This window comes from Polypterus senegalus, chromosome 3, assembly GCF_016835505.1.
Source record: "Polypterus senegalus isolate Bchr_013 chromosome 3, ASM1683550v1, whole genome shotgun sequence".
NCBI lineage: Eukaryota > Metazoa > Chordata > Cladistia > Polypteriformes > Polypteridae > Polypterus > Polypterus senegalus.
The window spans coordinates 272909141-272981229 of NC_053156.1; the positions used below are offsets into that span (position 1 = coordinate 272909141).

At 40.7% G+C, this 72089-nt stretch overlaps 2 protein-coding genes across 2 annotated transcripts; both read right to left on the bottom strand.

The window, feature by feature from the left end:
* Positions 1-24781: 24781 nt before the first annotated feature.
* LOC120526672 (olfactory receptor class A-like protein 1) lies at positions 24782-25738 on the bottom strand. The gene has a single exon (XM_039749827.1). The coding sequence runs from the start codon at positions 25736-25738 to the stop codon at positions 24782-24784; it is 957 nt and encodes a 318-aa protein (XP_039605761.1).
* A 29080-nt stretch (positions 25739-54818) lies between these two features.
* Positions 54819-55757, bottom strand: LOC120526673 (olfactory receptor class A-like protein 1). The gene has a single exon (XM_039749828.1). The coding sequence runs from the start codon at positions 55755-55757 to the stop codon at positions 54819-54821; it is 939 nt and encodes a 312-aa protein (XP_039605762.1).
* Between the last annotated feature and the right edge of the window lie 16332 nt (positions 55758-72089).

Sequence of the window (72089 nt, forward strand, 5' to 3'; positions counted from 1 at the left end):
AACCGTTCACCTTTCAGCACGACAAAGACTTGAAGTATAGAAACAAGGCAATGGCTTCAGTACAAGTCTGTGACTGTCCTTTAGTAACTCAGCTAAATCCCAGACCTAAACCCCATTGAGCATCTGTGGACAGACCTGTTTACAGACACTTCCCATCCAATCTAATGGAGCTTGAGAGGATCTGTCAGGAAAAATGGGATAAACTGTCCAAATCCGGGTGTGCCAAACGGACTTCTACAAAGTACCGAATTAAGGGTATGAAAACTTCTGTGAATTAGACATTTCAGTTTTTGATTAATACATTTGCAAACCTCTCTGAAAATATGTTTTCACTTTTTGTCACCGTGGATTATTGAATGTTGATTGATGGGTAACGATGTAAAATTTATCAATTTAAAATTAAATCTCTGCGGTGGGTTGGCACCCTGCCCGGGGTTTGTTTCCTGCCTTGTGCCCTGTGTTGGCTGGGATTATCTCCAGCAGACCCCCGTGACCTTGTAGTTAGGATATAGCGGGTTGGATAATGGATGGATAGATGGAAATTAAATTTACAACTGAATAAAGTGTCCAGCAAATGAAGGAGTCTGAATACTTTTTGAATCCACTGTAGCTTCCTGGTCAAAATGCATACACAGTAAGTCAAAATTGCTCAAGTAAATCAAGTATTGCAATTAGCAAAGTGGCCTCTGACAGATCAGGTAGAGTTGGTTGCCGAACACTTCCATGTCGGTCCTCCTCATTTCATATGCATGATGAGAACTTCTAAAGAGAGTAAGCGTTTGTGCAATGGTACCTTTAATAACTCAAGCACAGAAACAATGGTGAGGTTTATAGTCAGGCAGTCAGCAAACACAGTAGAGAGAAAGCATGAGCCTGAGATCCTATAATGTGTAGTGTGGACACACTAAGAAAATAAGTGTCAGACCTTTCTTTGGTTCAGGATTTGATATTGTGAGCACAATTAGATATGTTTATCGTCACATATAGCAGTTGTCCAGGTCCGTAAGTTCCTGCTGCTTTAACAGTTATAGCCATTGATGACTTGCCTTGTAGCTGAGCTGTTTTATCTGCATACAGGTAGGTTGGTGGTGCACAGAGCAGTATGTTGTTCTCCCTTTTAGTCATTTTAAAATGTTTTATTTTTAAATATTACATCTAAAGCTGAGCATTTGTGCTCTTAAGAGTTCCATTTGCTCTCTCTGTCACTGGCTGGGTTGCTACAGATTTTCACTTCTCTGACTGTAAAGGTCAATAGGCCCCTGAGTGCTTTTCGTGCTATTTAAGTACTTCTGCATTCTACTTACTTTAAAAGGCAGTGGTGTCATTTTTAAGGTAATGATTTAAGAAAGTATATTAAGCAAGTCATTTTGTTTCACACGTTTGGTTTAACGTCTTGTGTTTTTGTATACTGCTCTCCAATTCTCTGTACAGGATTTGTTGTTTATGCAAACTTGTCTTTTCATTCTCACATTATATAACCAAATCTCACATTGTTTGTCCCGGTGGATTAGCCTCAGAGTGATAAATATTTATTAATTACTGTTTACTCAAATGGGAAATGAGTTCATGTGTGTTCAAACTAAAAACTGGTGCATTCTATGTTGTGTAATTAGGTTTTATCTAGTAAATAAAGTTTATCCCAAACCACCATTTAAAGTTTAGTTTATGTTGTTCACTTTTAAGAAGTAGAAGCCAGTAGTATCAGCTAACAGCTGGCAAGCAGATTACAAGTCGAGAAAGAATGAGAAAAAAAGAAAGGAGTGTGTATGCTGCACATTTGAAACACCACCTCACAATTTTTAAGCATCCACATATCTACGTAAGCATGAAACATACAATAATTAGCTGAACCTTCCCATTTTCAAGCATAATTTTGAGAAACACACTGAAAATTAAAAATGCAGATTTTGAGCTGCTGTAATTTGACATTAAATTCAGAATTCAATGGAAAAACGTACATGTTTCTGATTCCTTATACTAAAGTTTTTCCGCATTACTTGGATTCTAATATCCCTAGCACATGTTCACTATGTCTGTAGAGTTTTCTCCAGCTATCCCATACTTCTTCTTACATCTCATGTTAGCTTATTTCATAGTTGGAAATGGATTCTGTGTATTGGTGGGCTCCATGTTTCACAACTGGTTCCAGCTTTGCACCGGATAATGTCAGTATTGTCAGTTTGGGAATGTTATGTTTTGCATATTTAAAAGGAAGTTAAGTAGCCTTCCATTTACAGCCATCCAGTAATATCTTTTTTTTAGTTATTTTAATTAGAACATGAGAGCTAAAAAGCCCAGGGATATTTTGTTAAGTTTCATTTAAGTAGGAAACAGTGCCACTGCAGAACATAGAAGTAGTTAACACCAACACCCAGACTATGTAACTGGAGCCCTCCTGAATTCTTTAACACTAGAATTACCAGAGCCTACAAGAATAATCATAAATCTGGCCCACCTTAAATCTGTTCGCACCTCTCCGTCAGCGTCTTTTGTCCTGTAAATGTGGAAATAATAGATCTTTATTTGGAACACATGCATTTCATGTGTGTTCAGTTTCTACAGTAATCCGTGTAAACACATTGTTAAAACAGAAACTTTTTTCATATTTTAGTAATAAATGTTATAAATTGTAGGCATAAACTATAGAATGTGTGAAGCCTGAAGTCTAAAGATCATATAAACACTTTCACAAAAGGCTCAAGGAGGATACAACAGCTTCAGTGGCGTAGCGGTAAGATTTGCCGACTTATAATCAAGAGTCTCCGGTTCAATCCTGACTATCTCCTGTATTTGCTGTTTTTAGTAGTGAGCTGCTCTTATTGTTACTATTACACAGTACACACATACATTTGGTTTGCGTCTGTAACAGACCGTGTACATTTATAGTACTGTACTTGTAAAAGTTACCTTTTTATTTCACTTTTATTCTCTCAGTCACGATCACCATACATACTACTGCCCCAGGGATCTGACACTGTTAGTTTTTATTTGAAACTGGGAATAATTTTAGATGTGAGTAGTGTTTTGAGGCAATAAAACTGGACATTCTCTGATCTAGAGGGATAAAAGCTGACACACAAACGCTGGTGAATCTGCCTTCTTCGTATCTCACCGTCACTTTATTTTTTTTTTTTATTCAGTTTTATTGAGTGTTGCTGCTGCACTGAATAAGCTCACGCCTTCTGGTGCACGATGTCGACTCAGCACAGAGAAAAAAAAGAAAGAGACCAATATAAGGGACATTGGGTATAAATTTATGGTATTTGTAAAAGTTAGCTTTTTTCAGTTTTACACAGATTACTGTAGAAACAGAACACACATGAAATGCATGTGTTCCAAATAACGATCTATTATTTCCAATCTAAAACTCCAGCAGGTTACTCCTAGATAATCAAACAAAGCATGAGCTGGGAGAACTTTGTGCACGTTCTGCAGCTGTGGGGGGATGGAATAGCTGGCTGCTTGTCTTAATCGGCACATTTACAGGACAAAAGACGCTGACGGAGAGGTGTGAATGGATTTAAGGTGGGCTGGATTTACAAGTTTTCTCGTAAGCTCTGGTAATTCTAGTGTTAATGGCTGCTGCAATAATAATAATTATTTTGTACATCTATATAGCTAAGGTGATGAGACACTGTACATATTTTGCATTGCAATGAAATAAACTGTTACAAACATATTAGACAAAACCTTTTGTGTCCTCTGTCCTCAGGCTTAAATTACAAGACAGTTGGCTACCAGAGACGGAGGTGACACTTGCAATGATTTCTTTTTTTAAAATACAGTATATTATAGTTCAGTGTATTTGATTCAGTCGATACTTATTCAGCTTCAGTAAGTTTCAAGATTCATTAAATTTAACATAAATTAGATTAGATAAACTTAATTAATCCCATGAGGAAATTCAGACATATACAGCAGCAGAAACATAAAAAACAAAGATATGAACTCACAGGGCAAAAAATATGGCCAATTAATCAATCAAGAAATAAATAAATACACAGATAAATGTATATTGTGCAGATAATTCACAATAATTTTAACGTGTACATCAGGAGGAAACTTGAATTGCCTGATAGTAGTTTTGCCACTCAGAGTATCACAATCAATAGTATAATAAGAATGAAAATAAAGCACAATATGCAACTGTTTTTTAAATAACATCTGCTGTGACACCCATTGCAGTTTTTGTTACTTTTCTCCTTGCATGTCATCATATTTTCTGGCTTTCTGATGTCATTTTACTTTGTGGTTAAAGAATGAAATGAGCAGAGTGATGAAGACAGCCCTCACCAGGCAGTGTGCAGATACTGAATGGAGTGCACTGCACAAATATCTACAGTGAGCTGCTCTTTAAAGTCACAGACTCAAGTGGTGGTTTAACGTTAATTCAATCCCAACACCTTTGGCTTCAAGGAAAGAGCCAACCCTTGATAACTACCAGTCCACCACTGAAGTCCATTACACACACACCCACACCACTCATATTGAACAAAGTTAGAGTCGCCAATTAGCACAGGCTTGTATTTTCATGTGGAAGGACAGTTTGTAGCAACAATTTAAACGTTAGAACTTTCACCCCCAGAATGGTGGATCCACCAATTACAAACAGCCCAGTATGGTAGTGGATGAATTGTTGAATCAGTGTCTACTTCTACTGCAGAATAATCTTGGTTTGCACCAAAGAGCACATGCTAGTAAGAATTTCACTGTACTCTATACATGTGACAGCGCTGACCTTGTGAACTTGTATTAAATATGGTTATCCAAAACAAATTCTTAGGGTTATAGCCCAGCATAGTCTGTCACTGTTTGCTCTCTGCCTGTTTTCCCCATTTTACCGTTTGTATTCGATTATGGAGAATCTAAATAAATCTATATGAAGTGAGCCTGAGTGTGGTGGGCTGATGCCTGATCTAAAGTTGTTTTTTGGCTGTTGTCAGTAAGTGCGGGGACAGACTTCAGCACCTTACACTGAACTGTTTGGAATTGGATGCATAGATGGAGCCCCCACAACAGATATTCCTTCTTACAATGACTTCCACTTTTAAATGATTCAGGGATGTCATCCATTCTTCTCTGAGGCAGTGCCACTCTACTAATGGTCTCTGGTTATGCCAATGTTAATCTGAAGTGTGGTAGAGAGGATTGTTTCCTGTCTATGCATTGTCCACTTCGTGCACACCCACATTCACTTCTATCAGGATATCCTAAACAGATTTGGAATTGAATGAATACATGGATGAATAACAGACAAGTCATCATAACAGATATTTCCTCTAACAACGACTTGTAAGTTTTTGAGTTTTAGGGATGTCATTCATTCTCCTCTGAGTAAGTGCCACTCTCTTGTTCACCTCTGGTTGAGCCAATCTGATGAACAGTAGAGACGATTGTCTCCTACCCATGAATTCTCCCCCTCACCCACACCCACGCTCATACTTGGCAAATTTAGAATCACCAAATAACCTAGCATGCTTAAACTTAATAACTTGTCTTTTAGGACATTTTAATTGTATCTTTGTAAACATTTGATTATCCTCAGTCTGTTGAATGTAACAGAATTGAGTATTACACCAGTATAGAGAGTAGCTTAGCTGACAGTATTGTTTTAGTCCCTTTAAGAACACATATATTGTCTTTATCATTAACTTTTGATTCTAAGTGATCTTCTAATGTTGAGCTTGAATCATCTGCATTTGTTTGTTTTTCTGTAACTTGTATAGTTCTCTGTTTTCACTTTCTGTGATCAGTGAAGTGGGTCCAGGCCTCTAACATACTGGCCATTTGATCTGTTCTTTATGTTCTGAACAATTGAAACAATAGGCTTTGCTCGGTACTCCCTGCAACTGCAGAACCACTCTTATTATGCATGGATAGAAATATTGAATGTAAACTCATGTCCTACCTTTGTTAGCTGCGACTCTTCTAAGTGCCAGTGTGTAAAACCTGCTGGCAGACTGTGCTGTAGCGGGTCCTCCTTTATGCAGTGAGCCGCAAACAAACAGGTCTCTCCTGAGGAAAGCGATGGCAGAAAGCTAGCAAAACACCCCTGAGTAACAGGGCATCACACACAGCAGAGATGGATAAGCACATCAATAGAATGCTCCACCAAGTTGATAATTAACAAAGAGATGGTCAGCCAGTGCAAACCCTGAACAGCTCTACAAAATTTTTTCTTAACCTGTTTAAAATAAAAATAACACCATATAATAATTAAACCAGCTTAATCATAATTAGGGTTCCTAGAATCTAAAGCTACCCTAGAAGCAATGGCAGCAAGGCAGGAATCATCGCAGGGCCAACACCCACATGGGGCTTATTTAGAGTAAGAAATCTACTTTACTAACATTTATTGAGAAGAGGGCAAACCAGTTACAATGAAAGAGACCATAACTGAGCTTTAAAGGAGGCATTTATTTAAAACACCTTAAGGCTGAACAAGCAAAATCGAAAAATTTTAAACTATTATTGAGCACACAATCAATAAAAGAACAATAAAACAAGAAATACCTGCTCTCACGTCAGATGATTGATTTTTAAAAAATGTTAGGTGTCCAGATATTTATTTCTTTTTTTCTATACAATCATTATATAAAAACAAAAACACACACACACAAATAAATATGCCTTAGCCAAAAAAATCAGTCTATTACAAATTAGTCCACAACTTTGATACAACATACTGTACTTTCATCATATGTACTGTCTGCTAGGCACTCTGCTGAGGTGGAAGATTTTAAGTGGATTCAGAAAGTATTCACACGCTTTTACTTTCTCCACACTTTATTGTGTTGTAGATCTTATTTTAAATGGATACATTTGACATTGTTACCCATCATGCTACACTCAATAAACCCCTAATGACAAAGTTAAAACATGTTTTTAGAAAGGTTTACTGATTTATTAAAAATCAAAGACTGAAATCTCCCATCCATAGAAGTATTCCTGTCTTTAATTCAGTCCTTTGTAGAAGCCCCTTTGGTAGCAATTACAGCTTTGAATCTTCTTCAGGCTTTGCACACCTGAATCTGGACACTTTATCTCATTCTTTCTGGCAGATTCACTCAAGCTTTATTAGATTGGATGAGAAGCATCTCTAAATTGCCATCTTCTGTTTCCCCCAGCTCTAGGCTTACTGGTCTGGTGCCTACAAGTGGGCTTTAACCTCCAGCCAAGAAACATTTCCAGGACTGACCTGTAGATTAGATTTGGAGACCGGAATAGCCTTGGGAAGGAACTCTTAGTGCTGACTTCTCATGACACTCCCTGAAATCCTGGAACCCAATAGCTTCATTAAAGGGCCAGGCCATCCTAAGGACACCTTTCCACTATTGGAATAAAGTAGATACCTATTTAAAACTCCTGACCTACTCTTCTACATTCTCACTCTTACATCCGATTTTTTTTTGCCAGGAGTGATTAAAGACTGGGTTCCATCCATTACCTTGAGGCACAGTGACAAAGTTTAATACTTTGAGAACATTCACCACCAGAGCTTCTTGGCACCACCTTCTGTCCTGCACTTTGGAATGCTCCTTTCAGTTCTGGTGTCTGCTGGACTTCCCATCCACAGGTATGAAATTAAGAATCTGTAACGGTATAAAATGAAAATCATTACTCATATTTGGCAAGTCCACTATGACTGTTAGATCCTCTGCACTCTATTTATTAAGAATTTCAAAAACAAATTATATCACTTTTCTGCACAGTCACCTTTGTTTGCAATTAAATTTTCCCAGCATCGTACTAACTTGTTAATGCCAATTACTACTCCTTCCGCCTTCACCGTTTCCAACGAAAATATAAAAGTGTGGAAACTTTTTGAACGTACCTTGTATATATTGTACAAAAAAAGAAAACGAAAATTTACAATTACAATTTAATTACAATTGCAATTTAATTGCAAGCTAAAATCTACAAACTACCACCATTCAAACAATAAATGTACAATACTACTTTATTTGATTTTATGTTTGTAAAATCATCGATGACGTTATCGAAGTTGATTTCGTTTGTCAGTTGCTGTTCTATGGAAGGCATGGCAAGGTTTCTTAAATGCAAAAGTACTCATTCAACACCTTAAATAATATTTTATAAGTTTCACCTTTAGAGAAACTTCTCTCACATCTAGCAAAATGAATATTAATTATGAGGAAAATTTGCACAATTATTACGATATGTGGAACTGAATATTGGACCAAAGATGCACCTTGTAAGATCTGTGTGTCCTTGTGAATTTTTCTTGGTCAAAGACTGACATCTTTTAAGTTAACAGCCGAATTTTTTTGTTCTTCATACATTTCATCGCTTGAAGATAAAGAACCACCTGAGCTTGAAGATGGCTTTAATATAGAAACTTCTTCACGTGCAGTAACAGTAGTTTCTTCACGATTGTGATATTTTAATAATGCCCCTTCATTCTTTTTCTTTTGTCTAAAAGCAGCATCACTCTCTTTTGTTTATCTTGAAATTGAGAGGATAAGTAAAATATTAATAATGAGATTGAAGGGTTCATCCCTTTTGGTCACAGTCTGCAAACTGGTCAAGAATCGCATTTGCAAAATATAATTTGCAACGTAAATATGTGAAACAGTTTTTAAACACACATTAGCTTGCCAAAGCCCTATCAAACAAAACTGTCAAATAAGTCTAAAAAAGTTCAGTACTAAACTTTATTTAAAAAATTGCACCCCTAAAAAAGTGCCACCCAGGGTGTACCACCCGCTCAACCACAACCCAGCTATGCCAGTGCATCGAGCTGTATCGATTTAAAGAGCCACTGCACCATATGCCCGCAGTTTCAGGGTGGGTTTCAGGGTGGCAGTGACATCACTGCATGTCTGTTCCATCTGGTTGGCAATAAACATTTATAGCTCGTCAGCAATCAAAATGTTTGACATGCTAAACACACCAAATCCTAACCTTAACAAAACTAACCCCTAACATTTAATAAACCCTAACCTTAACCATTTATCCATCCATCCATTATCCATCCCACTATATCCTAACTACAGGGTCACGGGGTTCTGCGGGAGCCAAACCCAGCCAACCATCCTACACAATAACCATACTAACCATTAACCTTAACTTCCGTCCGTCACTCTTGTAACAATTTAGCTGATTCTACATTGTCTGCCTATTAAAGATTATTTGTGCCAAAATTAAATTCTTAACGACATTGTAATGCAATGCAAGTGTACGTGGTGCAGTTCATTTTGGCCTGATTTTATCGAGTCATAATTAAAAACTTATCATCCAAATGATCAAATTTGTTTCAGCATACCATGCAGTTTAGAAAGTAATTTAAAAACATATTTCATTTTTAGTGCATGTTTAAAGATGGTATGTCATAACCAAAAGCAAAGCAAATATATTGCATTTTGCTTAGAGGAATCTCTAGGTGAACTGCATTTCAATTCAAGGTATTCCAAAACTGAATGCTATTAAATTTAAAATTAGCATCAACAGTTGAGGCTCCAGTCATGAGTGTTTTCATCTAGTACTAAAGATGAAAACATTGAGTTGATAAGGAAAGGATCCTCTGTCTCACTGAACAAGTGGAAGCTGGTGACGCAATACAATACAATACAATTTTTATTTATAAAGCACAATTTAAAAACAACCGAGGTTGACCAAAGTGCTTTACAACACTATTAATAAATACACAGTAAAACAGACACAAATTATAAAACATGATATCACACAAGCTGTAAACACAGGCGAAGTTCCTAAGGCCAAAAACACAGAACAATAGTTCAAGAGATGTTGAACGCCAAGGAAAATAAATACGTTTTAAGAGTGGACTTAAAAACAGACAAGGTTGGAGCAGTTCTGATGTGAAACGGGAGATCGTTCCATAACTTTGGACCAACAACAGAAAAGGCACGGTCACCTCTGGTTTTTAGTCTTGACCTAGGCACTTGCAACAAATTAAAATTAATAGATCTGAGTGATCTTGGTGGAATGTAAGGCTGTAACAAATCAGTTAAGTACTGTGGGGCCAGACTATGTAAAGATTTAAAAACAAACATTAGGATTTTGTAATCAATTCTATATTTAACTGGCAGCCAATGAAGTGAAATTAAAACCGGCGTAATATTCTCGTATTTGCACTTTCCTGTGAGAAGCCGGGCTGCTGCATTTTGGACTAACTGCAATCGAGAGACACAAGACTGAGAGACACCGACATATAAAGAATTGCAGTAGTCAAGCCGAGATGTTACAAATGCGTGCATAGCTATTTCAAACTTCTTTAGAGATAGAAATGGCTTTACTTTTGAAAGAAGACGAATATGGTAAAACAAGACTTAACCACTGTACTTATCTGCTTATCAAATTTGAGGTTACTGTCAAACAAAACACCCAGATTTCTAACACATGAGGTACTGTACGGTGATAGAGATGTACTTTTAAAATCATATACGCATTGATCAGTGGGACCAAACACTATGAATTCAGTTTTACTCTCATTGAGGCTCAAAAAGTTTGTTGCCAGCCAAAGTTTTAGCTCCTCCAAACAATCCAGAATAGGCTTAAAGGCATTCTTATTTCCACGCTTTAAAGGAATATAAATCTGAGTGTCATCTGCATACAGATGGAAGGAGACCCCATATTTACTAAAGAGAGACCCTAATGGAAGCAGATAAAGAGAGAACAACGCTGGACCCAGAATCGATCCCTGAGGTACACCAGATCTTAACTGTATCTCAGAAGAGGAATGGTGTCCAATATTGACCACAAACCTCCTATCAGAAAGATATGACCTAAACCATTGTAATACTATGCCCCGTAAACCAACACACGTTTCAAGACGTGAAATTAGAACGTTATGATTGACCAGATCAAAGGCAGAGCTGAGGTCTAACAAAACCAAAGCCGTAAACTGGCCAGAGTCCGTAGTCAACATGACATCATTTAAAACTCGTAAGAGGGCTGACTCCATGCTATGGCAAGATTTAAAACCAGACTGAAACTTTTCGCAAATAGAATTATAAGATAAATGTGACTGAAGTTGGTTTAAAACAACTTTCTCAAGGATTTTAGATAAAAAAGGCAGATTTGAAATGGGACGGAAATTAGACAGCAGTGTGGAATCGAGATTTGTTTTTTTAAGATGAGGTCTCACTGTAGCAAGTTTGAAATCATGGGGAACAGTACCAGTTTGGAGACACTTGTTAATAACAGACAGCAGATCAGGGCCAACAGTGTCAATAATCTGCCTGAGAAAGCGTGGTGGAATAACATCCTGGGGACACATTGTGGATTTCAAACTAGACATAGTCCTAATCAAGGTGTTCAGGTTCACAGACTCAAATCCAGACCAAATAGAACCAGAATATGGAGCATCAACCAATTTGTATGAAGACATTGACAATGTAGCTGTTATTTCAGAGATCTTATCATTAAAATAAACAGCAAAATTCTCACATAGAGTGTCAGATACCTCAGGAAAAAGATTAACTTTTGGATGAAGTGCAGTCTCAATAGTAGAGAATAAAATATTTGGCTTATAGCTGTTTTGTGTTATTAACTCTGAGAAATATTTACACTTTGCTGCCTTAGCAGCTCGCTGAAAGGCAGAAAGAGAATCCCGTAGGATTTCATATGAAACTTGTAATTTGTCTTTTTTCCACTTTCGTTCTGCCTTTCTACAAGCCTGTCTAAGGGAACGAGTGGTATCATTATGCCAAAGTACTGAATTTTGCCTACGTTTTTTCACCCTAAGTGGTGCGATAGAATTTAAGATATTTGAACAGTTATTATTAAAATTACTAAGATGTTCATTTGCATCCAAGCAACAGGTGAGAGAGTCCATAACCTGAATAGCACTTAATAGTTCATACTTCGAAGAGAATTCTTCTCTTGAGCGATCCGTAAAAATACGAGTCCAGCGTAACAGTGATGATTGGCTTGGGTTATTTCCGTCGAACAACATAGAAAACCGAATAGGCAGATGTTCAGATATACCAGCGTCCATGATCTTTATATCAAACAGTGACAGACCACGAGATAGGATCAAATCCAATGTATGTCCCTGAGCATGAGTAGGTCCAGTTACCCATTGCACAAAATCAAAGGAATCAAGTAAACTAAGAAAATCCTTTGAAAGTGGTTTAGAGCTACAACACACATGGATGTTAAAATCTCCCAGTATTAAAATCTTGTTATGAACAAAACAGTTATGAGGCCCAGTTGACAGTCGGCTGCAGAGATACGAGTTTCTGAACACTATAGCCAAGCCCCCACCACGGCCAGATAACCGAGGTGAATTTAAAAAGCTACAGCCCGGGGGCAGGAGTTCGGTGAAGGGACTTAAATCACCAGGTTTAATCCAGGTTTCGGTGATACATAAAGCATCCATTCCATTTTCATTTTGTGTCGATTGGCTACTGGAAAGACAGCAGCAACAGGACAAGAATTTCCATCTGCTACAGTAACATCCTTAGAATGCATTCAAGAACTTCATCTTATGATTATGTATTTCAGTGTTTTCCATCTAATGCGCCGCGGCACAGTGGTGAGCCATGAGAGATACCAAGCAATGCTGTGGAAATAACAGTGGATCTGAATCTGAGAGAGCCCATCAGATGGTCAAGACCTGTCAGAGGACTACCTGGAGAAGCTGGCATAAAAGCAGCTCCGTGATTGCTATTTTGCAGACACACCATTTAGAGCACTTTGGACACGTCTTCTTGCTGCTAGGGTCCTTCTGCCTGGGTGTGTGGATGCCAGCGAGCCTCACAGGGCTGGTGAATAGTGAGTATACGAGTTGTCTCTGAGACGAGCAGGCAAAGGAACAATGCAGCTTGAAGATTCCCCCAAAGTGCTCACTAAGCACAATGTCTGCGAACCATGACCTTGAAGCTGCTTTTTTTACCGGCTTCTCTGGTAGGCCAACACCTTCAGACAGTTGAGCACGTGTATGAGATATATTGTGTGTTTGTGGTCAGTAAAATAGTGAGATGTTTTAGGGTACAAAATGTGTGGAAAAAGTGATTAAATGTATGCTTGCCTCCAGAAAAATATTTAGAAGTGGAACGCCTCTTACCCCAAATGTTGATGACCCTTGCCCTGTCTTTTGACCCTGATTGGTCATTTGACGGCATTCATTCCTGGCATATTTAATGTGTGGTTTTGAACTGAAATTCTCTGGATTACTACTACAGGATAAAGCTACTTTATGTTAATGTAAAATGTGGCAATAGCGTTTATACTAAAATGAAAGATATTCATTAAGGTTTTATTCAGACCTTTAATGAGCATGGCAAATATATCAGGAATTGGTTGTGAATTAACTGCACAGTATTAGTAACATACCCTTGTCAGTGAGACTTCATCCATTCATACTTGGCTACACACTACACTCACTACAAACCAAGAGTGAAGGTGCTACCTACAACCACACGATCATTCAGGAAGTGGTCCTCGGAGGCAGAGCAGGCTCTGAGAGACTGCTTTGGAACTACAGACTGGGATATCCTGCTGGGGTCACATGGTGAGAACATTGAAGAGGCTGTTGAATACACAACTGATTACATCAACTTCTGTATGGACATTGTAATTCCAGTAAGAACAGTACGCTGCTATGCTAACACCAAGCCATGGATTACAAGTGACATCAAAGGCCTTTTGAACCAGAAGAAAAGGGCTTTTAAAGACGGTGATCAGCATGAGCTCAAGCGTGCAGAAGGAACTCCGAGTCCAGCTCAGGGCGGCGAAAGAGCAGTACAGGAGAAAGCTGGAGCAGAAGTTGCAGAATAACAGTATGAAGGAAGTGTGGGATGGGATGAAGATTATCACTGGCTGCAGCTCGAAGCAGGGTGCCACCATCGAGAGAGACGTGGAGAGAGCAAACCAAATGAACAACTTCTTTAATAGGTTTGATTACCCTAACCCACTCTCACCTTGGAGTACTGCATCCTCCAACCATCCTTCTGTTCATACCAGCATAGGTGAGACATCCCCACCCACAATTACAGCAGCCCATGTGAGCAGAGAGCTGAGAAGACTTCGTGCCAGCAAAGCAGTGGGTCCAGATGGAGTATCGCAACGACTGCTGAAGGCCTGTGCGTTGGAACTGGGGAGTCCTCTACAGCGCATCTTCAACCTGAGCCTGGAACAGGGGAGAGTCCCAAGGCTTTGGAAAACATCTTGTATCACCCCAGTCCCAAAGGCATCACGTCCTAGTGAGCTGAATAACTTCTGGCCTGTTGCTCTGACGTCACATCTGATGAAGACCATGGAGCGGCTGCTGCTTCACCACCTGAGGCCACAGGTCCGCCGCGCCCTCGACCCTCTGCAGTTCGCATACCAGAAGAAGGTGGGAGCGGAGGATGCCATCATCTATATGCTACACCGATCCCTCTCCCACTTGGACAGAGGCAGTGGTGCTGTAAGAATTATGTTTTTGGACTTCTCTAGTGCCTTCAACACCATCCAACCTCTGCTCCTTAGAGACAAGCTGACTGAGATGGGAGTAGATTCATACCTGGTAGCATTGATCGTGGACTATCTTACAGACAGACCTCAATACGTGCGTCTTGGAAACTGCAGGTCTGACATTGTGTTCAGCAATACAGGGGCGCCGCAGGGGACTGTACTTTCTCCGGTCCTGTTCAATCTATTTACATCAGACTTCCAATATGACTCGGAGTCCTGCCACGTGCAAAAGTTCGCTGACGACACTGCTATTGTGGGCTGCATCAGGAGTGGGCAGGAGGAGGAGTACAGGAAGCTAATCAAAGACTTTGTTAAATGGTGCGACTCAAACCACTTACACCTTAACACCAGCAAGAGCAAGGAGCTGGTGGTAGATTTTGGGAGACCCAGGCCCCTCATGGACCCCGTGATCATCAGAGGAGACTGTGTGCAGAGGGTGCAGACCTATAAATATCTGGGAGTGCAGCTAGATGACAAATTGGACTGGACTGCCAATACTGATGCTCTGTGTAAGAAAAGTCAGAGCCGACTATACTTTCTTAGAAGGTTGGCGTCCTTCAACATCTGCAATAAGATGCTGCAGATGTTCTACCTGACGGTTGTGGTGAGTGCCCTCTTCTACACGGTGGTGTGCTGGGGAGGTAGCATAAAGGTGAAAGATGCCTCATGCCTGGACAAACTTGTTAAGAAGGCAGGCTGTATTGTAGGAGTAAAGTTGGACGTTTAACATCTGTGGCAGAGCAAAGGGCATTAAGCAAACTCCTGTCAATCATGAAGAATCCACTACCTCCACTGAACAGGATCATCTCCAGGCAGAGGAGTAGCTTCAGTGACAGACTGCTGTCACTGCCCTGCTCCAATGACAGACTGAGGAGATCGTTCCTCCCCCACACTATGCGACTCTTCAATTCCACCCGGGGGAGTAAATGCTAACATAACTCAAAGTTATTGTCTGCTTTTACATGCATTTTTATTACTATTTAATTTAATATTGTTTTTTGTATCAGTATACTGCTGCTGGATTATGTGAATTTCCCCTTGGGATTAATAAAGTATCTATCTATCTATCTATCTATCTATCTATCTATCTATCTATCTATCTATCTATCTATCTATCTATCTATCTATCTATCTATCTACTAATGATGATCATAAATAATATAAAAAATGACAAAGGCATACACCACGCCTAAGAGATGATAACGGAAAACTTTCTCCCATAAAACTCTTCTTGAACCTTATGTTGGGGTGAAAAGATGACAAAAAATGTATAACATATCTGAAGTCACACATAGATGTGAATGTAACAGATACATCTTCTTATTTAATACGCTACCGTGCCTGTCCGTTTGTCTGTCCAGGATTTTAAATCACCTGTGGCTCACAAACCGTTTGACCTATTTTATTTTATCTTATTGTAGAATGAACTCTCAGCAGCGGCCAGCAGGCCGGCCGTGTGGCACATGCGTACAGGCGTTCTCATCCCAACCACCTTTGCTGTCACTTCCCCTACCTCTTCATATCTTAAATCATTCTTGAGGCAGATTGAACACTTAAGTGCCAGCTTAACTGAAAAATTAAGAAAAACGTACTAAGCAATTGCAACCCAAAAACTGACTTAATCAGTTTTAATGCGAAAAGAAGAGAAGAAGCGGGTCGCTAGGGTGGAGAAAACAAGAGCTGCTCAGGAAGCAGCAAACACATCAACCTCTGAGTAAACAACTGCTAAACATACTGAGAATGGAAAACTATAAGTCAAGTATATTCACTGCATGTTATCGTGCAGTCTGCTGTTATTGGCGACAAAATACAAAAAATCAAAAGGCAGCATTTAAAGTCTGATAATACAGTACAATACGATACAATACAATTTATTTTTGCATAGCCCAAAATCACACAAGAAGTGCCGCAATGGGCTTTAACAGGCTTTGCCTTATGACAGACCCCAGGCTTGACTCTCTAAGAAAACAAGAAAAAACTCCCAAAAAAAAACCTTGTAGCAGAAAACATGGAAGAAACCTTGGGAAAGGTAGTTCAAAGAGAGACCCCTATCCGGCTAGGCTGGGCGTACAGTGGGTGTCAAAAAGAAGGGAGTCAATATAATACAATACAGTATAATACACAGAATAGAACAAATCCTCAGTACAGCATTAAAACATTTTAGAAGTACGGAGCAGAATTTAACAGTAGATTATATCACATAATATGATTTGGATTTGTTTAGAGTCCTGGAGACCTCATCCATCAAGCTGCCTCCCCCATTTGTCCATTCCACAGCTGTGTCAGCGCTGGGCCAGCCAATCCGATGAAATGACCCCTCTTTCCAACAATTCCTGTGATCCTCGATCATGATAACTTTACCTTAGGAAGGCAAAACAACTTGGCAGGTGGGCCGTGGCACCAAGTGCCACATTTGACTTTCACCACATTTGTTAAGGTGAAAGTCACTCAGGATAAAATGAAAGACTGAAGATTTGAGAGATGATTAATGGTCATGGAGGTAAAGGCTATAGCACGATAAGACTGGACTTATAAGATGTTCATTATGTTGCACTTTTAGCATATGTCAGTTTCAGGGATGGAGTGGTAGCCCTGAGGCTACGGATATGAGTTGGCAATTGGAAGGTTGCTGGTTCGAATCCTGTAAATGCCAGAGGTGATTCTACTCCATTGGGTCACTGAGCAAGGCCCTTAACCTGCAATTGGTCTGTCGTGGATATGAAGTTAACCTGCATCCAGCCCAGCAAGCAGGTCCTCCAACTTGCAGGGAAAACTTGGGGGCTGGCACTCCAGCCACTCTAAAAAAAATCTCACACTGTTCCAGTGTGGGGCTGAGGTATCACCAGTTGCACTCAGGTCCCAATCCGGGTGGTTTGTCGTGTGGTGGGTGCAGCAACGTGATGTAATCAGCGCCTGATCCCAACTTCCTCCTCAGTTTCAGCAAAGTAAGAATGAAAGAGGCCATCCATGAATTTATGGGGAAAAAGGAGGATTTCACTGCTAAAGTTGGCTGAAAACTAATAAAAGGGATAAAGCGCTACAGTAATGTCATCAGATGTGCTTGTCCTTGTCATCCTTTCTACTTTATTTAAGTGACATTAACATTGAATTTTGCAGTAGTGAACTCAGCCACATATGAAAAGGTATATCTGCCTCCCAAACACCATGTCATTGTCAGCACTTTGTTTCTAAGATAATATAAGTATTGAATGACAGATCAGTTAAAAAATATCACCTAAATTTTAAAACATTTAAAAAAATACTCCACCCAAAAATTATATTTTTTACATTTTTTGCATGCAGTGATGGCCGAGAAAAATCTTTAATGTCCTATTTCATAAAAAATAGATATAAAAAACCTTCTATTAGTGCAGACCAATGCTGGACAACAGTACAGTCAACCCTCGTTTATCGCGGTTAATCCGTTCCAGACTCTGCCGCGATAAATGAATTTCCACGAAGTACGATTCTTTATTTATAAATCAAATATTTTTGCAGTTAGAGCATAGAAAACCTGTTTATAACCTTCTAAATACGTTTTCTAACATTATTAGAGCCCTCTAGACATGAAATAACACCCTTTAGTCAAATGTTTAAACTGTGCTCCATGACAAGACAGAGATGACAGTTCCGTCTCACAATTTAAAGAATGCAAACATATCTTCCTCTTCAAAGGAGTGTGCGTCAGTAGCGGAGAATGTCAGAGAGAGAGAGCGAGAAAAGCAAACAATCAAAAATCAATCAGTTTGGGCTTTTAAGTATGCGAGGCACCGCCGGACAAAGCAGCTACAAGGAAGGCAGCAATATCCTCTAGGCCAGTGTGCGAACAGCCCCTCCGTCAGGAGCAGAGAATGTCAGAGAGATAGAGAGACGGAGACAAGCAAACAATCAAAAATCAATACATGCTGTTTGGGCTTTCAAGTATGCGAAGCACCGCACAGGAAGCATATCGTATATCATTGAGAAGTTTTATTTAATATGTAATATGTGCTCTGATTGGGTAGCTTCTCAGCCGTCTTGCAATAGCGTCCCTTGTATGAAATCAACTGGGCAAAGCAACTGAGGAAGCATGTACCATAAATTAAAAGAGCCATTGTCTGCAGAAATCCACGAACCAGCAAAAAATCTGTGATATATATTTAGATATGCTTACATTTAAAATCTGCGATGGAGTGAAGTCGCAAAAGTTGAAGCGCGATATAGTGAGGGATCACTGTAAACAATATAAAAGTGTCCAGGAATAAAAAATGTCAAGTTATTTGTGTCATGTAATGTGTACCCTGGCAAAACATATTCATCTTTGCTGAAAAGTGTTAGGTAAATAATTCACGTATTCACACAGGAATTAGCTTTTGAAGACCTGCCTCTCCCCCTCTTTAATTGGTCAAGAGTCCTGTCTTCAATTTAGAAGCTCATTCCCATGTGAATGCGTTTCCTCTGCATCCACTGCTCTAATTTTTCCAAAATATTTCTTTAACAATATTTAATAAACAATGCATGTGTTTTGTCTGTTGTGAGCATATGACTTGATGACTTGATGTGTGGATTATATGACACGAGTAAAGTGAGATTTTTTCATCTATGTTTTTTGCATTATTTGCTTTGGTTTTGTGTTGGTCTCCATAGATGCCCAATCTGTTAGAAAGTTTATTATCTCCATTCTCCATTAAAACTTGACATTAAAAACCTTTCTTAGGCGTCACTTAAAAGTCATTGTGCATGCACACAGGGGACATCTTAAGGGCTCTAGTAATGGTAATTCCCCACCATTCCACAGGTTGGCACTGTGTACTAACACCTTTTCTCTTCCTTCTCTGCAGACAACAAGAATCACGGCGTTAACATCAATTATATCACTTTTGGCGTTTGTCCACCTGGAACCGCCTCTTCCTGCTGGAATTACGTAAATATGATAAAACCGCCATCTTAGTCAGCCAACTTCTTAGAGTTGTGCCTAGGAAGACATTTTCCCTCAACACCAATTCCATATACAAGGTTTGCCTTTAGGTGCCTAAAACTTTATGTGACTTTATCCTCTCTCTTACACCTTCTTAATCCAGACCAGGGTCACAGGAAGTGAAGGGTAGCACAGGACACAAGGCAGGAACAAACCCTGGACAGGGCTCCAACAAAGTATTTCTTTAAGGAAATTGAAAAGTAAGTTTACTTGCCTGTCCAGGACAACTACCTGCCATATGCTCAATGGTATCAGACCTGTCTCAGGTTTCCTGCATTTATGCATTAGCATTAAGCACTTTGGCAAATTAAAGATGGAAAGCTTATATCCGGACAGCACAGTGGTGCAGTGGTAGCACTACTGCCTCACAGTAAGGAGACCAAGGTTTACTTCCTAGGTCCTCCCTGCATGGAGTTTGCATGTTCTCCCTGTGTCTGTGTGGAGAGATATGCAACACCAATTCCAATGAAGTGGGGACGTTGTGTAAAACGTAAATTAAAACAGAATACAATGATTTGCAAATCCTTTTCAACCTATATTCAATTGAATACACTATGAAGACAAGATATCGAATGTTCAAACTGATAAACTTTATTGTTATTTTGCAACTCTTCACTCATTTTGAATTTTGATGCCTGCAACACGTTCCAAAAAAGCTGGGACAGGGGCATGTTTACCACTGTGTTATATAACCTTTGCTTTTAACAACACTCAATAAGCGTTTGGGAGCTGAGGACACTAATTGGTGAAGCTGTGTAGGTGGAATTCTTTCCCATTCTTGCTTGATGTACAACTTCAGTTGCTCAACAGTCCGGGGTCTCCATTGTCGTATTTTGCGCTTCATAATGCACCACACATTTTCAATGGGAGACAGGTCTGGACTGCAGGCAGGCCAGTCTAGTACCCGTACTCTTTTACTACGAAGCCACGCTGTTTTAACACATGCAGAATGTAGCTTTGCATTGTCCTGCTGAAATAAGCAGGGACGTACCAGAAAAAGACATCACTTGGATGGCAGCATATGTTGCTCATATGTTGCTTACTGATCTTGCCGCTGAGTACAAGAAGTCAAAATCTACAATTTTGACTATTCTAAAGCAGAAAGAATCTAAAGCTGCTGATGTTGCAAAAGGAGTTACAGCGTTAACCAGGCAGAGGCCTCAAGTGCTGGAAGAGGTGGAAAAACTGTTGCTAGTGTGGCTGAACGAGAAGCAACTTGCAGAGGATAGCGTAATCGAGGCGATGTTATGCGAGAAAGCCAGGAAGATTCATGCCGATTTGCTGCAAAACTATCCTTCTACGAGTGCCAAAAGTGAGGAATTTAAAGCCAGTAGAGGATGGTTTGAAAAGTTTTGCAAAAGAAGTGACATTCATAGTGTGGTAAGGCATGGAGATGCTGCCAGTTCCGACGTTGAAGCTGCGAAAGAATTCGTGAAAAACTGATCACACTGATCCACCAGCTAAACAGCTAGAAACCCAAGAAATCACAACAGAGAAAACACCTGAAGGAAAACATCCCTCCATCCGGAGTCGGACTCTCCCTCAAAACTGTAACCTCCTCTCCACCCAGTTACTCCTCACTTCATGCCAGAACTCGACTCATGCAAGGTTAGTTTTCTTGGTGTTTTATGGTTTTTGTATTACGGATTTTTCAAAAGTAAATTTTTCAGTTTGTAGTGTGAATTGTTGCAATGTTACTTTTCCCTTTTTTCAAATGTTCGTTTATTTTTTCCTGTGCTTAAAACTCATTAAAAAAAAGTGTTTACAAGGAGTGGTTCGTAGCGTGATTTGTTGCAATGTTGCTTTTCTTGGTGGTTTATTAAATTACAGATTTTTCAAATGTTCCTTTTTTTCCCTGTGCTTAAAACTCATTTTAAAAAAACTGTTTACAGTGAGGGCGGCACGGCGGTGCAGTGGTAGCGCTGCTGCCTCGCAGTTAGGAGACCTGGGTTCACTTCCCGGGTCCTCCCTGCGTGGAGTTTGCATGTTCTCCCCGTGTCTGCGTGGGTTTCCTCCCACAATCCAAAGACATGCAGGTTAGGTGGATTGGCGATTCTAAATTGGTGCTGGGTGTGTTTGTGTGTGTCCTGCGGTGGGTTGGCACCCTGCCCAGGATTGGTTCCTGCCTTGTGCCCTGTGTTGGCTGGGATTGGCTCCAGCAGAACCCGTGACCCTGTATTCGGATTCAGCAGGTTAGAAAATGGATGGATGTTTACAGCGATGGGGTTGTAAGGCTATTAGTGTGAACTTCTGCAAAGTTACTTTCGTGGTTGGTTTTTAAATAAAGTTCGGATTTGTTCAAATGCTTTTTTTTTTTTCCCCCTGTGCTTAAAACTCATTTTAAAAAAAGTGTTTACAGCGATCGGGTCTCAAGGCTATAGCACGAACTCTTGCAATGTTAGTTTTCTCTGTTGTTCAAGGTTTTCTCTGTGTTATTCAATGTTTAGTTTACTATTAGATGTGCATTCTATCATATAATTAGCTATATTTGTACTTAAAAATCTTGAAAAAAATATATTTACATACAGTTTGTACGGTCTGGAACGGATTAATTATATTTACATACAATCCTATGGGGGAAATTGCTTCGGTTCACGACCAATTTGGTTTACGACCAGAGTTTTGAAACGAATTGTGGTCGTGAACCGAGCTTCCACTGTATATGGCTTTCGCTTTGCATGGTAGAGTTTTAACTTGCACTTGTAGATGTAGCGATGAACTGTGTTAACTGACAATGGTTTTCTGAAGTATTCCTGAGCCCACGTGGTAATATCCTTTACAGAATGATGTCGGTTTTTAATGCAGTGCCGCCTGAGGGATAGAAGGTCACGGGCATCCAGTGTTGGTATTCGGCCTTGCCGCTTACGTGCAAAGATTTCTCCAGGTTCTCTGAATCTTTTGATGATATTATGGACCCTAGATTCCTTGCAATTGTACGTTGAGAAACGTTGTTCTTAAACTGCTGGACTATTTGCCTATGCAGTTTTTCCACAAAGTGGTGAGCCTCGCCCCATCCTTGCCTTTAAACGACTGAGACTTTTGGGGATGCTCCTCTTATACCCAATCATGACAAACACCTGTTTCTAATTAACCTGTTCACCTGTGAAATGTTCAAAACAAGTGTTTTTTGAACATTCCTTAACTTTCCCAGTCTTTTGCTGCCCCTGTCCCAGCTTTTTTGGAACGTGTTGCAGGCATCAAATTCAAAATGAGTGAAGATTTGCAAAACAACAATAAAGTTTATCAGTTTGAACATTAGATATCTTGTCTTTGTAGTGTATTCAATTGAATATAGGTTGAAAAGGATTTGCAAATCATTGTATTCTGTTTTTATTTACGTTTTACACAACGTCCCCACTTCATTGGAATTGGGGTTGTACATCTCTCAGGCCTTTTATTCTGTACTAAGTACTTGCTTTTAATGAAAATGCTAACCAGATGACACAGGGAGATAAGTGTTGCATCCTTTTTATCATCAAAGTTCCACTTATTGTTGTATTGTCTCTACCTTCATTGAATTCACAACTTAAACAAACACAGTGTATGGGGTCATAAACAGAATTGATTTTTGTTTAAATATTCTCTAAAAAATGTCTCCATGTCCTCCATTTATCCTTGTGTCCATGCATACATCCAGTTTATATCCAGTTGTCAGTGACATGGCAATGTAGTGGTCGGCGCTGCTGCTTCATGGATCTAGAGTTTGTATCTTATATCTGGATGTTATCCATGTGGAGCTTGGACATACTGTGTGGGTTTCCTTTAATATCTGCACAGACATGTAGGTTAGTGTGATTGCTGTTTCCCTATCGGCCATTTTGTGGAGTTATGTATGTGAATGGGTTCCATGATGGAATGGTGCACTGTTCTTGGCTGTTTCCTGCTTTGCCACCCGTATTGCCTATAACCCTATTCTGGATTAGCTGGTGTGACAAAGAGAGAGAGCGTACCAGCCACCCAACCTGACACAGATGCAGGAGGCGCACTTTTAAAAACACAAATATGCCTATTTTCTTTCTTCACCTGTGGGCAACGCCTTCCCCATTTTCCACGGGAACACACAGTCCCACTAAGCACAACACTGCACAATACTTTCCTTCTCTGTTCCTTTTCTTCTTCTCTCCACCTTGGCAAGCTTCATCTCCCTCCTCCCGTGCAGGCCCCTTATATAAGTCACCCGGAAGTGCTCCAGGTGCTCGTTGCCCCACTTCTACCAGCACTTCCGGGTGTGGTGGAAGAACCGCCCAAACAGGCTCAGGAACAGCTGCAGCACCCCTGACGGAGCCTCTGGATCCCAACAGGGTTGTATCAAACTCCATCTCCCATGAAGCCTTGCAGGAGTCCAAGGCACTGTTGCCACACAGGGGGACCTGCAGTATCTAGCATTCCGGGGGAGGTAAAGCTCTGTCCATGCTTGTTCCCCGAGACCATACAAGGAAGAGGTGTCCTGGCCGGGCAATGGCCCCGGCCGTCTGCCACATAGGTTTAAGAATTAACAAATTATCCAATTTTGGTGTTGTTGAGCTTAATTAAATTAAAAAATTCATTTTGAAGCATAAAAAATGAATATGATTGAACAATATAGAGAAAAGCAGTGCACTGTATGGAGCTGAATCCTGGGCCCTCTCTCCATGCATGCTCTGCGGGATTACTGGCGTGACTCTCCTAGACGGATACTGCAATGATGCAATTCAGCGGCAAATAGGGGGTGCTCCAATTGTGGAGAAAATGTAGCAAAGGCAACTTCAGTAGTATGGACACATCCTACAGGCAGCACCAGAAACCATTGCTGACATTGCCTGTCACTTCAGAGTTGTTGGCCAACACCCACGAGGACAGCCAAAGCCTGCCAGAGTGGGCAGGACACAATCAGAGTGGACACGATTATCCCTCAACTACACCCAGGTCACTGCGGTGGGCTGGCGCCCTGCCCAGGGTTTGTTTCCTGCCTTGCGCCCTGTGTTGGCTGGGATTGGCTCCAGCAGACCCCTGTGACCCAGTAGTTAGGATATAGCGGGATGGACAACGGATGGACCCCCAAGCCATGCTCTTGATCGCGCAAAATGGCATACTGAGATCCAAAAAGCAGACCCTGTACCAGCGGGACAACGCTAGGGTGAAGAAGAGGAATATAGAGATACAGTGACTAAGTGGCTCAGGCATTGATTTCAGAAGTGCAGAGCCCTTGACTCACTGTGTACCCCTGAGTGACTCTGCATTGTGCTATCAGTTTTTTTGATTTGATTTGCCATTGATTTATAAAGAAAGAATTAAAGGCTAAATAAAAATACAATTATATACATCTAGTCATTTAATATTATTAATTTATTTGTGAAGAATTGTAACTATTATCCTGGGGATAGAGAAGGATTTGGTGATTGTTCACACTGTAATTGTACTGCTGTCTGTGGGCTGGACTTCTCCCTTCATCTTCATTAGTTTTAATTTTTTTTGGACTTTTGGATTAGTGGTGATGACCACAATGGGACATGCTGAGGTATAAAGGGTTGCAAAGAAGACCCGGATGTCAGAAATTAGAGGTGCCTCTCTCAAGATGGTAAGGGAGTACAGCCAGATGATGTTATCAACGCCAAAGAAGACAACATACAAAATGACCAAGATGACCACTGCCCTGGAAGCCTTGGTCTCTGCTCTCCCTCCCTTTTGGCTGTGGTCAGAGCTCCTTATATTCTTAACTTTTTGACCATGCTGGTACAGAAGTATTAGGATGTAGCCACTCATGATGGTCATTAGCACTATAAACACAAAGTCTCTGGATATGATCCCAATCCCCATGGAGATATATGAAGAGTAATCCTTATATAAGACAAAGCAATATCCTAAATTTAATGTGTATGGAGGAATTGTGTTGTTAAAGAGGCTAGAAACAGCATTAAGGACAGACGTGATACTGGAGAAGTAGTAGAGAAGGTAGAGGAACAAGATGATATACAGCAGATACTGAGGGATTCTCATCTTCAGTGAAGCAAGTAAAGAGGTGGCAGGTGAGATGGCTACAGCCTGGTAGACACAAAGCAGGCAAGTGAGGCTAATGGAGAGGCCTCGGAAAGCACGGAAGCAAAGAATAGTAACTTTGCAGCCAACATCATCAAAGAGGTTCAGGTAGCCCAAGGCAGCCATTGTCTGTGGGATACTACGAGTAAAGGCTACCATGAGGTTGGCAAAAGCCAGGTGACAAAGAATGATGTCAGCCGTTAGGAGCTTGGCCTCGATCAAGTAGCTGTGCAGGAAAGCACAGCAAACAACAAGATTGGCAGGAACACTGATGATTGTCAAGATAATGAAGCTGGTTGCTTTGATGACAACTCTGGTGTCCATAACTTTCAATGTCAAGACCTAGAAGCAAGAAATGAAAGGTGAATGTTAGGGAAATTGTTTAAGATACATTTTGCAAAAATATTACAAAACCTATTTCACCCAGAGAGTTATACATACAGGGAACAAACTGCTTTGAAGTCAGGTTGAAAACAGCATCGTGGAATGAATATGTGGGCTGCACAGTGGTTTACATCGAGATATGGGGGTGACATTTCCATGATGGTTCCTGCATGGAGTTTGGATACGGTGCCAGTGTCTGTGTGGGTTCTTCTCCTCAATTTCTTCCTAGATCCCATGTAAATTAGCTCAGTTTGAGCATGTGCACGAATGGGCCATGTGAAGGGATGGCACCCTGTTTGTAGCTACTTGCTGCTTTGTGTCCAGTTTCCACATCCATACGAACCTGAGCTGGAATAAGAGGATTCAGGCATAGGCAGGCACAGAGGAAGGGTCAAGCTTTTGTCACACACGGGCACATGAGAGGCAGCTAAAGGGCTTGAGTGAAGGCAGTTCTTAGACATGCCGGGATGTGGCAGAGTGCACTGACTCTTTTTCTCCCTTTCCTGTAGACCATTCCCGGGAGATTCCACCTGGCTCTCTTGATGTCACTTCTGGGACCGAGCCAATGGAAGTAGACCTTACCGGCTCTGGCCCCTGTGAAGTCACGCCTGGGCTCAATCCAATGATTGAAGAACATGGGCCCGATCCTTATGACCTCACTTCCTGTCTTCCCCTTTAAAAGCCTGCCCTTTTTCCCTTTTCCCTCAGTCTTGTTTTGGACTCATTTGTATGCACATCAGTGCTGTTTATTGTGGTAAAAAACGACTTTGCAGCCAGGATACCAGAATATACGGGTGGCTGCCACAAACCTTTATCAGAGTATGTCTCATTATTGTGACACTTTGTTGTACTGAACGAGCTGTGCCTGCCATGACTGTTCTTATGGTTACAACAGCATTTGGGCTTTGCAATCTCCTAACAATAGCTGATGTTCTCAATTATTTACTTTTCTAAGCATCTGCAGGATTTTCAACATTCAGGAAAATACACTGGCGCTTGATTAAATATATCATGCTGTTCAAATATCAGACAGAGCTATAATATGCATAGTGTTAACAGTACATGTTAAAGTCAAAGACAACCGGGGTCAAAGTAAATAAAAAAGCCAGTGACCAAAAGTCAGGCTTGAAGTTATTTAATGATAAGAAAACAGCCTTCATAGTGGATGTCATGGCAGCTCATCCAGTACGACTGCTCTCTCAGAGCTTCACTGTGTTTGGCTCAAATCTTATTATTAGTTGTAAAGTTTGCACATTTTACCTTTGCTTAGGGCATTTTTTTCACCAGATACATAGCTCAGTCTCAGAGATGCACAGGTAACTCAGAACTGGCCTCAGTCTGGATGTGTGTTTGAACCCCGTGATGGACTGGTGCCTCACCCAAGGCTAGTATTTCACATGCTGGGATGGACCAGCCTTCCACAACATAAACCAAATTAAGCCGGTTTCAGAACATAGTGAAAATGTGCATTAGATGTGCATAGTAAATTGTAAGAGCAGAAAATGTCTGGTGGTCAGGTTGAAGGATATACAGTATGGGACAGACCATTTCAAATTCAGGAAATGAAATATTTCAACCAACCACTAAGAAAATGTCCAGTCTTTGCAAAATAAAGGGGACTGTGTGACTTTTCAATTATCCATCTATTAATTGAGCTTGTTGTTTTCATTAAAGGGGTGCTGGATTCTAGCAATATGAGGCCCAATGGAAGAACTAGTCCTGAATGGGATAGCAGTTATTTGTTAGACACACACCACAGTGAATCAAAATGGCTCAACCTTAGTGTCAGCAGTTAATATTTAATGGGATGATGGAGCCAAGATTAGATGCATTATGTGCAAGGCAGAATAGGTGTTGATTATCTGCAGGGCACACATTTATAATCCACACTGGGACAAATAAGATGCAAATTAATCTGATATGAGCATCTGTTGAGTTGGACTACACCCAGTGAAACCTGTAGGAAAAGTCAATTTGGATGTAGGGCTGGGTGATCTGGGCTTAAATTAATTTTGACCCAAAATGTTCTCAAAACACCTTACAATTAAAGATCAGCGCCATATAGACATGTACTATACTGTACACATTTTCCAGAAAAAGTCCAAAGCCTGACACATTTTCTCACAATAATAATGTGAGATGATAGCAAAAGGGGCGGCACGGTGGCACAATGGGTAGTGCTGCTGCCTCGCAGTTAGGAGACCCAGGTTCGCTTCCCAGGTCCTCCCTGCATGGAGTTTGCATGTTCTCCCCGTGTCTGCATGGGTTTCCTCCCACAGTCCAAAGACATGCAGTTTAGGTGGATTGGCGGTTCTAAATAGTCCCTAGTGTGTGTGCCCTGCGGTGGACTGGCACCCTGCCTTGTGCCCTGGGATTGGCTCCAGCAGACATCCATGTCCCTGTAGTTAGGATATAGCGGGATGGATGGATGTTAGCAAAGGAAACAGATTTCCATTTTTTTCAAAACCTTATATTGAATAGATGTGAATAGCTATGCCACAAAGAAACATCTTAAATAACAACTATTTTCCAACCATTTCTGTTTTATTCCTTCTTCACTTATTTTTAAGTTTCTGTTGTATGTGTTTATGTTGTATGTTGTGCCTGTCCTGCTGGCATCTGTGTGTGCCAGTCAGTAAGCATGGCACTCTCTCGCTCTCACTCTCTCTCTCTGATGGTTTTATAAGGAAAAGACAAAGCAATAATCACCGATTGTAATACTTGCACATGTATATATTGTACACATACTGTTTTCAAATTTGCATTATTTGTAATTGCTCCAAATTATGTATTTGCATATGTATGCCTTTCCCTCGTCTGTAACAGTCTATACGATGCATGCGGGGTTATTTTATAACAATTACGAGCATAGCCTATAGGGCCAGATATACAAGTCTGGGGGCAACCCGTTAAAAAGTGTGTAGTGAATTGCGGTGAAATCCTACGCTGCAAAGGCTCCACCCACAGGGATTCTTCCTTAAACACCCGCCCCACGTTTCTCCACTCAGTGCGTGTTAAACCGCCTCCAGCTTTTCCGGGAGAGAGCAAATGATGCGGAACGAAAGACTTGACACTGAAAAAAATAAAATAAAATTATGCATTGCAGGAGCTCAGTAACACAAAGTAACTGAAGCTCGATAATTAAATTGCATGTTGTAATGATCGCTGCGGCAACAGAGACAGGTACACGTAGATCATCGCAACAGCTTGGCTCCACACATTTGAGAAGTGCACTGATATCTTTCAGTCAGGCTATACAACATGTTAAAATGCTGCGGCTAGTTTGTCATAGCATGTTTGCATTTCAAATTAGACATAATTTTTTTAGTTATTTTAGTAGATGTGCAATCTGATGGTGGATGCTGTGCAGATTCTTTCTATTAATGGCGAGACCTTTTCAATGTGACACACCGTTTACTTCAAATGCATATTTTGCCGTTAAGCAATTAAGCTGCTACTTCTTTCAAGCTTACACCGGCTTGTACGCTATTGCCGTAAAGCTGAACAAAAGAGAACACACACAGTACCTGCGACAATATATCGCTCGCGTTTACCGTTCGTCCATTGATGTCGTCGAATGGCAATGATCGTTCAAAACGTTTCCGCACTTTTATATTTTTGTTGGAAACGGTGAAGGCTGGAGGAGTAGTAATTGGGCATTAAAAAGTTGGTACGACACTGGGAAAATTTGCATCGCAAACGAAGGTGACTGTGCAGAAAAGTGATGTGATTTGTTTTTGAAATTCTTAATAAGCAGAGTTTTAAAAAGTGCGGAAACGTTTTGGACGTCCCTTGTATAGTCTGATACTACAGAAAGAGTTTTCCCTTGCATCAGGTTATTCTTGTTTTTAAAACGTGTAATCGGCACACGCAGCACACATTTATATGTCTAATTGGGTACTTTTAAGGAGACTTTTCGACTGTAGACTTCTCATCATAAGCAGCAGTTTTCTGTCTGTTGGACCAGGTCAACGAGAGCACCTCCGATCTTTGCAGTTCAAAATCACCGCCCCCACTTTGAGCACAGACTCCACAAGGCGTTTGATTGGTTTAGAAATGTGACACTCAGTGCGCCGTCTAATTGTTCCCACCCAGTTTTAAATTAAATTCACTCAATTTTGTCTCCAGACGCATATACAGTACTGTACTGTACGCCTGGCTTCAGCGAGATTACTGTGCACTTGGAGCCTCTTGGTTTCAACTTCTTAAAAAATTACTTTCACGTTCATTCTCAGTGAACCTTGAATTAGCATGTCCATTTTAACAACGACAAAAGCATTTGTTTCTATAGCACATTTTCATAAACAGAATGCATCTTAAAGTGATTTACATGATGTCTACGAATCAGTTACAATTACAAGAAAAACTGAAGTAAGAAGTAATAAAAAATCAGTATGAGCTTTCAAAACATACTGTAGATATGTAATTAGTTTAAAAGCAGAGTCCTTATACGAGGGACGTTCAAAAAGTTTCCGTACTTTTATATTTTCGTTCTAACAGGAGAAGGCGGGGGGAGCAGTAATTGAACAATAAAAAGCTGGTAGATGCTGGGAAAATTGCATCGCAAACGAAGGTCACTATGTAGAAAAATGAGGTAATTTGTTTTTCAAATTCTTAATAAATATAGTTAAAAAAAGTGCGGAAACTTTTTCAACGTCCCTCGTAGCAGTTTTGTGGTCTTCAGAGAGAATGTGAATCTTAAGTTGCACATCCTAGTTTTTCTGATTGCACATTCGGCTTTCTAATAGTTACAATCTCCTTGAAAAAATGTGTTTTATTATTATTATTATTTTATTTGTCTGTACACTCTACTGTTTCTTTAATAGCATTTTATGGTCTGGAACTGGTTTGTCTGGTTCCTCATAGAGCCATTGCTTGACAAAGCACCATTTCATTTTTGGAAAATGAGTTCTCTGCATATGAAGTTTATTCTTTGTAAAGAGAAAAAAAGATAAACTTTGTAAAGATAAACTTCCTAATATGTAGGGGGAAAAAAACTGAAATCTTTAATATATGGTAGGTTTTCTAGCAGGAAACGAACAGGTTAAGAACAACTGGACTTATTATGTTATTGTATGCAGCAAGAGTCCTTTTAAATTAGGACCCATTTGGTGTTTCACTAATCTGTTACCATCTATTTACTGTATTTACTATTATGGATCTAAATAAATACAAGTTCCTTCTGGAACCTTTGTGTGTCTCTACCCAGCCCACCTGGCTGTTAGTGGAGTCAAACTGCTCTCTGCCTTCTGTGCTTTTCCTTAAACAAACCCTCTGGCGTGACACTGACACAAAGACACATACATGTCATACCTGGATCAGAAAACATCTATAGGTGTGCTGTGTCTTTACACAGTCCAAGTAACATTTAAGACAAAATCATGGATTTTAAAAATACTAGCCAGTCCGCTCTTTTAAGTCTTAAAAAGAGGACATCTGTGGCAGAGCGACGGGCACTGAGCAGGCTCCGGTCAATAATGGAAAATCTACTGCATCCACTGAACAGAATCATTTCAGACAGAGGAGCAGCTTCAGCGACAGACTGCTGTCACCGTCCTGCTCCACTCACAGACTGAGGAGATCGTTCCTCCATCACACTATGCGACTCTTTAATTCCACCCGAGGGCATAAACGTTAACATTATACAGATTTACTGTCTGTTATACCTGCATTGTTATCACTATTTAATTTAATATTGTTTTTTATCAGTATGCTGCTGCTGGAGTATGTGAATTTCCCATTGGGATTAATTAAGTATCTATCTATCTATCTATCTATCTATCTATCTATCTATCTATCTATCTATCTATCTATCTATCTATCTATCCACATAATGTTGCCTTTGCAGGACGCTCACATTCTAGCAGTATAATATAAATAAATGTGATTTTAGACAGTGTAGCTGTGACTATGAACTTTAACCAAAAAGACTTCAGGTTCAGCTCCTTTCTTTGTCTTACTATGTGATCCTGAAAAACTCACTTCATCTTCCCGTGCTTCAAAAACTACAAATAATTTCCTTAATTATAGTATTTTGCTGTTGTCTGTTGATACCTGTCTGGCTTTACCTTTGGGTCCTCACACAAATCCGCTCTCCATCCTACTGGACAAATTCAGAGTCAGTGTAAACTCTCAAAAATAAAAGTGCTAGAGTGGTTCTTCAGAGCGATGCCAAAGTGGAACAATTCTTGTTTCCCAACAGACCAATCCACATGAAGGTTCTGGAAAGATCCTTTATTTATTTAGATCTACAATATGCTCCATACAGCAAATAACTATGAAGAGATGGCAACAGATTTGTGAAATATGATAAGTCTTGATTTTAAAAGGACTCTTCCTGCACATAATAACACAGGCTAAGTCCAGGTCTTCTTAATCTGTCAGTGTTTTCTGAGGTGGCCTTCCATATATGATTTAAATTTTTTTTCTGCCTTTTAGAAGTTTTTTAAAGCACAAAGATCCAACTTCATATGCAGAGAACCCTTCTCAGAATGGCCTGGTGCTTTGTCAAGCAGTAGCTCAACAACAAACCAAATAACCCAATGTAGAACCTTAAAATGCCATTGAAGAGCTTGCAAGATGGATTCATGTCTGTAGGAACATGTAACAATATATATTTTTGTAAATGTTTGGCTCTTTTCAGCGTGTTGTAAGTAACAGAGAGCGGTTATTTATCTGTGCACAAAGTAATTGACAGCATTGTGTTACTTCCTTTTAAAAAAGAAACAACTTTTGTCAATGACTTGTGATCTATTGTGATTTGTTAGTGATGAATTTGAAACTCTGTTTTATGTATAGTACTGTGATTTCTGTATCTGTGACTAATAATGTTGGTGTTAGCTAGTAAAGTACTCGCCATTTGAACTGCCCCACTCGGTATGTGCCTAATATTTGAGCCCACAAGCTTTGCTGCCAAACACCTGCAGCTGTTGGATAACTCTTGTTAGATATGAGGACAAGCACACATCTCACCTTTCTTGGCTGTAACTCTTCTTTTCGAAGTACCAGTGTGTGAAAGCAGCCAGTGGACTGTGCTGTTGTGCACCCTTCTTTATGCAGTGAGCCTTTAACAAACAGGTATCTCCTGAGAAAAACAACGGCAGAAAGCTATGAAGTCCCCTGGGTAACAGAATACCGGACACAGCTGAGATGATAAGAAAATCAGGAGTATGCTCCACAAATCTAGTAACTGTTATTGAAATGGCCGCTAATTACAAACTCCACAGAGTGTGAGCTAACTAACAGGTCACATGAAGTTTAAAGGATTTCACAGAATATGTATATGATTTAATTTTTTTTTTCTGCATATTAGAAGTTTCTTAAAGTCCAAAGATCCAATTTCGTAAGCAGAGAACCCTTGGATGTTTGGTTCTTTTGAACATGTTGTAAGTAACAGAGAGCGGTTATTTATCTGTGTACAAAGTAATTAACAGCATTGTGTTACTTCCTTTTGGAAAAGAAACATAATTTTTATCAATAACTTGTGATCTATTGTTATTTGTTAGTGCTGAAGTTGAAACTGTTATTTTTTATGTATAGTAAAATATTAAAGAAATGGCTGCTAATTACAAACTCCACAGAGTGTGAGCTATCAGATAGGTCACATGAAGCTTAAAAGACTTCACAAAATATTTTCTTAAACTATGTATAAATCAATCAATCAATACATAAATAAAACACATAACTTAATCTAACCCCATAATCCAAAAAAGGGTTGCTATAGGCCAGAGTTCAGTACACATATTTTTTACACATTACTGCTTAATAAACACATAATTTTAAAATAACCAAACACAGGGATAGTTACCAAAAGAAACAAAAAATGCAGGAAGACAAAGGAGACCACAGTTCTGACTAATAAACGTTGGACATTTTACGTTATGGTAAAGTCAGTGCTAATTGTGGGATAGTAGTAAAATATTTTCCCTCTACATCTGCAGACAATGATAAAGAGTTGGGGCACCAGGTTGGTGACCCTGTATAATTAAAAGGTATAAAACAAAAGAAAAAACATGTAACAATGGTGGAAACCTCTTCACAAGCACGAGTTCATAACAGAACTCACTCAAGATGGCCAAGTTCCGGGTTATGAGTTCAATTTGAAGGAACAGGAGGGTCCTGGCAGATGGACATGGAAATGACATCAGAGATGGAGTTGACTGTCAATTTTCCATTATGTACAGGGAGCAGAAGAGAAGGCACTGGTGTACAGAGGGTAATTGCTATCAACAAAGCCCTTAGGTTATCTCCCATGTGCATGTGTCTGACAATGGGAAAGGAAGAGAAGCATTTCCTTTGGTGGAAGTGGGGTAAAATGCCACTGCAGTAAAGTAGAAATAAAGAATGAGTAAGTGTAAGTGACGGTCAGTCAGTGGAATTCCAACTAATTTACACAATCTGACCAGTAGAGGGCAATATTGTTATTTTTAATCCAGGTCGCTATCCTGCCATATGTTTAAATTCTTTGTTTTTATCGTTTATGTTCATTTTTGGTCCTTTGATTAATATAATTTATGTTAATTTTGTTATTTCTGTTTATGGGTTTGTATAATTACGTATTTTTATCAGTTTTATGTATTGTTTTGTTTTTTGTGTGGATACCTGTTCTGCCTGTCCCATCAGGTTTTTCGTGATTCCCCAAGAGCTGGCCAGGGTCACCTGTCAATCACCATGGAGGGACTGCAGTTTGAAGCCTGTAGATAATATGGCAGGTGTGCATCTGGAGAGATTCTAGCCAGTCAAGTGGCTAATAGCTGCCTCTGTTTCACCTGTAGACCAGATGATGAGTTCTGAGATGAACGGTTACATCACCACCAGGTTTATTATGAAGGCTCTGCCTCTTCTGTCCTGGGAGATCGATAGAGAGTTACTAAAAGCTGGCAGGAATTGACTTCAGAGGTTGCAAGATGTATATGTGATTTTCATTTGAACTTTTTCTTTGCCATATGTGGGTACCAAGGTGGTCCCTACGTACATTTCCTGTCTCTCCCAGCTCTTTTCATTACAATCTTAAATATCATTGATATTTAACCTGATGAATTACTTAGCACTTTTTCAGCTGACGTCACTTCTAAAGGTAGAGCTATTTAAAAAAAAAACATAAATCTCGATCAATAATCTAAACAAAAATTAAATGATGATGAAAAATGTGTATTTGTGGTGAATTTCACTGTGCATATAGTAAGTTTAATGCTTTAGATTAATTTAACAGTCGGCAAATCTGAGATACCTCACAACTAAATGTTGCATAATATGACATTGGCTTAAGACTGCATTGTTTCAGTTAAGGAACATTGTAAAAGTTTGACTATGGAGAAAGATCAGAATCTGGGGTTAGGATTTCAGACACTAAAATTGGAATGTTAGTAGTTATAGGCGGGCGGCAAGTGTCAAAATCGCAATTAGAGCTGTCAATCATAATGATTAATGACTTTTAAGCGCCGCCCCTCTGACGTCACACCGGAAGTGCCGCCCCGCTGATGCAAGACCGGAAGTCCCGCCCCGTCGCCTCCTGATGACGTCACGTCAGAATTCCCCCGCCCCTCCACGTGACTTCTCTCCGCCCTGTTGGCGCCGCCCCCCAGGCGTCGGATTGGTGTAAGGCTTCCCGTCCCCACCCCGACTCCTACTTGAACCCTCCCCTGGCCCCTGATTGGTTCCATAAACTGTCAAGGGTCTGTTTGATGGAGGCCTGACCGCTGGTTGAACCCGGATTGCACCTGCCGGGCGAAATAACTGTCAAGGGCCGTGTGACGGATGTCTGACCGCTGTTTGAACCTGGATTGCACCTGCCGGGCGAAATAAACTGTCAACGGACCGTGTGATGGATGTCTGACCGCTAGTTGAACCCGGATTGCACCTGCCGGGTAAAATAAACTAACAAATTGTGAGATCAAAGACACGGTCTGAGTCAGTCAGTGTGATCGCACCCTGTTTCTGGGCACCCCAGGGTCAGGCCGCACCTAGCGGCCGGTCTCCCCATCACTTCCCAGCCTCTTCTGAAAGTGCTGTATAAAAAGCGAATCATTTTCTTCGGTTCTATCTATGATTTTAATATGAACAAGCCATTAAAATATCTATCTCATCTTTGCTTTATCACTTACAGGGTCATCCTTTTCCATCTCACAGAAATTCCTCAACCAACATTGAATCAGGTTCCCAGTGACAGACTCTACAGTTAAAAACATTCTTAGCAATGAAGCAGCCCCGCTTTTAGCAGACCCCCCTTGCAATCAGGCCTGTGTGCTCTGTCTCTCTCTCTCTCTCTCTCTCTGAGCGCAGACACGGGCTGAGACAGACCCTGCTGCAGCGTGGAGCGCGATCGCATTCGCATAGTTGTGAGCCCCTGCGAGTTCGCCCGCTTGTCAGCAGCTGTCGGTAAACTCCCCTACCCCCATATGTCAGCGGGCTCGAGACCGCGCAGACCCTCTGCCCATGACGGAAGGATCTTTTAAAGTTAAGGGATTTTTAAAGATTAGCTTGTAAAGCTTGAGATAACTACTAGTTCACCCCTTTAAAAATCACACATAGTTAAATAATATTCAGTAGTTCCCTTTTAAATAACGTTTGAGACGTCTAAAAAATCTAGCCTGGACTGATTGGTAGCCGATACCAAAAATGTTCGCATATATACAGAGCTTAACCTTAGGGACCCTCTCCATTGAGAATATTCAGGAGTGGCTTTAAAGCGCAGGCCGGTGGTGCAGCAACTCTGACCTAATAAAAGTATTCTGAACTTCTTGCAAAAGGGACCCGCTTGTGAAATGCCTACTCTGTCGAAGCAGCCTCTCTGTGTACGGAGCCGCCTGTTTTTAAAAGGTTGAGATAACAAAACATTTTTGATTTATAAACTCTCATTTGGGCAGCTGGTTAGAGACAGACTCCAGGAAATTACTGTAACGGTGTTTTCATTCATTCATTTCGCTAAATGTAATTATTTTAATACAGAATAATAACCCAAAATCCGGGTGATTTTAGACGTGTGAGTAATATAATGAAGTTATTTTTAAAAGTAACCCCACACCGCACAAGAGAGACAGATTCCACGTGTGTTTTAGGATTTGCTGCGGTCAGTGATGAATTTTATTTTTTTGCTCAGATCATTTCTATCACCTAGGAGCCTTTTGACAAAAGAAACCTCTCTAAATACACTTGTGCATTTAAACGGAGATTTAGAAGAAAGCAGGTTTTCTACCTTATCCCAGTTTTGTACATGCATGTAAAAGCACTTACTGTTACACTAGCGCAAAATTTTGATATTTTCTGTCTACTCAAAAAACTGAAATTATTTCTATTAACACAGATGATAATTAGAAATCATTTTACTATTTTTAATTAAAAAGTTAAAAACAGAAAAGCCCAATTATGATTTTTGTTTTGTCATTAGAAGGGCCCTAGGGTGACACTTTTCCCCTTTATACTCTTACTTATGTAGACCTTAAAACATATTCTTACCAAAATAGTTCATCACTTCCCAATTCCTGTAACTTCAGGTAATTAGACAGAGCTCCATGACAGGCAAGAGAAGATTATAGGTCAAATACACAGTGTCATAAAATAAAATAAAGTGTGAACACCGCGCAGACCTCTGCCCATGACGGATGGATCTTTTAAAGTTAAGGGATTTTTAAAGATTAGCTTGTAAAGCTTGAGATAACTGCTAGTTCAGACCTTTAAAAATCACACCTAGTTAAATAATATGCAGTAGTTCCCTTTTAAATCACGTTTGAGACATCTAAAAAATCTAGCCTGGGCTGTATAATTTGTAATTATGATACTTAATATAATTTGTATAAAAATCGATCTAAAACAAGCTCTTTTTCTATTCAAACTCACCCCACATTTTAAATACAGGTATCTTCAGCTGACCCTAAGGAAACATCTTGTGGTCCGCATGGCTCAGGGAGGGGTGGTGGTTCCAGCAGGGGCCGAATTCACACTTCAGCTAAATCAGGTTTCTCAGTGACGGACCCTGCAGTAAAAAACAGTTTTAGCAATGAAGCTGATTTCCCAGAGAGAAAGACCAAGCGGCATACCCTGTCAGCTTTTAGCCGACCCCCTGCGAGCAGCCCCTGCTCTCTCTTTACACACAGAAACTAAAGTCAGGTTCTGCAAGCACCTCAATCGGGGGAAGGACTCTGCGAGTTCGCTTGAAACAACTGAGCCCGCCCGTTTCGAGCACCCACTCCCCACTGGGTGACCCTCGGAGAGCTCACCGACTGCTAGTCTCAGGAATTTGTTAGGATTAGGTCATGTACAAACCTTAACTTTTGATTTATCACGTTTAAAGACATGGAGCAGTCTCGTGCTACAAACGCCTTGTGTCTCTTTTTAACACTTCTGCCTGTGAAACTCTCTATTCCTTCTGCGGACTCAGGTTTAATAGGTGCTTGCACCCAGGCTAATGAACAAGATCCTGTACATGTCGAGATGCCGGCCCATACTTGCCGTCCCTTAAAATACTTAACATTTTTAGGTTACTCATTTTGTAAGTATAATATAATGAAGTTATTTTTAAAAGTAACCCCACACCGCACAAGAGAGACAGATTTCACGTGTTTTTGGATTTATTGCGGTCAGTGATTTTTAGTGTTTTGCTTAGCTCATTTCTATCACCTAGGAGCCTTTTGACAAAGGAAAACTCTGTAAATACACTTGTGCATTTAAACGGAGATTTATAAGAATGCACAGGAGGCCATAGTGAGGTGTGCTGGTTTAACTAGAGGCAAGGGATGTAAGAAGCCCTTTTTGCACCTCCAAAGTTCATTGAACTAAAATCATGTTTTTAAAATCAGCAGCTTTAGCTCATGCTAGTGACCTCGTAAATGGGAGCCAACAGCTCAGCACGCTTGTATAGCTCACAAAATAGCAGAGCTAATTACTCTTTCTGCTTAAACTAATGATCAAATATTCGGGTAATTCTTAATGAAACACTAAAGCGTTAGTGAACAAAAATACATGTTCAGTAGCCAAGTAAAATGACCGGTTGCTTTAACATGAAAATAAAGCATCTTTAGAAAATAAAGCGTCTAAAAGCATCTTTGTAAAGGTCCGATTTTAAAACGTTATAAGAAAAAGCCTTGTTTCCAAAAGAGTTCTTTGGAAGCATCAGTGCCTTTCTGATCACATCCACCCCAAACATAGCATAGAACTTAATTTCTGTACTCATTTTAAATGAGAATAGCCAGTATAAAGTCCCTAAAGGAACCGGAGACATCTGATATCTTTTACCCTATATGTTTTCTTGCCGGCCCAAGTCATTCAGATTCTGCTTACAACACAAATGTGCGATTATTTTTTCTCAAATGGCCAGTTGTTTGGTTCCTATAATCTATATAGGATTATAAACCTATAATCTTCTCTTGCCTGTCATGGAGCTCTGTCTATTTACCTGAAGTTACAGGAATTGGGAAGTGATGAACTATTTTGGTAAGAATATGTTTTAAGGTCTACATAAGTAAGAGTATAAAGGGGAAAAGTGTCACCCTAGGGCCCTTCTAATGACAAAACAAAAATCATAATTGGGCTTTTCTGTTTTTAACTTTTTAATTAAAAATAGTAAAATGATTTCTAATTATCATCTGTGTTAATAGAAATAATTTCAGTTTTTTTGAGTAGACAGAAAATATCAAAATTTTGTGCTAGTGTAACAGTAAGTGCTTTTACATGCATGTACAAAACTGGGATAAGGTAGAAAACCTGCTTTCTTATAAATCTCCGTTTAAATGCACAAGTGTATTTAGAGAGGTTTCTTTTGTCAAAAGGCTCCTAGGTGATAGAAATGAGCTGAGCAAAAAAAATAAAATTCATCACTGACCGCAGCAAATCCTAAAACACACGTGGAATCTGTCTCTCTTGTGCGGTGTGGGGTTACTTTTAAAAATAACTTCATTATATTACTCACACGTCTAAAATCACTCGGATTTTGGGTTATTATTCTGTATTAAAATAATTACATTTAGCGAAATGAATGAATGAAAACACCGTTACAGTAATTTCCTGGAGGCTGTCTCTAACCAGCTGTCCAAATGAGAGTTTATAAATCAAAAATGTTTTGTTATCTCAACCTTTTAAAAACAGGCGGCTCCGTACACAGAGAGGCTGCTTCGACAGAATAGGCATTTCACAAGCGGGTCCCTTTTGCAAGAAGTTCAGAATACTTTTATTAGGTCAGAGTTGCTGCACCACCGGCCTGCGCTTTAAAGCCACTCCTGAATATTCTCAGTGGAGAGGGTCCCTAAGGTTAAGCTCTGTATATATGCGAACATTTTTGGTATCGGCTACCAATCAGTCCAGGCTAGATTTTTTAGACGTCTCAAACGTTATTTAAAAGGGAACTACTGAATATTATTTAACTATGTGTGATTTTTAAAGGGGTGAACTAGTAGTTATCTCAAGCTTTACAAGCTAATCTTTAAAAATCCCTTAACTTTAAAAGATCCTTCCGTCATGGGCAGAGGGTCTGCGCGGTCTCGAGCCCGCTGACATATGGGGGTAGGGGAGTTTACCGACAGCTGCTGACAAGCGGCGAACTCGCAGGGGCTCACAACTATGCGAATGCGATCGCGCTCCACGCTGCAGCAGGGTCTGTCTCAGCCCGTGTCTGCGCTCAGAGAGAGAGAGAGAGAGACTTAGTTTGAAGCAAAGATGAGATGTTTTAATGGTGTGCTCATCTTAAAATCGTAGATAGAACAAAATGCTTAGCTTTTTAGGCTTTCGGCAGGGAAGTCATCATCCTCGGGTCGGTGCTGGGGCGACTTTAGGCTGGTCTGAGCCGGTCAGGACAGACCCCGGGTCTGTCTGGGCTTGTGCCAGAGAAAGGGCGAGGGCCGAGGCATCCCCGCGGGCATGTCTGAGCTGTTCAGGACAGGCCTCGGGCATGCCTGAGCTGTTCACGACGTGCCCCGGGCATGTCCGAGCTTGTCGAGGTAAAGGCTGTAACACGCCCGGGCTTGTCTTTCGGGAGAGGGGGGCTGAGCGGGTTCAAACAGCGGGCAGACATCCGTCACACGGGCCGTTGACAGTTTATTTCACTCGGCAAGTGCAATCCGGGTTCAACCAGCGTTCAGACATCCATCACACGGTCCGTTGGCAGTTTATTTCGCCCGGCAGGTGCAATCCGGGTTCAACCAGCGGTCAGGCCTCCGTCAAACGGACCCTTGACAGTTTATGGAACCAGTCAGGGGCCAGGGGAGGGTTCAAGGAGGAGTCGGGGTGGGGACGGGAAGCCTTACACTAATCCGACGCCTGGGGGGTGGCGCCAACGGGGCGGAGAGAAGTCACGTGGAGGGGCGGGGGAATTCCGACGTGACGTCATCAGTCTTGCATCAGCGGGGCGGCACTTCCGGTGTGACGTCAGAGGGGCAGCACTTAAAAGTCATTAATCATTATGATTAACAGCTCTAATTGCGATTGTGACACTTGCCGCCCGCCTATAACTACTAATGTTATCTGCATATGCATTGTTAGACATGGGCGGCTTGGAGTTTGTTACCCTATCCCATCCCATTTGCCTGAGGTTTTACTTGATCTGCCAAAGCACTTCTTTGTTTGCCTCATTAAATGTGACATGAGCTCTAAAATATTAAATTATTATACATTTTAGTATGAGTTTCTTTCTTTTCTATCTATCTAATTAGTTTACTTCACATAAGTTATGGTGCTTTGATGCACAGTTTCTAAAGTGTGAAGATTTGCATTGCAATGCATAAACTGTTTTTAAGAAGCATTTTAACGTTATTTTGTATTAATGTGGCTATGGACAAAGGTTGAAAAAAAAAGTGACTGATTATTTTTATAATCTAGGGTTGATCTTGTTCAAATAATGTGACAATTAATTTACCACTAAAACCACAGTAAATTGCCTACACTGCTTTAATTGTTTGACCCTTTTTGATAATAATAATAATAATAATAATAATAATAATAATAATAATAATTGACACTTATTTGATCCCCAAGGGGAAATTTGTCCCTTTGCATTGCCTTTGGGGGTCTTTGTGTATTTTACCTAGTAATTTAATATATTCAAGTAAATGTCATATACATTAATTGTAAAATTACTACTTATTTCTTTATTATAGTATAAAACCACCACCAGCTTCCTCTTGTCTTTATATATGATATGCTACCGTGGCCGTCCATTTACCTGTCCAGGATTTTAAATCACCTGTAGCTCAAAAAACATTTGAACTATTGACCTGAAATGTGGTACACATATACTACGTGACGTCTACTATCCGCTTTCAGGGTGATGATTGACCTCCAAGGTTATTCCTCTTTTTATTTTTATTTTATTTTATTGTGGGATCAACTCTCAGCAGTGGCCAGCAGGACGACACATGTGTACGGGCACCGTTCTCATCCCTACCACCTTCGCCTTCACTTCCCCTTCTTCTTGATATTTTAAATCATTCTTGAGGCAGATTGAAGACTTAAGTGCCAGCTTAAGTGAAAAATTAAGGAAAATGTACTAAGTAATTGCAACACAAACACTGACTTAATCAGTTTTAACGTGAAAAACATGCCGACGAAAGAAGAGAAGAAGTGGGCCACGTGGTAAACGTACAGAGAAAGAATATGAAAACTATGATTGCTCAAGTCAAGTGCATTCACTGGTCATCTAATATAGCATCATCATTTACTGGAATCATTTACCTTCATCTGCTCTCATATTAGAGCCATTTGGGTATATTGTCTTCAGCTTTATCTACAACCTCTAAATGATTTAAATCACTCCCACTCCATCTTATCTTTGGTTTTCACAGTAATTCTTTTTCCTATTATACTGTGATAAAATGTGTGACCCGACATTTGAGCGATAAACATATGAGCGCCGACAAAATAGCGGTGATTAAAATGCGGCGTCAAAATTGCGCCGACAAAATCGCACAGACAAAATCACGCCGACAAAATCGCGAAAGTTTCATTAAATATAAATTACTAGTTTAAAGCATATATAATAATGTTTATTTTAGAAGTCAATATTATGAGACACGGCATGCCATCAGCACGGCACGCAGATAGTCCTTAAGGTCACGCCCTGCATATGTAGGAAGAATTGCAGCAAGATGTCTTGATAGTTGAGCGTATTTAGACTTGTTGGCTGCCTGACTGCTGGTAATTCCGCTTTGTATACAACGCGTTATGCCAACCCTCGACTGAGTTATTTGTTAGCGGCATGCCATCAGCAGTTATAACAGTTATAACCTAGCACATAATGTGTACATAATGCGCACGTACGCGTCCCACTCTTTGGCCTCTCTCGCGATTTTGTCGTGGAGATTTTGTCAGCGTGCATTTGTCAAAAACCAGTTAGCGGTTTTGTCACCACTAATTTGCCCATCGCGGTTTTGTCGGGGCTCATATGTCTATCGTGCTTTTGTCGGTGAACGGATAAAATGTATAAAAAATAATACTTTGGAGGGTACACAGCATTTTATGAACCGATTATTTCAACAAAGAAATGCTTTGGTAGCTTTCCGCAGTAACAAACAGGATGGGATCAGGAGACAAACTCCGAGCTGCCCACATCTAACTAAGCAAATGTAGATAACATTCCATGGTTGGGTCTGAAATCCTAACCCCACCACTGTATGTTCACACCCCTCTGATTTCTGAATCCCACCCTGTTGAAGCTTCTTCTCCACCCCATCCCATGACACACAGCGAGGACCTTCTCTCTTTTTTTGGTAGTCCTGATAGGAGTGCCTTGTAATAATATAGACAGCTAAAGCTAAAAGCAGGTATTAACTTTCTAGCATCTTGCAATTATATGAAAGGTCTAATATAGAGTGAGGTCACTGTCAAAATTTAATTTCAACACGTGTTTCAACTACGCTTGTGCTTCTGAAAATGTTAAGCTTGCTTATAAACTTTTCAGTACAATACTCAAGCAAGAGCAAACTGTCACATCACTGTTTGCAATTAAACAAGTTGGCTACAATTAATCTAACACACAGCAGCTAGATTTTTAACTAAAAAGAGAAAATCTAAGCACATTTCATCAGTCATCATCATGCTGGCTGCCAGTGTCTTTTAGAATTGATTTTAAAATACTATTAATTGTACAGCAGATAACGCTCTAAACAATCTAGCACTTTCTTTTGTTTAGTTTTAGTTTGTATTGTTTAGTTTTTAATAGTGTAAATCACTTTTAGATACTTTTATGTATGAAAATGTACTTTATGAATAAATGTTGATATTGTTGTATGTGTCAGCACACAGACTGATCAGATATGTTTGTTCAAAGACATCTTAGCTTATGTAGTTAATGTCAAATACCGTCACCAGAACCCAAATGTCCATCCATCCATTTTCCAACCCGCTGAATCCGAACACAGGGTCACGGGGGTCTGCTGGAGCCACTCCCAGCCAACACAGGGCACAAGGCAGGAAACAATCCCAGTCAGGGTGCCAACCCACCGCAGAATATTTATTTAAATATTTAAATAAATATTTTCAATTTACATCATGATGCCCTGCGGGAATTTGGGGCATCCCCATGTCACAGGGAGGGCTCCCTCTGGTGGCTTTGGTGGATTGGCCGGGATAAGCTGCCGGCCATAGTCCACATGGGGAATTCTCATCATCAGTGGGACAAGTAGAGAAATGACAGGTGAGATGAGTATTGCCTGGTAGACACAAAATGGAGAGGCCGCAGAATACATGTAAGTAGAGCATAGAAGCTTAACAGCTAACATCATCAACTAGTGCAAATATCTCAAGGGGTTCAGTGTCTGTGGGATACTAGGAGTAAAGGCTACCATGAGGTTGGCGAAGGCCAGATGGTAAAGAATGATGTCAGCTGTTAAGAGCTTGGCTTCGAACAAGTAGCTCTGTAGGAAAGTACACCAGACAAGCAGGTTGGCTGGAATGCTTATGATTGTCAGGATAAGGAAGCCAGAAGCTTTGACCACAGCTCTTGTGTCCATAAACTTTCAGCATCAAAACATTAAAGTAAGGAATAAGAGACAGAGGGTAGGGAAATTGTTTAATATTGCACAAATATTACAAAATATTTTTTCACTCAGAGACGTATAGGTACGAGGAAATTTACCTGGTAGTTTGATTGGAGTCAGCATTTTGAGATGAAGACAAGAGCATTAGAGTGTTACAGTGGTTAGCAGCCTAAAAATAGGTTAAATTCCCAGCCTTATCTGTGTGTGTGTGTATCCTTCAAACTCCACTCAGTTGCCACTTACCACAGTGATGCAGTTTAGTTTAGTTGTTGAATCTAAACAAGCCCAGTATGTTGCTTCCTACCTTGAGTTTAGTGCCAATGGAACCAGTTCCCTCCTTATGACCATAAATAGGACTGGTTCAGTCATTCATAGACCATATGTCCAGGCAAGTCACCCAGACTTGAATGTAGGACACTTGTAGACTAATATTAGTGATGAGCCAGCAGTTTGAGGAAAATTGCATTTATGTCACTTTGCAAATAAATCTTGGAATGATGCTGTTAAGTGACCAGTTAAATCCATGCCATTGAACCAGGAAGAATCGTGTGTAATATATATTGTGGTACATGGCCGGCCGTTCATCCCGGCCAATACCCCCAGGCCGCCAGATGAAGCCCTCCTTGTAGCATAGAGGTACCCCTAATACCAGCAGGGAATTATGGACAATGGACTTTTAATACACAGCCCTGCTGGATACCATGGGGGCCGCCAGGAGTCACTGCAGGGAGGCCCAGAGACTATTTGCCTTACGCCCAGGAAGTATGTCACAGTCACGTGGACAAAGGGAACGATGTGCTTCCTGGGTGAAGAAAAAAGATTTTAGGATGTTTATCTGACCGCGGTCAAGTGTTCCAGGTTACATGGACAGAGAGGGTGAAACACTTCCGGGTCAAGGATTATAAAAATCTGGTGTCTGACGAGTGGTCTGAGGGTACAAGGGCGTGAGAGAGCCCTAATCTGTCTCAATACATAAAGACTTTTTCCATTCCCTAAAGTTTCATCTTACGTTGCAGCCTTGCAGCCATGCAGATGAGGGGAGTACACTTTTGATTGAATGACAGCAGGTAGTTCTTTTTCTTTTTTATCTACCTTGTACAACAATGTTATTGCCTTTTTGGATGACAGCTTTTTCTTGCAGTTTTGCTTTTTTGTCTCTTCGTAGGTCGTCTTTAGCCATTTTGTATTTCCAAGAACACTGTTCTCCCCTTTATTTTCATCTGGAACCTTCTCTGTGAAATTGATGCATCTAAAATGGGTGTACAGCATTGCTAAATCCTTAAGGAGCAATACTACTTTCTTTCCATTCCTCTTAAAACCTTTATTATCTCAAAAAAATATATAGTTTTGCAATTGTAAAATAGTATGTATGTGAAATGAATTTTAGTCTCAAGTTTGCAAAACTGTATATGAAAGGAAACTAAGTTCATTTTCTCATCACTCATACAAATTAGAACATTAGAACAGTCTAGACGAGAACAAGCCATTCAGCCCAACAAAGCTTGCCACTGCTATTCACTTAATTCTTCCAAAATAATATCAGGATGTGTTATTTTATATTATATTTTGTGATGTTATATTTTATCTAAACTGCAACCCTCACCAGGAAAACAGTTTCAGAAAATGAGATGTGGCATTTTACCTAACTAAGCATGATTCAGCAGTTGAACAAGGACATTGGTGGCATGGTGCTTGTTGGTCTTACAGGCAAACAGGAAGGTCTTTTTAATTTGTACACAAGACAATAATAATCCATCCATTCATTTTCCAAACGGCTGAATCCGAACACAGGGTCACGGGGGTCTACTGGAGCCAATCCCAGCCAACACAGGGCACAAGGCAGGAACCAATCCTGGGCAGGGTGCCAACCAACCGCAGGACACACACAAACATACAAGCACAATTTAGAATCACCAAATCCACCTAACCGGCATGTCTTTGGACTGTGGGAGGAAACCGACTTTTGAGGAAACACACACAGACACGGGAGAACATGTAAACTGTAGGGAAGACCCGGAAGTGAACCCAGGTCCCCTAACTGAGGAAACCACTGTGCCACCGTGTAAATAATAATCAAATTAAAATAAACTGATGACATATTTATTTTATCAAAGCATCGCCTTACATGCAAGGGCCATTATACACCTTCATTGCAAGTTTGGATTTCCAAATCATCACTCAGCTTTATGCACTTTTTGTGGCATGACATTTGAATGTATTGTAAATAAAAACTGAGGAAATGAGTAAAAAAAAACAAAATATGCAATATAACCATGCCACAATGAAACAATGAAGCAAAATGAAGTACATTTTTTCTATAATGCAGAGACTTTTTTGTTCAGAAAATGGTAGACACAGATTGTCATGTTTTTAACGTGTACAGTTTCTTGCTGGTAGATATTTATTGAAATTCATTTTATGAGGAGGCAGGTCTAATTTAGAGTTATAGTTGTACCTCAGTATACGTCCGCTTTGGAATAAGTCCAACTTGGTATGCGTCCTGTTTGGATGTGAAAAATTTTGCTTTGCTTACGACCTTTTTTTGGAATACAACTCACGTGTTAGAACACCGCGCGATACCCTTTACCTCTCTTGAGACAAAGTCATGACTGCCCACGAGCGTCAGTATGCCAGTTGCTAGCATTCAGTGAACATCCTGCGCTATAACTCTATGTGAATTTTCACATGATTTTGTGTTTTTCCGCATAAATTTGAACTGATTGTTGAAAAGTATGACGGTGGCATGTGTATACGCGACTTGGCTGCTGCATACCGTATGCCGAGAACGACGGTATCTACGATTGTGAAAAACAAAGACATAATTAAAAAGGAAAGTGAGGTCAAAATTTCATTTATTTCATTTAATTACTTTTGTATTTATGTATTTTAGTATTAAGCAGTGTTTAAATTATTTTATACAACCCCATCAATGTATAATATGCCAATAACAATAGGATTTTTTTTTCATGGGAACGGATTAATCATTTTCCCTTTATTTTTTATGAGAACAATTCGTTTGGTATACGTCCTATTTGGTATAAGTCAAAGGATCTGGAACAGATTAAGGATGTACAGTATACCAAGTTACCACTGTATATGACAGTAAAGCATCATGATTTGTAGAAGTTTTAAATCAACTATGAATGAACCACATTTGAATCATCTTAGTAATATCATCAAATACCGGGCCTTTAATGACCTCATTGGCTCAGCCATCAGCAGTGTGTCTGTTTGCGGAGAGGGTGTCGACCTTGTCGAGAGGTTTACTTACCTCAGCAGTGACATTCATATGTCTGGTGATTCTTCCTATGAAGTCAGTAGTTGGAGTGGAACAGCAAGGGGGTCACGAGGTCGCTTGAAAAGGATGTATTATATTCCCAGCACCTTTGAAAAAGGATGAAGGTCCAAGTCTTTAGACTCCTGGCGCTCCCTGTTTTGCTATATGGTTGCAAGACATGGACACTATCCAGTGACCTGAGACTCCTTCAGTACTGTGTCTCTTCAGAGAATCCTTGGGTACCGTTGGTTTGACTTTGTGTAGAATGAAGGAATAAGAGACAGAGAGTTGCTCACAGAGTCCTGAATGAAACAGGGACCCTGAGGGAGCTGTTGTGGCACTACGGCCATGTGGTGAGATTCCCTGAGGGTAATCCAGCTCACGGGATTTAAATTTCTGAGGACCCGAGCGGCAGAACAAGGCCAAGGGGATGACTACATAATACCTGGCAGTGGCAGATAGATGATCATTTCTGAAGGGTGGGACTGGACCATGTGTCTGCAAATATAACTACATGCTGTACTGCATTCTCCTTAACTTGACCTGACCTGACCAATCTCTGAATTGACATTTTCTGAGTGCAGAAGTCAATGAATGAAAATGAAGTACAACGTGTAACTGTGTCTTTTAAATAAAATATGCAATTATTTTACACTTATTTTTGATTTTTCTCTGTGTATGTCTTTATATTTTTGACTTTCTGGACTCTTCAGTTTGTGCTTAAAGATTGAAATGATCAGAATGAAGAAGGCAGCACTAACTAAACAACATGCGTTAAAAGAACAAGTCACTGGCCAGAGACTGTGCACTCAGTAAAGTAAAGTCATGGACTGAAGTAGTTACTTAATTTGAATTACAGGTTGAATAAACAGTCTTAAAATTACCATGCTATTCAAATTAGTGTAGATTGTCTATTACTAAACTCCCTAAATATTTTAATAGGTTTCTTACAGCCTGTAGTTTGTAGTGATGGCCGGGATAAATTAATAGAATGGGATCAAATGGTGGCCTGAGCTGGACATCAGCAAACAAACTATGAGGGGTAAGTAACAATACATAAAAATATATATCATAGTTTTTAAGACTACTCTAAATGGTATTTTGTATCAGGCAGTTGTTTTCATCAATATTTTTTGTAACATTAGTGTAAAAAATAAGTTTAGCATGTTGACCATGCCCCTCCTTGAACCGTCACCTTAACATGGTGGAGGGGTTTGCGTGTCCCAATGATCCTAGGAGCTATGTTGTCCGGGGCTTTATGCCCCTGGTAGGGCCACCCAAGGCAAACTGGTCCTAGGTGAGGGATGAGACAAAGAGCGGTTCAATAAACCTCTGATGAAGAATAAAAACTTGGACGACGTTTTCCCTTGCCCGGACGCTGGGTCACCGGGGCCCCCCTCTGGAGCCAGGCCTGGAGGTGGGGCTCGATGGCGAGGGCCTGGTGGCTGCACCCATGGGGCTCGGCGGGCACAGCCCGAAGAGGTAACGTGGGTCCTCCTCCCCATGGGCTCACCACCTATGGGAGGGGCCAAGGAGGTTGGGTGCAGTGTGAGTTGGGTGGTGGCCGAAGGCGGGGACCTTGGCGGTCTGATCCTCGGCTACAGAAACTGGCTCTTGGGACGTGGAATGTCACCTCTCTGAAGGGGAAGGAGCCTGAGCTAGTGCGCGAGGTCGAGAGGTTCGCTAGATATAGTCGGACTCACCTCGACGCACAGCTTGGACTCTGGAACCAATCTCCTTGAGAGGGGCTGGACTCTCTACCACTCTGGAGTTGCCCCCGTGAGAGGCGCCGAGCAGGTGTGGGCATACTTATTGCCCCCACTGAGCCTGTGCATTGGGGTTTACCACAGTGGACGAGAGGGTGGCCTCCCTCCGCCTTCGGGTGGGGGGAAGGGTCCTGACTGTTGTTTGTGCGTATGCACCAACAGCAGTTTGGAGTATCCACCCTTTTGGAGTCTCTGAGGGGTTGCTAGAGGGCATACTTCTGGGATTCCCTCGTTTTGCTGGGAGACTTCAATGCTCACGTGGGCAATGACAGTGAGACCTGGAAGGGTGTGATTGGGAGGAATGGCCCCCCCGATCTGAACCCGGGTGTTTTGTTATTGGACTTCTGTGCTCGCCACGGATTGTCCATAACGAACACCATGTTCAAGCATAAGGGTGTTCATATGTGCACTTGGCACCAGGACACCCTAGGCCTCAGGTCGATGATCGACTTTGTGGTCGTGTCGCCGGACTTGCGCCATATGTCTTGGACACTCGGGTGAAGAGAGGGGCGGAGCTGTCAACTGATCACCACCTGGTGGTGAGTTGGCTTCATGGTGGGGAAGATGCCGGTCAGACCTGGTAGGCCCAAACGTGTTGTGAGGGTCTGCTGGGAACGGCTGGCAGAGTCCCCTGTCAGAAGTAGCTTCAACTCCCACCTCCGCAGAACTTCAACCACGCCCCGAGGGAGGTGGGGACATTGAGTCCAATGGGCCATGTTCCGTGCCTCTATTGTTGAGGCGGCTGACCGGAGCTGTGGCCGCAAGGTGGTCGGTGCCTGTCGTGGCGGCAATCCCCAACCCGTTGGTGGACACCGGCGTGAGGGATGCCGTCAAGCTGAAGAAGGAGTCCTATAGGACTTTTTGTCCTGTGGGTCTCTGGAGGCAGCTGATAGGTACCGCAGGCCAAGCGGACGCTGCTTCGTTGTTGCTGAGGCAAAACTCGGGCATGGGAGGAGTTTGGAGAGGCCATGGAGAACGACTTTGGACGGCTTCGAGGAGATTCTGGTCCACCGTCCGGCATCTCAGGAGGGGGAAGCAGTGCAGTGTCACCTCGACTCGGGACGTTGTGGGTCGGTGAGAGGAGTACTTCGAAGATCTCCTCAATCCCACTAACATGCCTTCCAATGAGGAAGCAGAGCCTGGGGACTCTGAGGTGGGCTCTCCTATCTCTGGGACTGAAGTCACCGAGGTGGTCAAAAACTCCTTGGTGGCAGGGCCCCGGGTGGATGAGATACCCGGAGTTCCTTAAGGCTCTGGATGTTGTAGGACTGTCTTGGTTGACACGCCTCTGCAACATCGCATGGACATCGGGACAGTGCCTCTGGATTGGCAGACCGGGGTGGTGGTCCCCTCTTTAAAAGGGGACCGGAGGGTGTGTTCCAACTATAGAGGGATCACACTCCTCAGCCTCCCTGGAAAAGTCTATTTGGGGGTTCTGGAGAGGAGGGTCCGTCGGATAGTCAACCTCGGATTCAGGAGGAACAGTGTGGTTTTCGTCCTGGTCGCGAACAGTGGACCAGCTCTTCACCCTTAGCAGAGTCCTGAGGGTGCATGGGAGTTTGCCCACCGGTCTACATGTGTTTTGTGGACTTGGAAAAGGCATTCGACCTTGTCCCTCGGGGAATCCTGTGGGGGGTGCTCCGGGATTATGGGGTACTGGACCCCCTGATAAGAGCTGTTCGTTCTCTGTACAACCGTGTCAGAGCTTGGTCCGCATTGCCGCAGTAAGTCGAGCCCGCTTCCAGTGAGAGTTGGACTCCGCCAGGGCTGCCCTTTGTCACCATTCTGTTCATAACTTTTATGGACAGAATTTCTAGGCGCAGCCAGGGTGTTGAAGGGGTCCGGTTTGGTGGACTCAGGATTGGGTCACTGCTTTTGCAGATGATGTTGTCCTGTTTGCTTCATCAGGCCGTGATCTTCAGCTCTCTGGATCGGTTGCAGCTGAGTGTGAAGCGGCTGGGATGAGAATCAGCACCTCCAAATCCGAGCATGGTCCTCAGCCGAAAAGGGTGGAGTGCCCTCTCAGGGTTGGGGAGAGATCCTGCCCCAAGTGGAGGAGTTCAAGTATCTGGGTCTTGTTCACGAGTGAGGGAAGAATGGAGCGTGAGATCGACAGGCGGATCGGTGCGGCATCCGCAGTGATGCGGCTCTGCATCGGTCTGTCGTGGTGAAAAGGAGCTGAGCCGTAAGGCAAAGCTCTCAATTTACCAGTCGATCTACTCCTACCCTCACCTATGGTCATGAGCTATGGGTAGTGACCAAAGAACGAATGTTGACCCTGAGATCTTGATAAGTAAAAATGTAGCATTTAAATTCTTCACCATGTTTGTCAGGGTATTCTGGTTTTCCTCCCACAAAACAAAGACGGTTGACTCTAACGTCTAAGTAAATGTGAGTTTATGTATGAGCGTACAGTACATTACATTACATGACATTTAAAACTGGACTGGGCAGGTTTATTAAATTAATGGATTGATACAACCACTCATCCATTGCCAAACCTGCTAATCTAGATCATGGTTGAGGGCTGTTGAGTAAAACCCTAAAGCTTTGGTTGCAAGGCAGAAAGCAATGCTTGATAAGGGCCAGTCCACCGACGGGCACCCCTATGCACACCTGCACCCACTCATACTGAGCCAGGTTAGAGCCACCAATTCACACACACATGTATTGTTGATGTAGGAGGATAGTTTGGGGTTTGACTCCAAACTGGTAGATCCACAGATAACACATTATGTGAAGGGACGAATGGTTTGAAGCAATGTCTACTTTTTCTGCACAATAATCTTGGTCTATACCAGCGTTTCTCAACATTTAAGTATTTGCGACTGAGTTTTCATAACAGTTTTAATCGTGCCCCCCCTAACTCTTTTTTGAAAGGAGCCCACTAATACCAATTTGTTCTTTTTTAATTAACGATACATCATAGATGCATATTTTATTATACCTACTTAACTTTTACCGACATTTATCTAACTCTATATTTATTTTTCTAGTATCAGAATGTAGTTTAAGTTCATTTGTTTTGGTTTCAATAGATGTATTTTTCATATTTTTGATTCTTGTTTTCTTTTTTCACATCTTCGCGCCCCCCTTTTTGTTATTTCGTGCCCCCCTTGGGAGTCCCGCCCCACAGTTTGAGAACCACCGGTTTACATCAAACAGCACATGCAAGTTAGAAATTCACTGTAGTCTGTACATGTGACAGTATTTACCCTATGAACCTGTTTTAACTACGGATAAGCAAAATAACAAGAGTAGTCTGGTCTCTGTATGCAGACTGCACGTTTTGTTTGCCCAAAACTTTCTCCAGTTTACGTCTCACGTCTGAATAAGGTTAACTGGAAATTTTTAATCTAAATTGAGTAAGTCTGAGTGTGCTGGGTTGATGGTGTCAGTAACTGTGGTGACAGCCTCCAGCACCATACACTGAACTGTTTGGAATTGGCTGCACGTCTGGAGGCACCGCAACAGATACAGCATTTGTTCTTACAATGACTTGGGGAGTGCCATTCATTCTGGTCTGAGGCAGTGCCACACCACTGTTGGTCTTTGGTTATGCCAACGTTAATCTGATGCTCCTGTCAATGCATTGTTCCCCTCACGCACACCCAGAGTCACTCATGCTGGCCATCAAAAAATTTAACATGCCTAAACTACCAGAGGGAATGTTGCTTTTTTGAATTTCTTTAGTCTATTGAATGTAACAGAACTGAGCAATGTGCCTGTATAGAAATCAGTTTACATGACAGCATTGTTTTAGTCCTTTTCAGAGCAGATATATTGTTTTTATCATTAAAGTTTGATTTAATGTGATTTGTCAGTGCTAATTTTAAAGCACTTCAATTTTTTTTTTTTTTTTATAACTTGGGTCTCTGAATTACTGGAAAATTGACCTGCTCTTTATGTTCTCATCAATGGAACCAACAGGCTTTGCTGTCTGATACCTGCAGCTGCAGAAGTACATTTTTTACATACGAATAGAAACACTGAATGTGAAGCTTCAGCAGTGGCACTTCTTTGTAAATGCCAATGTGTGAAAGCAGCTGGCAGACTCTGCTGTGGTGCATCCACATCGATGAAGTGAGCCTCAGACAAACAGATCTCTCCTGAGAAAGCCAAAAAGTCCCTGAGTAACAGGGCATCAGGAACAACAAAGATGGATAAGCACATCACGAGAATGCTCCACAAATTTTTTGTTTTAGAGAATTTGTTAAAGAGATGGCCAGCCTATGATAAAGTCCACAGAGTTTATGTTATCTGAAAGGTCATATGAATCTTAAAGGGCTTTACAAAATGTTTTCTTAAACTGTTTAAAGGAAAAATAGCACAGTATAACAATCAAACAAGGTGAAAAAAATTATTATATCGATTAAAACTGAGTGCATGACGTCATGGATAACACTTAACCAAAATATTCAGTCCATTAAAATTAAGTGCACAACTTTGATGCCTTATACTTTCTCCATATCCTCAGTTTCATTTGAATTTTTTGCTAATTTGGATATACTTTTTAAGTTAAATTTGGATATGGTCATAGGCAGATTTGTGTAGTTACAGTTGTAGATTTAGGGTCGCTGTCATAACAGTCTATATTTCAACTCCTTTCTGCTCCTTGGCAGGGCACAAACGTCACATCTCTGATTTTTCTTTTGTGTATATTTTCTGATCGTTGTTCATTTATTGCATGCATTGGGAATTTTCACACAAGACATCCTGCAGGTTGGGGATAATGTAGGATTCAGCACAAATTAAACAAAAGCTAATGGCTGAGGTGTTATTTTGAAGAGTGCAAAGCTGCTTGACTCCTTGTATATCAATGAGTGACTCTCTGAATGTGTCAGGTATCCATATAACAAACTGTAGAATCAATTTATTTTCATATGTCATTAATTTATAATAAAATATATATTAAAAGGACAGGTAATAAACAGTGAAAGTTTAAGTACATCAAGGTTTATCACATTGTCAACAGTCATATCTTCTTATCTTGGGACAGTGGATAAAGCAATGCTTATTCACTCTGTACATGTACTGTTCTCTGTAGGCTGGACTTCTTTCTTCAGCTTGATCAGTTTAAATTTTCCTTTGATTTTTGGATTAGTGGTGATGACCACAATAGGGCATACTGAAGTATATAGGGTTGCAAAGAAGATCCGGATATCAGAAATAAGAACTGATACTTTTGATATGGTAATGGTGTACAGCCAGATGATGTTGTCAATGCCAAAAAAGACAACATACAGGGTGACCAAGGTGACCACCGCCTTTGAAGCCTTAGTCTCTGCTCTTCTTTCCTTTTGACTGCGATCTGAACTGCGGATGTTCTTTACTTTTTGACCATGTTGGTAGAGGAGCCTTAGGATGTAGCCACTCATGATGGTCATTAGCACTATGAACACAAGGTCTCTGCACATGACACCAAAACCTACCAAGATATATGAATAGTAATCCTTATATATAACAAAACAGTATTCTAAATTATATGTGTATGGAGGAATAGTGTTGTTGATAAGGCTGGAAACAGCATTAACAGCAGTCATAACACTCGTGGAGCAGTAGAGTAGGTAGAGAAATACAATGATGTACAGCAGATACTGGGGGATTCTTGTTTTCAATGGGGCAAGTAAAGAGGTTACTGGTGAGACAGCTACTGCCTGGTAGACACAAAGCAGGCATGTGAGACTAATGGAAAGGCCCCGGAACACCCTAAAGCAAAAGATGGTAACTTTACAGCCATCGTCATCAAAGAAATGCAGATAACCCAAGCCGGCTAATGTCTGTGGAATACTACGAATAAAGGCTACCATGAGATTGGTGAAGGCCAGGTTGCAAAGAATGATGTCAGCTGTTAGAAGCTTGGCCTCAGTGAAGCGATTGTGCAGGAAGGCGCAGCAGACAATCAGGTTGGCTGGAATGCTGATGATTGTCAGGATGAGGAAGCCGGAAGCTTTCATGATACCTCTGGTGTCCATAACTTTTTACCATCAAGACCTAAGTGAGGGAAGTTGTTCAAAGTTAAATTGTACAAAAATATTATAAAACATTTTCCACCCGGAGAGTTATAGATAAGAAGAACACTTTACCTGGCAGTCTAGTTGAAAGAAACAGTTCGGAATGAATGGGTGGGTAGCAAAGTGGCATGTTGGGTAGCAGTCATTGATTGGGTTCAACTTTCTGGCATGATCTCTGTCTGTATTGAGTGATGTGACGGTTTCACCCCGTATTCCTTCAAGGTTGCTTTCTACATCCCAGAGCCATGTAGGTTAGGTTAATTACTGAGTGGGCCCTAAAATCACCCTATAATTAATTTTCCATGCCTTGAGTATGGGAAAGGTGCTATATAAATTAAATGTATTATTACGGGGGACATTCAAAAAGTTTCAGCACTTTTATATTTTCATTGGAAATGGTGAAGGTGGGAAGAGTAATATTTGGGCATTGAAAAGTTAGTACGACGTTGGTAAAACTACATTATGTAGAAAAGTGATGTCGTTTGTTTTGTGAAATTCTTAATGAATAGAATAAAAAAAAAGTGCGGAAACATTTTGAATGTCCCTCATATTATTATTATGGGCAGACACCCTTTAGAGAGTTGCTTTCTTCTTTGTGTCCAGTGTAGGATATTTACTTTTTTAAATGACTATTTAAACCTGATTTTTTGGATAATTTAACAGGTTTATTTGCAATATTTGTTACTTTTCTCTATTTATATGTTCATATTTTTGGCTTTCTGGTCTCCTTTCATTTCTTGGTTAAAGAAACTAATGAGAAGAATAAGGAAGACAGAACTCACTAGGCATCATGTGGATACTGAATGGAGTGTATCCCTCCGATTCTCCTGCCATTTCTGGGACAGAAAGGTTACATGGAGGTGGCACTTACAATGAAAGCCTTTCATTATCATCAGAGTCCTCACTCGGAGGGAGTTTAAAAAAAAAATGATTTCTTTTAACCTTAATTTATTAGTTTATTTTTTCTTAGATCTCAGTATTCACATATTTTCTAATCTCTGTATCGAGACAACAGTTAATGTAATGGTAATGCTTCCTTTTCATTCTCAGTTGGTTGCTGGACCATGTTTTGACCGCAGGCATGGTCATTATATTAATGCTACCAGTCTGTGAAAGGCTGTACATGAAATGTCCATGGTCTGCGAAACTCTTCCTTTATTAAACTTGTAATAAGTGGTCTGTGGCGCCATGCAGGCTAAGAACGAGTGCAGGTGTGCATCTGTCAGCACTACTCCTGGATTGATTGTTTGGCGTATTGTGCACTCATGTGCATGTGGATCAGTCAGATGCCTCATTCACACCTCGGAGGGTCCAATCTGCAGACAATCAAGCCAGTATAAGAGAGTGAGAACAGAGAAATAGAAAAGAGAACTGGAGTGTAAAGCAAGAGAAAGAGAGAAAGAACCAGAAGCAGGATTAGGACAGCTTATGCTAAAGAGTGACAGAGGTAGGTGGTTGTGTGTGAGCCCCAGGGAAAGAAGCCTGGGGATAAAGAAGGGACACTCCTATTGAACGATGCTAGAGAGTTAGGAGCACCAAGTTATATGGAGACTCCTACAGACGGCAAAGGATTGGCAGCTGGAGACGTGTGCAACTCGGTGCAGCGCCCAAGAGATGCAGAGGGTCTGGCAATGGGGACCCAAACCAGGCATTTAGGATTGATTGCATCTGTTGGAAGGATGTCTCCTGTGGCTGCAGAATCCCCTACAGGGTAGGCTGAGGTGACATTGTGTTTTAGAAGGAAGTATTAGATTAGATTAGATTAGATTAGATTAGATTAGATTAGATTAGATTAGATTAGGTGGTTCCCAACCTTTTTTTGGCCATGCCCCACCTAGGCCTCTCTAAAATCATGATGTCCCCCACTGTAACATATACCTTATTCTTATTCTTATTATTACCTATTCAAAAACTGAACTCCTACTCATGTGGAGGAAGCCCATAATGTCATTAATTTGGTCTAAACAATCTTCCAAACAACATGGAAACAAAAGAGGGAAAGGATAGTTGAAGTACTGACAAAGAAATCACTAAGAAATTGTTAAAAAAAATCTATATATATATAATATGAAGTAATATGAAAATACAGCAAATAAAGTTTTGAAAACCTATAATAAGAAACATGATATTCATAAATATAAAATAATTTTAATGACAGCTTTTTCTGTAATATTTTAATCATTTTATATTTTTGTTATATTGCAAAATTTTATAATCATTGTTACAATTCAAGGCTGCATGGTGGCGCAGTGGGTAGCACTGCTGCCTCGCAGTAAGGAGACCTGGGTCTGCTTCCCGGGTCCTCTTTGTGTGGAGTTTGTATGTTCTCCCCTTGTCTGCATGGGTTTCCTCCCACAGTCCAAAGACATGCAGGTTAGGTGCATTGGCGATTCTAAATTGTCCCTAGTGTGTTCTTGTTGTGTGGGTGTGTGTGTGCGCGCCCCGTGGTGGACTTGCACCCTGCCCGGGGTTTGTTTCCTGCCCTGTGTTGGCTGGGATTGGCTTCAGCAGACCCCTGTGACCCTGTAGTTAGAATATAGTAGGTTGGATAATGGATGGATGGATGTTAGAATTCATATTATTTTAATGGTAAAAAAGATTATTAAGTAGAAAAACCCAAGCTGGTTGTAAAATCATAAATTAAAGGGTTCTTCACCGTCCCTTCTATGTTTATATAAATATATTTTTTTTCTGTCATTTTTAACAGTGAATTTCTGTTTTTTCACTTTATAAATTATTTAATGTACCTAAATTTTCAAATTACCCCCTAAAAAATCATATTGCCCCCCAGTGGTGCATGATCCACACATTGCGAATCACCAGATTAGATAAACATTATTAATCCCATTGGGGCTCATGAGTTTTTAAAATACTTTCTCTGAATTTTAACCTTGACATTATGGAATATTTATTTATTATTTGTCTTTGGGAACTTTTTAACCTCCATGATTTGCTGTGTTTTTATTGGATTATTTTTGAAGATTTGAATCACTGCAGTGTTTGCACTGTTTTCATTTTGGGATTTTAATAAAATCACTTGATACTTTTTGCACCAACCCCTTTCTGTATGTGTGTGTCCTCACTTGCCCGGCTCATCTCGGTTCATGACTAGCGACAGTTCAGAGTGTTAGAGGCTCCCAGACGTGACAAGGGTGTGTGACACCAACCCAGATCATCACAAAACACTGAAGCAACCTACTGCTATGTGTTTTAGTAGTCCACTAAAAGTTAATACATTTAAAAATTTTCCTCTTGTGAAAAAGGTTGAAAACCACTGTTTTAAGAGAGCAGGCTGCTTAAAATGTATACACTATATATAAATTACTAAACTAAATCATAAAATGTATTTTTTATTAACAAAACTAGCATCTCTAATACTATTATTATCATTTATTTTACAAATAATGGGATTTACATTTTTGAACTTTATTTTTTTTTCACATTAAAGGTTTTGCTGTTTTTGATTAGGTAAGATAGGAAAGAAACCCAGGCCATATATATATATAGGTTTAGTAATAGCCGTAATCTCTAATGAACCTCTTCCCAGGGAGCATGCGACCCCGCTGGATACAGTTATTAAAGTTCCTGATGTGAACCATGCAGACATACAGCATTGGTTCATATTGTTTGCCAGAAAAGATAATTTAATAACATTACAGTTACATGAGTTTGTGCAGGTGCCCTGCATGGTTGTGTTCCATTAAGAAAGCATCTGCGATGCCATTTTCTATCAGCATGGACTCTCACACGTAAACTCTGAGGCTACAATTTGTCATGTCATGTCATTTTTTCATACCCCCTTAATCTAATCTGTGGTTGTAGGGGTAAAGGGGGCTGGAGCCTATCCCAACAAAAATAGGGCACAAGGCAGACACAAACTCTGGACAAGAAGCCAGTCCATCACAGGAGAAAAGCATTTGCTCTTTCAAAAAACAACTCCCATGTCAGTGCAATATTAAGGCTGTTCCACAGCATTGCTAAACTTAATATACTCATTAGATTTAAAGTGCTGGCAATAAAGATAAATGTTGCAATGGTGTATATAAAATTTGGATTCTTATCTCTTTTGATTGTTTGGATTGATTATCTTTACAGTGTTTCATCAGTAGGAAAAACAAATACTACAGAAGAATACTACAGAAGCTCTTTATTGGAGATTGGGCCATGGGTTTAGGTAAACTGGAAGAGAGAAAAAATGTGGAAGTGTGAAAAACACCCTTTGGGTTTGGAAATGGATGTGTAGCTGAACGATAATAAGTTTTGCCTTTATAAAGTAATGGGATGCCATTCATGCTGTGCTCTGAAGTTTCTAGATGCCCACTGTTGATCTGAATGGGAGGATTGTCTACCACCCATGAATTCACAACCTCCTATACACCTGCACTCACTCTTACTTGGCAAATTCAGAGTTGCCAAATGACCTAAGATGTGTAAAGTTCAAGATTGAATGTTGTCAATGTTAACAGTATTGGAATGTAGCAGCCTTTAGTAATGTACTGTATCTGTTTAAAAAGATCTCAGACTGACAGCTTTGTTTTAGTTCCTTTCATAACAGATACATTGTTTTTACCATTAACTTATTAAATACTTGATCTGATAGTGATGAATATGTTTCGTCCTGTTGCTTTGCTTTCTCTTTTTGTCACTAATGCTTCTAAAGTACTGACCATGACACCCACTCCTTATGGTCTGATCAACCAAACCATCAGCCTTAACTGTCTAATACCTGCAGCTGTAGCAACTTTCTTGTTACATATGAACAGAAACATTGAAGACAAACTTGTGTCTTACCTGTCGTTGAGAGTGAGAGCAGCAGCTGACACACTCTTCTGTGGTGCATCCTCTTTTATGCAGTGAGCCTCTAACAAACACATCTCTCCTGAGGAAAGACATGGCAGACAGACATAGAAAGCCCCTGAGAAAGAGGGTATCAGGAAGAGCAGAAATGGTTAAGTACACCACAAGAATGCCGCAGAAATGTACTAATTGTGAAAGAAATGGCCCACCAGGAATATACTACAAATAATATGAGTTTTCTGACAGGTCAGAAGAAGGTTAAAGGACTTTACAAAAAGTTTTCTTAAACTGTTAAAATGAACACAACATAACAGACATACTTAAATTCATAAGAGGTTGCAAGAACCCCACAACTAACAAATTAAATATGTGGGCTCAGAAAATGGGTGAACGGTTAAAATATATGCAAGTATAATTATTCAAGTAAACATTGTTGGGTATTAGATAGATAGATAGATGGATAGATAGATAGATATGAAAGGCACTATATTATAGATAGATAGATAGATAGATAGATAGATAGATAGATAGATAGATAGATAGATATAGATAGATAGATAGGATAGATAGATAGATAGATAGATAGATAGATAGATAGATAGATAGATAGATAGATAGATAGATAGATAGATTTATTAATCCCAAGGGGAAATTCACATAATCCAGCAGCAGTATACTAATACAAGAAACAATATTAAATTAAAGAGTAATAAAAATGCATGTAAAAATAGACAATAACTTTGTATCATGTTAACGTTTATCCCCCCGGGTGGAATCGCATAGTGTGGGGGAGGAACGATCTCCTCAGTCTGTCAGTGGAGCAGGGCGGTGACAGCAGTCTGTCGCTGAAGCTGATCCTTTGCCTGGAGATGATCCTGTTCAGTGGATGCAGTGGATTCTCCATGATTGACAGGAGCCTGCTCAGTGCCCATCGCTCTGCCACGTAAGTCAGACTGTCCAGCTTCATTCCTACAATAGAGCCTGCCTTCCTCACCAGTTTGTCCAGTCATGAGGTGTCCCTCTTGTTTATGCTGTCTCCCCAGCACACCACCAAATAGAAGAGGGCGCTTGCCACAACCGTCTGATAGAACATCTGCAGCATCTTATTGCAGATGTTGAAGGACGCCAGCCTTCTAAGAAAGTATAGTCGGCTCTGTCCTTTCTTGCACAGAGCATCAGTATTGGCAGTCCAGTCCAATTTATCATCCAGCTGCACTCCCAGGTATTTATAGCTCTTCACCCTCTGCACACAGTCACCTCTGATGATCACGGGGTCCATGAGGGGTTACATGCAATCTACCTCAAATTTAAGCAGTTGCCAAGGTGAAAAGGTATCAGAAAACTTAAAGGACACAAAGTTTCTAGATAAAATAAGCTCTACGGCAGCGGTTCTCAGCCTTTATTCCTCCAATGTCCCCCAGTGTGCCAGGAGAATATGTGAGGCCATCTACACAGGCACCTCCTGTATTCTACATGCTTTTTATTTAACTTATAATTATTAACAGAAGCATATTTGCTGCTAGTTTTATTTTACTGCTTGTGTTTGTTAAGGCATAATACAAAAGTAGTAGGCCATTTCAAAAACAATCTTATGCCTTTAAAAAGTAAAAATTATTTTTATTAATGCTTGAATTCCTTAAGCAAAACACAAAATGAGTAAGGATTTTTAGTTATAAATAATAAACATACTTACCAAAATACACATTTTGTTAAATGTGAACCAACAGACAATCAGTTATACCGCATATTTTTTTAACAACAAAAGTCACTCACTACTCACCTGACTTAAATATTACTTTCTAAATTAAGCAAAAATGATTATGCATTTCTGAAAATGACAAAATCTCAGAGCCCATTGATATGGTAGGCACTTTTTCATAATTAAATTAAACAAGCTACTTTATTATCCTCTAAATAAAGCACTGAAGTGTTTCCATCAGCTATAGCCACATTGAACACAGGTAGGGTGGTGACAGCGATCAGATAAAGCAGAAGGGCGGTCAGTCCTGACACCTGTGCAGCTTTAGCTTTACGAGACGGTTTAATCTCTGCCACCTTGATAAAACGCTACAATTGTTTTTGGCAGCTGAGGCACGTCACCTGATTTTCACTTTTTCTTGTCAGGTCATTGCAATCAGCCTGTTCCCTTTCTAACTACGTGTCAGTAGGTGCCATTCAGTGTGCTGTGCAGTGTGATGAGCAGACACAGCCATTACCTGGTCAGGACGTCAGCTTGATGGAAGAACTGGAGAGAGAGCATCCACAAGGCACTACCTTCCCCTGGGATGCTCAGCTGTGGCACCATGGATTCTTACAGGGCACACTGGAAGTTGGAGTTTGGCACAGCCTTGTTGGGTACCGTGTGGACCACCAGGGGGAGCTACAGAGCCCTACTTTGGGTTTCCATCACACCTGGGAGTAGTTACAGTTAACTCTGATGAGCCACCTGGAGCACTCATAGGTCTAACATAAAAGGAGCTGCCTCACTCCATTCAGGAAGAGTGGAAGCGGAAAGGAGAGAAAAAGAAGACAGTAGGGACAGTGTATTTAGTGCTCTATTGTACTGTGCTGCTGTATTGAGCAAAATAAAAGCAAACCCCACTTGTAAATAAGCATGTGCTGTGCTGGAACTCATGTCTCTGCCTGTCTGTTTCGAGACTGGTGTGCTGTGCATATGTCGGGGGTCCATCCAATCTCAATTTGGATATGGAGGCAATGGAGACATACTGTATTTTAATCAGGTCAAGTCAAGTCAAGTTGGGGAGCATGCACCAGTTCAGCGCATTGCCACACCCACTACACAACGAAACAACTCAGGATCCCGGTTTGCAACCCCCTAGGCAGACACGCAATCCAGTCCCACCCTCCTGGTCCAGCCAACAATGAGGATCTGACAAGCTGGATCTCCCTCGGGGAAACGCACCACATGGCCGTAGTGCCATAAATGACGTTCCCTCACAATGCAAGTAATGTGCCTCATTTGAGACTCCATGAGCAATCGCTCATTCAACACAAAGTCAAACTAATGGTACCCAATGATTTTCCAGAGAGATACAGGACCAAAGGAGTCCAGTCTTCGTCTCAGGTCACTGTATAGTGTCCATGACTTGCAACCATATAGCAAAACAGGAAGCACTAGGGCTCTAAAGACTTGGATGTGCGTCCTTTTGTAGAGATATTGAGAGCATCACACACCTCTTTCCAGCAACCTCATGACCTGCCATGCTCTACCAATCTGTCTACTGACTTCATAGGAAGAGTCACCAGAGACATGAATGTCACTGCCAATGTAAGTAAACCTCTCGACATTGTATTATATTGTACTAGCAAACCCGCGGCGTACCATATGCCGCATAATCAGGCCGGTTTTTAATGATTTTTAAGCAGAGGGAGAAAATTAACATTTGAAAAATCGGTAATGTAATAAATCAGCAAGAAAAGCAACATTGTAATAATGCACGGAACGAACCAACACACAATCATCCGTGACTGAAAACTGGCGCACCGTCCTTGTGCCTTCTCCTGCCAGACGGAGGGATGGGGGTGCACAGCGCGGAGTGTGGAATGGGAGGAGAAAAGAAGGACGTCCATTCAGCTCCGTCCGTCATGCTAGTCTGCTGATTTCTCGTTAAGTATGCACTGCCCGCTCATGTGCCCACTTCCAACTCGACACTTGAGTCGCCGTCTTTACATAGTCCAGATGTACCTGTGAGTGACATAGACTTTTCATTGCTCTGTGCGGTTTTGGCTGCTATTCGATATATAATCCACCAAGACACCCGACCATGGTAGTAGCGAGGTGGGTGTGTACAAAGGGTTGGGATGCAACCAGTAGGAGCGTATGAGTCGCACTTAGTGGGAATTCCACGGTTTTCAGCCCGAATAGGGTCCAACGGCCTACCCACACCAGGTAGACACACGCTCAATGTCATGCATAACTATTTATTGAATGCTAAACACTTCTGGAAAGACACGGTTGTCTAAAACGGGTTGCTGTGAGAATACAACAGTAAGTGAATGAAAAGATGGAACTCTGGAGAGAGCAAAATACAACACAATAGTGAACCCGCGGCATAACAAACGCCACATAATTATTTATTGATGGTTGAACACTTCTGGAAAGACACAGTTGTCTAAAAAGGGAAGGTTTGAGGATACAACAGAAAGAGAATGAAAAGATGGAAGTGTAGACTTTTCATTGTTCTGTGCGGTTTTGGCTGCCTTTATATATATAATCCAACCAAGACGCCCGATCACGGTAGTAGCGAGGGGGGTGTGAACAAAGTGCAGGAGCATCTAAGAAGACTCATGTTTGTCGCGGATGCGAATTGCTGCATGTAGTATGTAAAACAGTTTGCAGTGGTGCATGCAGCCGTGCGTCGTAACCGAAAACTCTGTTTTTAAAGACTGCCTACTTCATTGTGTTTTAACCTCAGTTGTAAAGGAATGTTTTACAGACCCCATGGGATGCCCCTCGGTTTTGGCTGCTTTTATTGTCAGGGATGCTTGGGGCCATGACCCGGCCGGGACGTCACGAGGGACCAGATGTGGGTCTGTACCCACCCTGGATCACGTGGGGGTCGCCTTCCTGGTTGCTTTGGGGGACACGGGTACAGGGCATGGAAGCTGCACCCTGTAGGGGCCTGTGGTCACCGCCAGGAGGCACCCCAATGCCTTGGGGACCTGTTACCCCAGCACTTCCGCCACACCAGGAAGTGCTGGAGGGAAGACTTTGGACGGTACCCGGAGAGCTGCCGGGAGGACAGCCGGCACTTCCACCACTCTGGGGCGTGGCCAAGGGAGGAATGCCGGGAACACCTGGTGCTCATCCGGGACTTGTATAAAAGGGGCCGTCTCCATTCATTCAGGGCTAGTCGGGTGGAAGAAGGACGAGGCAGAAGAGCTGTGGAGGCGGCCCAAAGAAAGGCATTGTGGCCAGGACTGTGACTTTGGGGTTTGTTTTGTGCACTAATTCGGGTCTTAGTGAATATAATTTGGGTCTGTGTGACCATTGATACTTTTGTAAGTATTTGTAAATCTAAATATAATCCACCAAGATACCCGACCACGGTAGAAGGGGGGTGTGTACAAAGGGTAGGGACGTAATAAGTGGGAGCGTATGAGTCACATTTAGTGGGAATTCCATGGCTTACAGCCTGAATGGGGTTCAAAGGCTTACCCACGCCCCTCTGCGCTGGGTAGATACACGGTCAATGTCATGCATAATTATTTATTGAATGCTAAACACTTCTGGAAAGACACAGATGTCAAAAACGGGTTGGTGTGAGAATGCAACAGTAAGTGAATAAAAAGATGGAACTCTGGAGAGAGCAAAACACAACACAATAGTGAACCTGCGGCATAACAAACGCTGTGTGGCTCAGATGTGCATGCGGACTCTTACCACAGATGAAAGGGACTAACTGGGTGGGCGTTGAGTTTTTGCATCCGGGCAAATGGGCAGGCAGTATGAATGCCTAGAGAGCGAGGGTAGACGCTGGTAGGTGAAAAAAGAAGCGTTGGTGGGCAGGAAAACGTCTTCCGTGTTCCTGCAGGAGCATCTAAGAAGACTCATGTTTGTCGCGGAAGCGAATAGCTGTATGTAGCATGTAAAACAGTTTGCTATGGTGCACAAGGTCATGTGTCGTAACCGAAAAGTTGGTTTTTAAAGACTGCTTACTTCATTGTGCTTCATCCTCAGTTGTAAAGGATTGTTTTAAGGATCCCATGGGATACCCCTCGCAAACCGTTTCACACGCTGCATATGGTGATTCACCTCCGCGAGAAACATGCCTCTATGAACAGTCAACGTAGCTCGGAGGTGCATGACATGCACATGACATTAACCTGACCTGCACTGCATGTGTCCTCTACGACAGACGAATATAAATGACGCCATTTTTTCTGTGTCGTCGCGTCCGAGTTGGTCCGAGTCCGAGCTGCAAGTTGTTGTTGTATGCAATGGTCTTGGAGTTGGTGGGCGTGGCTCTTTCCTGCGTGCGCCATAGGTGTCTCACTTGTCGGCAGCTTAGTGAATCCACGCCCCTTCCGGCGTGCTTTCCATGGTTGTCTTGCCTTAGTGAATTATATATATAGATATGTATTTTAATGCCAGGTATAAATGTCATCAATCTAACCAAATATATCATGGGTGTCCAGCACGGATCCTGGAGGGCTACAGTGGCTACAGGCTTCCCTTCCTGCCACTTTCTTAACCAGTTTTGATTTTCTTTTGCCTTTTCCATTGACTTGCTATCAAACTCCTTAATTGTTTTTTTTTCCTTAATTCACAGCCAAAGAATACATGAATTACAAAGGGAGCCAAATAAGACCAGCTAACCTGTGTCCATCATACAATATCTGAAAATATAGAAAGGTGAAGATAGAAGTGATTTTGATCTGCTAAGGTCAGCAAAACATTTTGACGGTGTTATTAAAAAAAGAAAATCAACAGTTTTGGAAATGTCTGATGTGACCAAATGAAAGCACCAATAAACAATGGAATTAAATAATGTGTTTAATTAAGAAAAAGAATAGGCTTCTAGTTAAGAAACTAGTTGGAGTGAAATTGGTTGGGATTTGAGGCCCTAACTTAACTGGTTGTCTGTTGGCTCACATCACATCTTTTTTTTTTTGTTTGCCTGACATTTAAGGAAAAAAGAAGCAATTCAGAGGACTGAGTGTTAAAAAACAAGACAATTAAAATGAAGGGAGAAGAAGTCAGAAATTAGTTTCTGATTGAGAAAGTAGCAAGAAGGAAAGCCTGCGGCCCCTGCAGCCCTCCAGGATCAGAGATGAACTCCTCTGCTATATAAGGGTACAATAAATACAGTGTAAAGAACGTCATATATAGCATGTTTTGAATATTAATGAAACTGTCTGCTTTAATAAGATACATCTGATACCTCTGCTGGAGTTTAATTTCTTAGAGATTTAAGTATTTTGCTGCTATTTTCTAATTCTTTGCAGTCATTTTTCAGTTCCCTGGAAGTTCATTGCATGTTGAGAACTACTGCTCTCTAGGGGATTACAGTTTTACTGATGTAGTCTCTCTGGGTGCCCAGTTTACCCCTGAACATTGTACTATATGGTAACATTAATGCCAATATCCACTACATTGGTAAAATCTTAAAACATTCCCTCTCTTACATCAATCACTGTTGACAAATATATTTCTAAACATCCTGACATCTCATTTCATGGATAAGAAGAAGTTTTGTCTATGGGTAGAAGTTGATTGGAGATTGAGACTGCTGATGTCATATTTGCAAATGAAAGAGAAGCAGCTGAGAGGTTTTGAATTCTGCGGTGTGAGAATTAATTAAAAAATACATTTTGCTTCTAAAAACGTTGTGTTTTGGTTGTTGCTAAGGAGCTGTGCAGAATTTTTTAAAGGTTTTTTTTCCACTTAAGAAGGGTTTTTTTGCTTTTTATTCACCCACACATGAGCAAAGCAGCTGAGTGTTTGGAGTAGCAATTGGAAAAGTTACTTGTTACTTGTACTTGTACTTTGTATTTGTATTAAAACTAGCATCATCAAGGCAGAGCAGTAAGCAGGAGCATCTCAGTCAGGAAATAACTTGTGTTGTAGTAAGTAACAGAAACAATGATTATTTATACATTTTTGCATTTTATTGATTTATGAAAATCAAATAACATTCCATACAAACAAGTCAAGTTTTACAAAACTAGGTTTGAAACAATCAACCCCTGCCTATAAGAAGAGAGCTAGGCTAGCAGAGTAATACTTTAATCTATTAAAAAATAAGTAAATAGATAAATTAATAAATGAATAAAAGTAAATAAAATTTAAAAAGAGGGGAGGGAGTCTGCTTCTTTAATTAAAATGCTTATTCTAAAATGTTATTGATTAGGTCCTGTCAGGTTTTGAAAAACTTCTGCACAGATCCTCTAAGTGCAAATTTGATTTTTTCTAATTTCAGATAATATATAACATCAGTTACCCACTGACTTAAAAGAGGAGAGTTAGGATTCTTCCAGTTGAGCAATATAAGTCTGCGTGCCAGTAGTGTAGTAAAGGCAGTCATAGTTTGTTTATCCTTCTCCACTTTAAGCCCCTCTGTGAGCCCACCACACACAGCTGTTAATGGGTTAGGAGGGATTGTGACACCAAGGCTGTCTGATAGGCATTTAAAGATTTTTAGTCCAAAATGATGTTAATTTGGTGTACATCCAAAACATGTGGCCTAGTGAGGCTGGAACTTGATTGCAATGTTTGCAGGTTGGCTCCTGTCCTGGAAACATTTTGGACAATTTTAAACGAGACAGATGTGCTCGATATATAATTTTTAGTTGAATAATTGTATGCTTTGCATATGAAGAATCTTTATCAACTTTCCCACAGCTCTTCCATTTCTTGTCATCATTGCTGTTATGTTTTTTCTAGAGCATGCAACTGCCTTGATGGTAGAGAAGAAAATACAAGACAAATACAGGAGATGAATAATAATTTAAAAGACACACTATGATGTTCAGGCAAGCAGTGTGAAGCTGTGTAATAAAACAAAAAACTCTTTTTTGGTTTGCTCTGATGAAGAAGGCTCTTGTGCTGGAAGGGGATATGGACAAAGCTAATGCCCTGAACCAATTTTTAAGAGAATTTCCCTCCCACTGCCACCATCATCCAATGACCTTATTTTTATTGTCCACCGCTAAAACATACATGGAGTAAGTAACACATAAAAACATATATATTTTGGGGTGGTGTTTTCCTTTGAATGAAAATCAGTGTGCAAGTATTGTATTCATGGGAAATGCTTGTCCTAAGGAACTGGTGAAACGTTTGGACCAGTAAATGCCACTGAAGAGGGCAGAGTTGTTGAGAAAATAAAATAAGCAGAGGTCAAAACAAGAAAGACAGATAATCTATTGTCAGACTACAAAAAGCAAAATAAAACAATAAATTGCCAAAAAGTTCCTGGCTGCCTTTATTTCCATTCCTTAAATAACTAATGCAGAGTCATATTTATTAATTATTTTGATCCCAAATCATCAACATCTCTAGTAGTAATTCTATTACATAACTGCAAGAATAATGACATCTCACATTGCCCACCATCAATCAAATGACTGGGAACAGACATTATTGCTAAATAAACTAATAGTGAAGAAGATGGTAAAATAAAATAACACAGATGAAGTCATCAATTAAATGATAAAAATAGAATCATAATACTAAATATTGGTGAAAAATAATAATGTGCCAAAATGAACTTTTAGGTTAGCAAACATAGACTCATAAAAGGAAGAGTGCATTTTAAGTTGAATAAGGTGAAAGTCACTCAGGTTGAAATGGGAGGCTGAAGGTATCCTTACTGGCCATGGAGGTAAAATGTGTAGCATAATAAGGTAATTTTGCAACATTTTTCTTAATTTAGGAGCTGTCAAGTCCATTTTAGTGTATATCAAGTTCAGTAAAAAGGAACTAGGCATCCATGGATTTAAGGATAAAAATTAGAACTTTATTCCTATGAGTCACAACTAAAAAGCCTTAAGGATCAGGGACATTCTTAGGCATACGTGAACTATGCATCCGCGTAGGGCCCCAACCATGAAGGGGGCTCCTGGCCCGGCCCAACTTATAATTTTCTTTTTTTTGTTGTCGGGCTGTGGGCCTGGGACCCCTGTCATACCCCTGGCACTGCAGCTGTCTGTGCCAGTCCCTCACGTCATGTGTCACGCATGACCCAAGAGCGACTGAATGGTTTGGCATTAATATCAATTGAGCAACATGTTGGCGAAACCCTTGATTATTCGGAACTGATAAAGGATTTCGCCAGGATGAAAGTGAAGAAAGTAGATTTCTTACGTTAATTAAAGTCTTCAGGAAATTCAGTTCAGTGCATCTCTTAGTCTTATTAACAATGGTAATTTATTACTCTCTCTTCTGTTTCTTTTTCCGTTTTCTTTGTGGTGGTGGCCTGCGCCACCTCCACCTACTCAAAGCTTAATGATGCTCCAACAATGATGGATGGATTAAAAGGCAGAAGTCTACGTGACCATCATCATCAAGTCCTTCCGTGAGAACTCTAAATCCAAAGAGGACTGTTTCATTTATGTTAGGTAGAATGCCCAGAGGGGACTGGGCAGTCTCATGGTCTGGAATCCCTACAGATTTTATTTTATTTTTTTCTCCAGCCGTCTGGAGTTTTTTTTTTTTCTGTCTCCCCTGGCCATTGGACCTTACTCTTATTCTATGTTAATTAATGTTGACTTATTTTGTTTTCTTATTGTGTCTTTTATTTTTCTATTCTTTATTATGTAAAGCACTTTTAGCTACTGTTTGTATGAAAATGTGCTATATAAATAAATGTTGTTGTTGTTTATTACCCAAATTGCAATCTTCACCTAAATCTCTAATAATATTGTCACACCATCGTAACTTTGCCAAATACACTATAGCAAACGTTCATTTTAGAGATTCGTTTCGGATTCATTCATAGAGATTCCCATAAAATCATGAAATATCCCCGTATTACCGGCCTTTACCAGATCCAGAACAAAATCAATATTTTACCACTCTGCATACACACAAGCATACATGTAGGCCTACTGGTCATCTAAGGCCTTTTACGGATGTTTTATTAGAACACCTTCCGGACCCCCCAATTTCGGGGCCTGCACATCTCTGAATTGCATAGGGCCCCCAATCTGCAAAAAATGGCCCTGTAAGGATGGTGATCATGTGATCATTTTGCTTCATTCTTGTTATGGCCCTTGCTGCTGTCTGTAATGTGATCTAAGATACTTTAACATAGAATCTTGCTATAGTGAACTTGACCTCATACAAAACAATGTTTCTGTTTTTATGTATCCTACAAGATGTAAAACTATCAAGGTTTTGTTTCTATTATGGAGAAAACAAATGTTATAGTTTATTAACATAAGCATTAAATGACAGATCAAAGTCAAATATAGAATAAAGTCTGAGCTGATTTATGAAACCTGAGGTTTAAGTCTGCTTGCAAGGATTGCTACTTGCCTTGTGTTCGATGCTCCTAGACCAAGCAGTGGCTTCATATGTTTGTCTGATGGCATAAAGAAGTTTGGCAAATGAATGAAAGTTTTTTTGGAGTGCATACTTCACAAAAATGAAAGTCAAAATTCCACCTCATAGTAGAACATCTGGTTTAACAAAGGTTAACTTTCTTACAATACATTATTCAATTAAGTTTGGATCTAAGAACTACTTTACTTCATAAAATCACTTAATATGGCATTACATTTATTGTAAAGCATAAAGGGAAAAAGACATGACAGGCTATTGCTTGCTTGATTAGTTCCAGAATAAAGACAATATTATTTAATAAGTCAGCCTCAATCTGGCCTACTCCAGAGCATGTTCCCAGTGGTCAGCTTCACTGACCACAAAGTAGGGTAAGTTTAGGGTTAGGACAGTGTGCCTGTTTTGAATGAGAACAGCTAGAACAGTGGGATCAATGTATTAAAGATTTCATC

Bases quoted from the DNA above. Each gene is read 5' to 3' on its own strand.
- LOC120526672 (XM_039749827.1), bottom strand. From the start codon at position 25,738: ATGGACACCAGAGTTGTCATCAAAGCAACCAGCTTCATTATCTTGACA.
- LOC120526673 (XM_039749828.1), bottom strand. From the start codon at position 55,757: ATGAAAGCTTCCGGCTTCCTCATCCTGACAATCATCAGCATTCCAGCC.